General features: G+C 44.5%; 1 protein-coding gene and 1 pseudogene across 3 annotated transcripts; both read right to left on the reverse strand.

The window, feature by feature from the left end:
- Positions 1-18,013: 18,013 nt before the first annotated feature.
- NRROS (negative regulator of reactive oxygen species) lies at positions 18,014-47,032 on the reverse strand. Of its 2 annotated transcripts, XM_082699940.1 has the most exons (3): positions 46,528-47,032; positions 23,646-23,766; positions 18,014-20,241 (listed from the first exon to the last, which is right to left on the reverse strand). In XM_082699940.1, exons 2-3 carry the CDS (start codon positions 23,751-23,753, stop codon positions 18,271-18,273), a joined length of 2,079 nt encoding a protein of 692 aa, XP_082556066.1. In that variant the 5' UTR covers positions 23,754-23,766; positions 46,528-47,032; the 3' UTR covers positions 18,014-18,270. The 2 variants fall into 2 exon arrangements, with proteins under 2 accessions (XP_082556066.1, XP_082556067.1); XM_082699941.1 differs by lacking the exon at positions 23,646-23,766 and having other exon boundaries at positions 46,528-46,741.
- A 4,377-nt stretch (positions 47,033-51,409) lies between these two features.
- Positions 51,410-52,447, reverse strand: LOC309860520 (large ribosomal subunit protein eL8 pseudogene; annotated as a pseudogene). The gene is made up of 2 exons: positions 52,433-52,447; positions 51,410-52,318 (listed from the first exon to the last, which is right to left on the reverse strand). The product of its transcript is annotated as a large ribosomal subunit protein eL8 pseudogene (transcript).
- Between the last annotated feature and the right edge of the window lie 2,670 nt (positions 52,448-55,117).

Genomic DNA, 55,117 nt, shown 5'->3' on the forward strand with positions numbered 1-55,117 from the left:
CCAAACTTAGGCTTAGACTTGCTTTCATTGTAGGAACTTCATCTGTTGGCTACCAAATCAGCCCTAATAATTATCAACAGCTCAGTTGCCTTAGGGTAGTGCAGTATGTTTTGTTTGCACCCTGCTTTGAAAAAAAAAAAAAAAATCCTCTCTGCAGACATTTCTCCATCTCTTTCCTTCTTCTGCATGAGAAAAAGTAGTCACCTTCATACTTAATGCCAATCGCTCACCACTTGCCAGAGAAAGCATCTTTTTGTTACTCACAGGCCTGATTCCCACAGCTCCTTTTCTGTTTTTGTTTTCTCACAGTTTGTTTCTGTGTGTTAGGTAATTAACAAGCCCTTTGGCAACTTTTCCTAAACTGGGTTGTAACACTTGGCAATTCACTTTTTGAAAGAAAATATTTATATCAAATATTTAAAGCCAAAGTCAACTTTAAAATACAAGATGCAATTGAAAAGAGAAGAAATATATTTAGTTATTATGAGATGGCTATTTTTACACCTTTCTTTCTTTCTTAGGAGTTAGTTGATACAACTGTTGATAATACTAAGTTCTGAAGAGTCAACTCAGAAATTATGACCCCCACCAGCCCCAACATCCATCTCCATACCCACTGCATTGGTCCTGACTTTTATTATCTGTTGTCTGCATTGTTATTATTGTCTAGATTGGTTACCATTCTTGTTCCATAGTTCTTTTTAAGTTATTGAAGTGTAGCAAAGTGTGTCTTTTTTTTTTTTTTTTTTAGGGATTTTAAGTACTCTTGGGCACTGTGTGGCTCAGTCCGTTAAGTGTCTACCTTCGGTTCAGGTCATGATCCCAGGGTCCTGGGATCAAGTCCTGAATCAGGCTCCTTGCTCAGCTGGAAACCTGCTTCTCCCTCTGCCTGCCACTCCCTCTGCTTGTGCTCTCTCTCTCTGACAAATAAATAAATAAAAAGTTAAAAAAAAAAGATTTTGAGTAATCTGTGCACCCAACACGGGACTTGAACTTACTACCCTGAGATCAAGAGTAGCGTCTGATACTGACTGAGCCAGCAGTGTGCCCCAAGTGCATCAATTTTAAATGTGCATTTTGGTGAATATTTTCATATATACATCTATGTAATGCCACCAAAATAGAGGTAGAGCACATCTCCAGCACCCTACCTTACGCCCCTTCCTTGTCATTACCCCCCTCTCTCAAATATTACAACTACTCTGACTGCTACAACCATAAATTGTTTTCATCTTTCTTGAACATGATTGAATCAAACAGTATGCATTCTTTGGCATCCAGTTCCTTTGGTTAACATAGGGTGGGAAGATTTCATCCACTGTTATATGTAAAATAAATATATATATATATTTATTTATATATATATATATGTTATATGTAACAATGTTATATGTAACAATGTAACAATAATTCCCTCTTTTATGTCTCTATGTGGTATTCCATTCTATGAATTACACTATGAATATCACAATTGAATTACCCAGCCCTCTATGGATAAACTTTTAGCTTGTTGGTAGTGTTTAGTTATTATGAATAAAACTGTTAGAAATGTCCTAGCACATACTTTTTTGGTGGAGATTTCCTTGGGTATATACTAGGAATGGGATTGCTGGCTTGTAGGATAGGCATTTAATTAGCATAAATATCTACTATCCTACTATTTCCCAAAGTTATCCTGCATTCCCACCAGGATAGAGTTCAGTTGTTTCATTTACTCATTAACACTTGGTATTATTAGTCTTTTAAAAATACAAGTCATGGTAGTGAATGAGTGTTACTAAATTATTATGGACTGAATTGCACTTTCTTTATTTGAGCTTCTTTTTATGTGCTTATTTGTCCATTTGGATATCCTCTTCTGTGAAAACTTGTTTGTGGCTTTTGCCCATTAAAAGAATTAGATTGTCGGGTTTTTTCTTACTGATTTGTAGACGTTCTTTGTATATTCTGATAATGAGTCCTTTCTTGGCTATAGAAATTGTGAAAATCTTCTCCAGTATAAGGCCTGATTTTTCACTTAATAGTGTTTCTTTGATATCCAGTATTAATTTTAATCAGTTTAAAGCATCCTTTTTATTCCTTTTGTGTATTGCCTTGTATGTTCTGCCTAAAAAATCTTTGCCTATCCCAAAGTCATAATGATATGCTCTCATTTCTTTTAGAAATTTTATTGTTTTAGTTTTAACATCTAGGTCTATGATCTATTTCAAATGAAATGTTATAGGTGATATGAGATAGAGGATCTTTTTTTTCCCCTGTGAGACTATCCAGTTGCTCTAGTCCCACTTATTGACAAGACTGTCTTTCCCACTGAATTTCAGTGGTGCCCTTGTTGTACATAAAGTAACAGTATATGTGTTAACTTTACTTTTGAATTCTCTAGTCTCTTCTATGAATGTATTTCCTTGACTTACCCCCATACAATGCAGGATTGATTAATTGTAGCTTTATACTAAGTCTTGAAATCTGGTAGTGTAATGCTTCCAGGTTTGCTCTTCTTGAGTATATCTTGACTCTTCTAAGTCCTTTGCATTTCTGTATAAATTTTTAAATTTTACCACCAATTTCTACAAAAAATAATCTTCCTGGGATTTTGATTGGGATTGCAGAGGATCTGTAGATCAATGTGGTGACATGCAGCATCTTAGCAATATGAGTCTTCCAATCCATGAACATGGTATATTTCTCCATTTATATATATATCTTTAATTTCTCTTTGCAATGCTTTATAGGTTTTAGTACAGGTCTCTTCTCCTGCATATCCTTCATTGTTTTTATTTCTAAGTATTTGGTGTTTTTATGTTATTATAAGTTCTGTTTTTAAGATTTTGATCTTCTAATTGATTGTAGAACATATAAAAGTACAGCTGTTTTTTCCATATTGATTTTCTATCTAGCAACTTTATTTAATTCATGAATTCTAATAGTTTATTTGCAGATTATTTTAGACTTTCTGTGTATATTGTCATATAATCTGTGAATAATGACAGTTTTATTTCTTTATTTCTCATTTTTATGCCTTTGTTCTTTTGTTGTATAGTAATCGCTACAACCTCTGGTACAATATTGAATATTGGTGGTGACACCACCACCAATCAGTCATGTTTCTGATGTCGGGGGAAGCGTTCAATATTTAAGCATTAAGTATAATGACACCTACAAGGTGTAGATAGATGCCATTAATTAGATTAAAGGGTTTCTTTCAGTGAATGGTTTGCCAAGTGTTTTGTCATTAACAGGTATAGAATTCTGTCAAATGCATTTTTGCTGTTGAGAGGATTACATGATCATTCTCCTTTAATATTTATTTATTTATTTATTTTAGGGATTCCATTTATTTATTTGAGAGAGAGAGAAAGAAAGAGAGAGCTTGAACATGGTGAAAGGCAGAGGGAGAAGCAGACTCACTGCCAAGCAGGGAGCCCAATGCTGGGCTCCATCCTGGGACTCTGGAATTATGACCTGAGCTGAAGGCAAACACTCAACTGATTGAGCCACCCATGTGCTCCATCTTCTTTAATCTTTAATGTAAAATTTACATTCATTGATTTCAACTGTTATAGTAATCTTGCATTACTGAAATAAACATGACATTACTGATCAAGATGTGATTTTTTTTTTTGTATATTTCTGGATTTGACTTGCTAATATTTTAGGTTGAGATATTTATATCTAGTTCATGAAAGATATTTATTGGTTAATAATTTTCTTTTGTGAGGGTGCCTGGGTGGCTCAATCAGTTGAGTGTCCAACTCTTGGTTTCAGCTCTGGGCATGATCTCATGGGTCATGAGATTGAGCCCCTGCCTCCCCCCATTGGGCTCCACACTCAGCAGGGAGTCTGCTTGAAGATTCTCTCCCTCTGCCCTTTCCCCTATTTGGGTGTGCATGCACACAGTTTCTCTCTCTCACTCTCAAATAAATAAATCTTTAGAATAAATAATTTTGTGTAATGTAATGTAATTTTTCTTTTTTGATATCAGATTATCTTCACATCATAAAACAGATTGGGAAGAATTCCTTTTACTCTTCAAAAGTATTTGAACAATATTTATATTGTATCTTTCTGTTTTTATTTTTCTCTCTTTTTTTTTTTATTAAAGATTTTATCTATTTGAGGGCACCTGGCTGGCTCAATGGGTTAAAGCCTCTGCCTTCGACTCAGGTCATGATCCCAGGGTCCTGGGCTCAAGCCCCATGTCAGGCTCTCTGCTCAGTGGAGAGCCTGCTTCCTCCTCTCTCTCTGCCTGCCTCTCTGCCTACTTGTGATCTCTGTCTGTCAAACAAATTTTTTTTTTAATCTTTAAAAAATTAAAAAGAAAAAAGATTTTATCTATTTGAGAGAGAGACACACACAGTGAGAGAGGGAACACAAGCAGGGGAGAGTTGGAGAGGGGAAGCAGGCTTCCCACTGAGCAGGGACCCTGATGTAGGGCTTGATCCCAGGACCCCGTGATCATGACCTGAGCTGAAGGCAGACACCTAACTGACTGAGCCACCCAGGTGCCCCTTCTTTCTTTCTCTCTCTCTCTCTTTTAAAATATTTTATTTATTTGATATAAGGGTGGGGGAGAGCAAGCACAAGCATGGGGAGTGGCAGGCAGAGGGAGAAGCACGGTCCTCAGTGAGCAAGAAGCCCGATGTGGAGCTCCATCCCAAGACCCTGGGATCATGATTGGAGCTGAAGGCAGCTGCTTAACTGACTGAGGCCCCCAGGTGCCCTATATTGTGTCTTTTTAAACTATTTTGAGTAACTGAAAGAAAACTGAATTTTCTTTGTGGGGTGATTTAATTGCAGATTTAATTTATAGAACTGTTCAGATTTTGTCTTTCTTCTGTATCAGTTTCCTTGTATTTTTCAAGGACTTTGCTAATTTTACCTAAATCACTAAATTTATTGCACAAAGGTAGTATGTCATCTTATAATCTTTTGAATGTTGTAGGATCTGTGGCAATATTTTTTTTTAAGATTTTATTTATTTGCCAGAGAGAGAGAGAGAGTATACACAAGCAGGCAGAGAGGCAGGCAGAGGCAGCAAGAGAAGCAGGCTCCCTGCCAAGCAAGGAGCCCAATGTGGGACTCGATCCCAGGACCCCAGGATCATGACCTAAGCCAAAGGCAGCGGCTTAACCAACTGAGCCACCCAGGCGTCCCTGTGGCAATATTCTTATTCACATTCCTGATAATGATAATTTGTGTTTTTTTCTTCTTAATCAGTCTTGCTAGACAACTTTTTACATAAAAAAAATTTTTATTTTGGAATAATTTCAGATTTACAGAAAAGTTGCAGAGACAGCACAGAAAGTTCTCATACCTCTCCCAATTTGTTTCTCCTTGTTAGAACTAAGAAACCAACATTGGTACATTACTGTTAGTTAAACTCCAGACTCATATTTCACCAGATTCTCTCATTAATGACCTTTGTCTATTCCAGGATCCAACCCAGGATAATAGGTTGTGTTTAGTTATTAGTTTCTAAGTCTTTCCTTGTTTTTCATGACCTGGAGGTTGTGAGGAGTACTGGTTAGGTATTTATAGAATGTCTCTCAGATTGGATTTGTCTTCTGTTTTTCTCATGATTAGACTAAGGTTATGGGTTTTTGGAAAGAATACCACAGAGATGAAGTGCCCATCTCACCACACATCATATCCGAGAGCATGTCATAGCCACATGACATGCCTGGTGATATTAATCTTGATCACTTGATTAAAAGTGATGCCTGCCACATCCCTCTACTGTAAAGTTGCTATTTTCCCATCTCCATGTTCTTTGGAAGCCAGTTGCTAACTCGAGTCCACACTCAAAACCAAAGGAGATGGGAGGATATAGTGGGGGATAGCTACATGCATTATTTGGAATTCTGTAAGGGAATGTTTCTTTCTTTCTTCCTTTCATTAGTTTTTTTTTCTTTTTCTTTTTAAAGATTTTATTTATTTATTTGACAGACAGAGATCACAAGTGGGCAGAGAGGCAGGCAGAGAGAGAGAGGAGGGGAAGCAGGCTCCCTGCTGAGCAGAGAGTCCAATTTGGGGTTTGATCCCAGGACCCTGGGGTTATGACCTGAGCCCAAGGCAGAGGCTTTAACTCACTGAGCCACCCAGGCGCCCCTCTTTCATTAGTTATTAAATAATTCTTTATATTAGTGTGGAGGGGTCCAGGGCAAAACAGGCAAGGGTCCAGAATGGATTTGAAAGTAGTATAAGCAGACCATTGACTGGCACTAGGGCTCAAACCAATGTTACTTTTCCTGAGTTTCTTTGGGATTCTGAGGCTCAGAGCAGGGACTCAAGAATCTTTGGGATGCCTGGACTTGTGATGGATTGATGTCTGTATCACCCAGCTTTAGCATCAAGAAGGAAAGTGGACCCCTGTGCAGATTTGTATTATGTGGCAAATGCGTAGTTGACATAGGAACAGAAACTCTTTCGTCTTTCAGGAGCACATCAAATTAAGAAAACTGAAAACAAAGAAAAGAGCATATCTTTCTTTCTTTTTTATTTTTTTGAAGATTTTATTTGCTTATTTGTCAGAGAGAGAGAGAACACAAGCATGAGGAGAGGCAGGCTCCCCACTGAGCAAGGAGCCTAATGTGGGGCTCAATCCTAGGACCCTGGGATCACTATCTGAGGAGAAGGCAGACGCTTAACCAACTGAGCCACCCAGGCGTCTCCTGACATACTCATTCTGAAACTGCCGGAATATAACAAGGAGTACCTCAGCCCTATACTCATCAGTGTAGTAGTAGTTCAGAACTCAGGTCTCAAGGAGACTGAACAGAGTCAGGAACAGTGGAAGAGGAGCAGGAGAGGGAAGTGAAGAAAAGTAACTGTAAGTGACAATCAGTGAAAAGAAAAATAGCTTTGTATGAGTCCCCAGAACTAACACATAGCTGACACGAAGCAGAGGCTCACTAAATATTTGCTGAATAAATAAGTATCTTAGGGATCCATGCCCACTTTCTTGCTGTAGAGCGCCGAAGGGCATGGAACAAGGAGTAAGGTATTTCTGGGCATTTGGACTTGATATAAACCCCAAGCAAATGAATGACTCTTCTTAAAAAGTTAAACAAAATTGGGGTGTCTGGGTGGCTCAGTCAGTTAAGCAGCTGCCTTTGGCTCGGGTCATGATCCCAGGGTCCTGGGATTGAGCCCCGTATCGGGCTCCCTGCTCAGCGGGGAATCTGCTGCTCCCTCTCCCCGTGCCTGCCGCTCTACCTATGTGTGCTCTCTCTCTCCATCTCTCAGTCAAGTAAACAAATAAAATCTTAAAAAAAAAAAAAAAGTTAAACAAAACTAAAGGGTCTGTGATGTTGAAATCATAGAGAAGACACTGAGCTGTAATTCCCTGATAAGGACATCAGATTTGAGGATGTGGTAGTGGAGTGATAAAGCTGTTTCCTTTTTTTTTTTTTAAGTCCCGGTTGACTGATACCAAGAAACCTGTGGGCAGTTCTCCAGCAGAGCACCCCTTGTCATGCTTGGTAACTTCTAACCTTCCTCTTGCCCTGTTCTCCTCAGCTGCTGTCCGTTGGTTTGGGGCAGAGGGGAATTCCAGCCCACTTTGAGGGCATTATGAGGGGGGTTTCTGGTCAGTATCCCTTAGGTGGATCCTGGGACCCTGAAGAGAAAGACAGAGCTCAGACATACCAGTCTCAGAGGGTTACGGGACCAAAGTTGGTGAAAGCCTCACAGACAACAACCAAACAAAAAATCCATATAAGTGTTCACAGAAATCTGGAAGCTCACAGTTATACACAGTAAGATAAAATGTGTAGCAGAGGCTAATGCAGTTTTATTATCATCTCTGGGCTATCAACACGTCAGGAGCCTTTATACTGCTTCATCTCTTACCTAAGCTGACCCCCCCACTCGGTCTAATTTTATTTTTCAAATTAATATTTTATTTATAAACATTTATAATAGTTGCCAGCTTCATTCACATAGTCCAACAGAAAGCTCCTTAGAACCACGGAATGTTAGAGAGATGATCTAGTCCAACTTCCTTATTTTGCAGGCGAGGAAGGCGAAGTACAAGAGAGAAATGTGTGTATTTAAGGAGACTCATCGAGTGAGAAGCCACGCTGGGACCATACCCTTGGCTATAACTCCCAGTCGAAACCTCTTCTGTTGTCCCAGTGTGCTCCTGACTTGTGAGTAACCTCAGAATAGATTCAACAGCCAGCCCTGAGACCGTCCCGCCTTCCTACTATCAGTGCTCAGGAACTGACAGCGGAAAAACTTATCATTAAATGGCTAGTTAAAAAAAAAAAAAATCATGGGGCACCTGGGTGGCTCAGTGGGTTAAGCCTCTGCCTTTGGCTCAGGTCATGATCTCAGGGTCCTGGGATGGAGCCCCATATTGGGCTTCCTGCTCAGCAGGGAACCCCCAACCCGCCACCACCTTCTTCTCTGCCTACTTGTGGTCTCTGTCTGTCAAATAAATAAATAAAATCTAAGAAAAAATCAGGGTGCCTGGATGGCTCAGTGGGTTAAAACCTCTGCTTTCAGCTCAGGTTGTGATCTCAGGGTCCTGGGATCGAGCCCCACAACAGGCTCTCTGCTCAGCCGAGAGCCTGTTTCCTCCTCTCTCTCTGCCTGCCTCTCTGCCTACTTGTGATCTCTGCCTGTCAAATAAATAAAATCTTAAAAAAAAAATTTTTTTAAATAAAAAAATAATTTATGTAGAAAAGAATAGTTTGGGCTCGGGAAGAAGACTATCTCCCATGAAAGGTAGAAATTGTTAGTCATTGAGGACTGAAAGGAGCAGGATCATTCAAACAGCAATCCTCCCTCATTTGATACAAGCCCCTGGAAGAGACTATATTCAGTCATCTCATAAGAGGTGATGAGCAAGCATTGTCATACCCTGACAGAAATTAAGCAGGATCTAGAATTTAATATTGAAACCCAGTAATATGAGAACCTAGTAGTTTCGACTACCAACTCAAACTTGAATTGTCCTCTAAAAATGAACAAACCTTACAGACGTGAAAGTTCAGGCATCAGTTAAGTCTTGACAAACGAGCCATGACGGTAACCATCTTGGTTACCATGCAACAGAACTACTTCTCCCTAAATGACTCAGTGATTAAAACTACAAACAAAATACAAAAATAAACAGTAAGTCCAACATTTTGCGAGAGTACAGAGACTGACATTTATGGGGCAAATAAATCAACATTGGACCTCCAAAAGAAATGAAATTTGGTCATGAACTCACAAAAATAAACCCAAGAAGAGCACCTAGAAATGAAAGAAAAGCGAGGGTGGGGGCAAGTGCGTGCAAACTGGTAAGGGAAGATTAAATAAATCAGGAGGGGAAAGAGTGATCAATTCAGTGACCACCTAACGGATTTCAGCACCAGCCACCAGATGCTGAGCTTCTTGAGTAATTAGAGTATTAGCAATATTCTTCCTTTGAGGCTTGGGAAACAAATTGTACCTACTTATGAGGTCTTAAATGCCAAAAAAGGGGAGCGTACTTAAGTTAATAGCTATCAGAAGAAAATAAAATCCAGTCGTTAAAAGGTTTTACCACTTGTCTGAATTAACTTAAAAAGTACAAAGTTGGGGATGCCTGGGTGGCTCAGTGGGTTGGGGCCTCTGCCTTCGGCTCAAGTCATGATCCCGGGGTCCTGGGATGGAGCCCCGCATTGGGCTCTCTGCTCCGCGGGGGGCCTGCTTTCTCCTCTCTCTCTGCCTGCCTCTGCCTACTTGTGATCTCTGTCTGTCGAATAAGTAAATAAAATCCTAAAAAAAAAAAAAAATAAGTACAAAGTTGAAAAAAAAAAAAAGTACAAAGTTGTTCTACCTCCTAGAGGAGGAGGGTGGGGTGTGGGACCGCCCAAACCCAGAGAAGGCTAAATAGTTCAGGAACTCCTCCCCCTTGAGAACCTGAATGCAAGTACCAGCAGCCAAAAGTAGACAAAGTATATTTTATCTATTTATTTTTTAAAGATTTTAAAAATTTATTTGACAGAGAGAGAGAGAGAGAGAGAGAGAGAGAGAATGAACACAAGCAAGGGGAGTGGGAGAAGGAGAAGCTGGCTTCCCATCCAGCAGGGAGCCCGACATAGGGCTCCACCCCGGGGCCCCGGGACCGTGACCTGAGCCAAACAGACGATTAATGACTGAGCCACCCAGGTGCCCAACAAAGTGTATTTTAAAGAATCTGTGCCTTCATTCCTTTCATGCACAGGATTCTATTTCAGGAGGGACTTCACAAATACCAGTTTCTTGTTTGTGAACACACTCTTTATGCAAACAGTCCTTTTGTTTCTGAAGGTAACTGCCTTTATGAAATCAAATCTCTTTACTTTCTTCCCCTTTTAAGTCTTTTTTTTTGTTATTAATTTGTCCTATTTCATATTTTTGTACACTTTGAGTTTCTACTGTTGTGTTAAGCTTTTATCCTTTAATATTCATAAAAATTCTTTTTCCATTTTTGGACTGTCTTTTTTCTCTCCCCGTATAATTTCTTCATCTGTCTATCCTCATACACTATCCAAATGGTACTAAAATCCATGTGAAACTGGAACTTAAATGAAGGCCACTGTGTCTTTGCCTTACCTTGGGCAATTATTTTCTCTAGATCCATTGGATTGATCTTGCTCAACAATTTAACATACTCATGAGCTGCACTGTGTTTTCATTTCTACCCAATCCACATAATGTTACCCCACCCCTTTTTTACATTATGATCATTTAAGCTTTCAATTCCTGGACTATATCTGTACAGTCTTTTCGTTCTTCCTTCTTTCTCCTTCCTCCCTTCCTTCCTTCCTTCCTTCCTTCCTTCCTTCCTTCCTTCCTTCCTTCCCTCCCCTCTTTCTCTCTTATTTTTAGTAGGCTCCACGCCCAGCATGGAGCCCAACATGGGGCTCAAACTCATAACCCTGAGGATCAAGACCTGAGCTGAGATCAGGAGTCAGATGCTAACCAAGGAAACCACTCAGATGCCCCCAGTTTTTCCTTTCTTAATGAACCACTTGCATCATATTGGCTTCAGTTAATGCTTTAGTAGAATTGGTAGCCGTTTTTGCAATTAATGGCAGCATTCCTTTTCAACAATGAAAAGGAAAAGAAAACTTAACTTGTCTTCATCACAGTGCTCGGCACTCCCAAAGAGAACCAACTGAGGGAGCTGGGCACCTTCCTCTGCAGACCTTTGGTGTGTCAGGTTGTCCCTTGACACAGACATCAGGTCTTTTCTCCAGGATATGATACATATTGCAGAATATCTGATAATCTTTGAGAACCTTCAGTCCAGAAGTTAAATACTGTTGGAGCTTCTAGCAAAAAAGAGTGGAGTGAGGTAGGAAAACATTATCTTTAGAAATAAAGTTGGATATAACAAAAAAAAAAAAAAGAAAGAAAGAAAGGTGATTTTAGCATCCAGGATATCGGTGCCTCTTTGCCTCTATCACTACGCTCCAGGCAGCAGATACTTGGCCAGTTAGGAAAACCGTAGGACACGCAGTTGGGGTAGACAAACTTAGTCATATTTCAAGGGGAAAGTATGACATTTTTGAAAAGTCAGAAAGTCGGAGGGAGTTTCCTTCTCTAATGGACGCTAACGATCACAGTGGAATTTTTGTTGTTTTTATCTCCTTCGGAGGAAGGATGTTCTGTGATGTGAAACACAGGCAGTAGAGGAAGATAATATTGTTAAAGAAATCGAGTTCAGTCAGGGTTGGCCTGAGGAGTTTAAAAGAAGTTTCTTGCATCATCTCAAAGTTTTAGGGGGAGGGGGCATTAGCAGACTGCAATTTGAAAACAGCCTTTCCCACAGATCTCCAAAAAACATGATCTAACAGCAAGGCTTGGGGAAGGTACGTGGCCAAAGCAGATTTTAATGGGGATAAAACTGGCCCTTTCTTTTTTTTTAAATTTACCAAACGTCAATTTATTGTAAAATAAATAAATAAATAAATAAATAAATAAAAGGGTGAGAGAAAAGAAAGTTGCATCAGGGAAATATTTTTAAATCCCTGTATAACTTTTGAATTTGTTTCTGTTTCTTTTTTTTTTAATTTTTTATTTTTTATAAACATATATTTTTATCCCCAGGGGTACAGGTCTGTGAATCTCCCAGTTTACACACTTCACAGCACTCACCAAAGCACATACCCTCCCCAATGTCCATAACCCCACCCCCCTTCTCCCAACCCCTCTCCCCCCAGCAACCCTCAGTTTGTTTAGTGAGATTAAGAGTCACTTATGGCGGGCGCCTGGGTGGCTTAGTGGGTTGAACCGCTGCCTTCGGCTCAGGTCATGATCTCAGAGTCCTGGGATCGAGTCCCGCATCGGGCTCTCTGCTCAGCGGAGAGCCTGCTTCCCTCTCTCTCTGCCTGCCTCTCCATCTACTTGTGATTTCTCTCTGTCAAATAAATAAATAAAATCTTAAAAAAAAAAAAAAAAAAAAGAGTCACTTATGGTTTGTCTCCCTCCCAATCCCATCTTTGTTAAAACTGGCTTTTTAAAGAACTGAAGAAAAAAGCTGGCCAGTGGAATGCAAGGTGAGAATAGCGTATTTTGCTAAGTGGTTTAAGTTTTCTAATGATATAAATAAGTAAATCCGTACGTATGGCAACCTGTTGGTGCCACCTGTTTACTCCACGCCAGGAGCCAGGACGTTATTTCAGTTAAATCTCAGGAAGTATCTCGTAGAGGGCGAAGAACAAGAAGACGCTCTCAGCAGCAAAACAAAACCGAATCTGATTCTTTCCAACACTGTAAAACGTTGGGGGTAAATTCTCATAAACAGAAGGATCTTAAGGGTATTGAACCGGCATGCGGGTGGGGTGGGTGCATTTCTTTGGCAATATCTCCCTGTATACATTTCTTTATTCTTCCTTATAAGATCTTTGACTTTGTTGTCTATTCTGTTGTCTTTCAAAAAGGTCCTTTTCATGGGAGATGATTTTCTGGATCCTGATTGATGTGAGAAGCAGCTGACATCTGGGATGTACCTTTTTCTCTACCTCTCCAGGAAAAGGGGAGCTGCATTTCCGCCTGGAGTCTGGTATCCCTGACCTAGCCAGAGGAGCTTCCCATTGCTTCCTCTTTTCCCCATTTTTCTTTATTTCTAGCTTGCATTTTGCAGCACTGGTAAGACAACAGGAAGCTCGGGGCTTCCTCTCCAGGGCATTCAGCAGAAGGGACGTGCTTACTGCATCGATAACAGTAGCCGGAAAAGAAAGAAACACACCCACCCTCTAGAAAGCATGACCCTCCTGCTCGCTCTCTGTGCCCTCCCCACGTTGGCCCCATTTCTCCCTTGGAGGCCCAGAGGCCCCTTTGGGGTTGTACTTTTTAGGCCAGTCCAGTGTTCAAGCCCAATTTTATCCCCATTTAAATTGGATTTGGCCATATACCTTCACCAAGCCCTCCTCTTAGATAATGTGTTTTGGAGATCTGTGCGAAAGACTGTTTTCAAACTGTGATCTGCTAAGGCTGCCTCCCCTAAGATTTTGAGATGACGCAAGAAATTTCTCTCAGTCTCAGCAACATGGGACATTGCCTGAAGTAAGTAGGGCTCAGTTGGTATCAGTAACTCTGTGCATGGTCTTATACATAAAATGGTTCATGTTGCCCTTTATAAGCGAAACAGCTGTGAAATAAGCCAAGGGAGGGACTGTCATGTTCAAGGATAAGAGCTTTCAAGATGACGGAAGTTTGGAATCTAGTTTTCCATATTTTCCATATTAATGGATCTGAAGGCGGCAGAAGTGCAGAGGAATGTCCACGAAAGGCTGCTGAGGACACCATTGCATGGACATGATGACGGGACAACGAAAACGAAAGTGTGAAAGACACAAGCAGCCCCTGGGAACACGCATTAAAGAGCATTTTAGGAGCCCTGAGAAGACCGTGTGAGAGAGGCTCCATGTGGAACGTAGAGGCCTGTGTCCAGCAGTTCTCCTCTGCTTGTCCTTTCTGGGGTTTTGGGGTCCTCGTGGACCACGCATGGTGACACTGAGACCAAGCCACCTGAGCTCTCGGAGGTCTTCAATACTGTGGACTTGCTCACCTGTGCCCCATGTGAACCTCCCCATACTGACCATTTAGGCAGCCCATGTGCGCTGGCCAGCAGCGGCCAGCCCCCTGGGGGGTGCTGTCCGAGGATGGTTGGGTGGACTTGGTAAAGATGGTCAAGTTGCCAAAGCCCCATTCTCTTCTTCAGCTTAAAGCTGATGTCTCCCTGCCCGCTCCACCCCCCTCACTTTGACCTTGGGCAACACTGAACTGCCCTCAGCCAGAGATTTCCCCAAGTTAAATGAAATTCTCCATATAAAAGTTTAGCCCCAAATAAACACATACTAATTAATGATAAGGATGGAGAAGACACTGCAGCTAGTGAGGGGTATTTTCCTTTTTCTTTGGTTTATAACACTTTTTTCCCCAGCCCCATTGCCTGTTTTCTTTGGCGTCATGCCATCACAATACCCAGGTTTTCAAATTTTATTTATTTATTTATTTATTTAGAGGGCATGATCAGGGAGAGTTGGGGCAGGGCAGAGGGAGGGAGAGAATCTCAAGCAGACCCCTCACTCAGTGCAGAGCCTACACGGGCCTCAATCTCACAATCTTGACATCATGACCTGAGCTGAAATGGAGAGTCGGACGCTTAGCTGACTGAGCCACCAGGTGCTCCACAATACTCACACTTTTTTTTTTTTTCTAAGATTTTATTTATTTATTTGTAAGAGAGAGAGAGAGTGAGAGCGAGCACAGGCAGACAGAGTGGAAGGCAGAGTTAGAGGGAGAAGCAGGCTCCCTGCAGAGCAAGTAGCCCGATGTGGGACTCGATCCCAGGACGCTGGGATCATGACCTGAGCAGAAGGCAGCTGCTTAACCAACTGAGCCACCCAGGCGTCCCCACAATACTCACACTTTTTAAAAGAAGGTCTCCAAGCCTGGAAACTTCTCCCTCTCTAGTTTGGAGAAAGACGACCAGCTGTAGGGGATTTACCTCTACACCCCTGGCTGGATCCTTTAGCCTTCTGTGGCTTTCCAGCCCCGGTACTAAGATTTCTCTGGCTCAGCATTACTAAATACATAGCCGACTGCATTCCTCAGTGTCCCACTGGAACCAGATGGGTAAATGTAGGAATCCTAGTCAAACAAGGATAACTTGAGGAGGATTTAGGAGACTGTTTACGGAGGGATGGGCAGGGAAAGGCAAAGCACAAGGCCTAATGCAGTGACATGGGGTTGGTAATGAAAGGACTTTTACCCATCTTTAGTGGCTCCTAGAATCTCAATACAGCAGTGTGTGTAGAAAGTGCTACCTTAAGAGGAGAGTGAATTTTGGTTTTAAGTGTGACCAGTTTGAGACAAATCTGTAGGGAATGCCCTGACCTCACTATCTTCCTCCTCTCTGATCTACCAAGGCTTCTTCTTAGCCAATTACTATTGGAAACCAGAAACGAGGAAACACATTGAGGTAAATCTCTCGGGGCAGGACAGGGGAGGGTGGGGAGTGCATCTGGAGGGGCACATGGAAGCTATCTGGCGCATGAAGCAAAAGTGGACCCTGTATGGATCCATGATGACCAAGGACCAGTGATACGAAATAAGGATTATAGTTTAGCCAATTTTTTGCAACTAGGGGCCTTCAAAAAAATCAGTGGACCCCTAGCGACTTATTTTGTGCCTCTGGGAAAAACTTAAGTGCTTGTTTTATGACTGAGTTTTAAAAATCTGAATAATTCTCACTCGGGTTAACAGTTCAGTCTCTGACATTATTTATCTTTAATTCTGAATATTCTGGCATGTGGCAACTAGAGGTGGCCCCACTTCCCACCCATTGAGGAAGTCCCACTTGGTTCAATCTGGCTGTCTGGGAGGCCCTATGCACACACCTTCTGGTCCTGCCAGGGAACTCGAAACAGGCCCTGTGGGTCCTCATGCCTCAAGTGGTAGACTTGAGGAAGAGTAGAATCTTCTCCTGTAGGTGGAGGGAGGGATGGGCCGAGGAAGACAAAGGGACAGAATTTGCTGGTGAACCCTACCTCAGGACGGGATACAGAAATCCACCCGCTCTTCCCGTTCTTCTCACCATCAAGGCCACAGCCTTCTGAAGTCACTACCAGGGGCAAGAGGAGGACTCTGTCCTAAGTCTTTGCAATTTGCCATTCTGCGAGGCTAGGCCCTAAGAACAGGTAGAGTGTGAGTGTTGAGCTACGTGGTGGGACTCAAGTGGCTTTGAAAGCCTTGCCGACCCCTTGAGTCATTCCTTCATGCCAAGAACTTGCTTCACGAAGTCCTCTGCTGAATGCGCATGCTGCCTGAAAGGGTGTGGTGCACATTTGTCTTTCTGTCTTCTCAACATTGAACTTCCCTTCCTGTTTTGAGAACTCCACCCCTTGCAAGTATTTATAGGAAGCAGAACCCTTTTTCTGCTGCCTGGGCAGGGGCACATGACCTAAGGTTAACCGACTCCGGACTGTGCCTCAGGAGCTAGTGACACAAGATGGCAGAATTTGGGAGGCTCTTCGTTTGGGCAATGGGTGGCAGCAGTGGTGGTGACCCCAGTGGCGGTGGCCCCATCCAGAGCTGTCCAAGGCAGCAGGGCAAACTGTGTTGTCCAGCAGCGATGGCTTGTGGCATGATTTGGACTGTGGTTCCAATGGTCGAGTAGCCTCCTGGTTCCTGCCCACTTCCCAACTCTGTTCCTCAGCCTTCCCAGAGAGGCTGGGCTTCCAGATGTCCTTTTATTCAAACTGTATGCTGCTTAAATCAGAGATTATCCTCGGTTGCAAGAAACTGAGAAAAGTAACTGATGTGAGGGGTAACACATTAACTCAACGGAAGCCATAAATGCACAAGCCGTGGAAAGACTGATTTGTCTCGTTTAGCTATTTGTCACCTTGGGAAACAGCAGGACCCCAGGAAGAAGTGTTTGTGTGGATGGGAGGGGAAATCAGGCCAGTCTGGTCTTTGGGGCATGGGCTGCCGGGGCTTGTAGGCAACAGCACTGGACAGAGGCTCCAAGGCATTCTGAGGTATGTGCAAGGCTCTGGGCTGGGGCATGCAGGCTGGAGAGGGCGCACTGGCAGGAGAAGGGGAGGGGCGGTAAGGGCAACCACTAGTGAGCACAGGTTATCTCGGTGAGTGCCAGAGTGTGGAGCCTTATTGGTGCCCTTGTAGGGCTGCTGAGGAAAGTCTCTGCTTTGTCAAATGAAGACCACTGTTTTTCTCTCTCTGATCAGCCCGAACACTTCTGCTGACGTGTAGTCTCCATGGTAATAGAATCAGCTTGTGGGACTTGTCCTTTCCCCACCCCCTCACCCCCAACCCCACCCCTGCAACTGGGCCCTTTATGATTGGATAAGCGGGATAAAAAGCACAAGGACAGTGACAATTCTAAACTACCAAAAGGGCAAGTCCGTGTCACCCCCCCTCACTCCAGTCTCCCCCCAACTCTGCAGAGGAGCAAAGAAATTGTTCTCTATTCCCACTGAGAGAAGGAGAAGGAAACCAGGAATGTTGTGAGTGCAGGTGTTCAACCTCTGCTGAGTTGTTTGTGGGGTTTGTGAAGAGTAGGGGCAGCCTACAGGTCAGCAGAAGCCACTCCTGTCTACGTTCTTTTTTCCTTTCCATCAGATCAAGGACTGTGCCTGGTGTTCAGCTTACTGCTTGAATAAACTCAGGGCCCAGTTGTCATTCTCTTAACTTCTCCATGAAAGGGACGTGTTTGCCTGCACAGACTGTGGGCACGAACCTGGGGCATTTGGGCCACCCTGGCTGCGGTGGCAGAGCCAGCCGCCACAGGAGGTGAGAACCCTTCTCTCAGACTCCCAGCTCGGAAACTCCTGTCCTTGGGGAACCCCCGGGGCACGGACTCTCACAACCATAGGACAGGCTCTTGGAGTTGTCATCATCGGGGAGCTCTGACCTGCCGCCCTCTCTGGTCAGCTCCATGGGGATCACCCAAGGGGAGGACGCTGAAAAGTAATCTGGGTGAAATTACCAAAAAAAATACAGAAGAAAGAGAAAACAAGCCAGGTTTGATTTAAAAAATATTTAAGAGACACGTGTTTTATTGTCACAGAACATCACTTAATAAATATTTTAGCAGAATGATGAGCCTGAATCACAATGATAGAGGAAGAGCTTGGGGACAACTAGGAAGGCAACATTTTAAACTTTTAACTTAAACCTCAATTCACCAGCTCCATCCTCTGCATCAGGCCCCAAGGTCGGGCGGAGAACCTGTGTCCTTTGGCGCAGTGGCCCAATTTCTCACCTCCGCGTGGAGCCGGGTCAGTATATGGAAGACCAGTAACAGCGGCTCTTGATGACCTGAAGCAGAGGCTTCCTGAAGGTGAGGAAGATGACGGTGCAGGCCACCAGCAGGGTGAGGCAACTGGGAAGAATGAGCACGAGGTACAGCAGGCCCATGTCCACCCGCTCCCATTTGCAGTCCTGAGGCATGCCTCCGGGCAGTTCCATTAGGCGAATGACCTTGGAGGAGAGGTTGCAAGTGACCGTGGCCAGGTCGGCAATGGTGTGCAGGTGCTGCAGGGACCCCCAGCCCTCCACCCCACAGCAGTCATAAGGATTCTGACTGAGGTAGATGGTGCGTAGACTTCGGGTGAGCTGCTCAGACACGGCCCTCCAGGGAAGGGCTGTGAGAGAGTTTCTGCGCAGATCCAGGGTCTGCAGGGCTGGGCTGCCCCTGAACCGTGGGAAACGGGTCAAAGAATTCCCTGACAGATCCAAGTCTCTCAGATTCCCAAACCCAGAGAAGTCCAACTCCGTGGAGCTGGAACGGAGGCCCACGTTCCTGAGAGACAGGACCTGTAACGTGGGGGCGATATCCCGGAGAGGGGTGACAGTCCCGTTCAGAACCCCCCAGTTGCCAGACAGGTCTAAGTGGGTGAGCGCGGTCCCCTGGAATGAACAGTCTTGTAAGGCCCCCAGCCCGCAGCCCTCCAGAGAGAGGCTCCTCAACGAGGCCACGTTCCGGAAATCCACACAGCTTGGGGGGCCCAGGCGGCGCAGGTCCGCCGGCGGGGGGCAAAGGGAGATCTGATTGTGGCTCATGTCAATTGTAGTGATGTTACTGGCATCAGCAAAAAGGCCAGTGGGGACACCCATGAGCCGGTTGGAGCTCAGGTTGAACGACCGGAGGCTCCTCAGGCAGCCGTGGAGGCCTGGGGCCAAGTGCAGCTCGGACAGCTGGTTCTGGCTCAGGTCCAGCTCTTTGAGCGCCCCGGGGGGCTCGTGCTCTCGGATATGAAGCGTCACCAAGCAATTCTGGTTGAGGTTCAGGTGCGCAAGGGAAGGCATTTTCTTCAGGAAGCCGTCGGGCAGGTACTGGAACTGGTTCTGGCTCATATCCAGGAAGCGCAGCTCGGCGAGGTCGCTGGAAGCAAACTCCTCCCAGAGGTTGACGGTGGTGATGTTGGTCACGTTGCCGTCCACGAGGAGGAACTGGGCCACCATTTCCCGAGGCGAAGAGGCGTTGTACAGGTCCCCGTAGAAGCCCATGTTATTGTCCCGCAGCAGGAGCGTGTGCAGCTTGCCGCACTGGGGCAGGAGCGGGAAAAACAGCAGCTGGTTGTGCGAGAGGTCCAGCGTCTCCAGCTCAAAGGCAGCCTCGGCCCCCGATGCCAGGAACCATTCCAGGACATTGTAGCTGACGTTGAGGAGGCGCAATTGGGTGAGGCTGAAGTCCACGATGCAAGGAAGGTTGTTATAAGCCAGGTTGAGGTGCCTCAGCTCGGTCAAGCCATCAAAAGCACCACCCTCAATCTCAAAGATGTAGTTTCTCTGCAAATCCAGCTCCCTGAGGTGCCCCAGGCCCTCAAAGACAGAGTCGTCGAGCCTCATGACGGTGTTCCTCGCCAGGGACACGGACTCCAGCGAAGACAGGTTCCGGAGCATGAGGGCCACCATGTCTTCCGTCAGGGAGTTCCCCGACAGGTCCAGCGTCTGCAGAGCCCGCAGGCTGCGGAAGGCAGCCGCCGTCTCCCTGTAGCTCTCGGACAGGGAGTTGTCGGGCAGCGCCAGGCTGCGTAGACGGGCCTGTTCTTGGAAGGCGCCACAGCTGATGCGCTCCAGATGGCAGCCACGCAGACTGAGGCTCTCCAGGAGCGGGTAGTGCCGGAGGGAATGGTTCCACAGGGTCCTCAGCGGGTTGGCGTCCAGGAGGAGCATCTGGGAGTAGGGCGGGAGATGGCTGGGCACCAATTCAAGCTTCTGCCCTCGGCAGTCGGCCACTCCATCAGCCTAGGCCCAAAAACACACTGGTCAGCAGGAAGGGGGCCTCCAAGGCGGACATTTATGCACAGAATCCTGGCCTGTTCCCTGGACTATTCCTCCAACCACTGGGAGGGATTCTAGAGATTATTTTTTTTTTAAAGGGAAAAAAGGACAGGAAAATGTCGCACAAAAGGAACTTTTCTCTGTTCTTTACCGTCACGCTGAAACAGTCAGCTAGGAGCTGGGGCCCAGACCTCACTCGAGACCCGCTCATATCAGAGGAGAGCTGAGCTCCTGTCCATTGGCTTCTGAGCAGGGACAACTGTGTCACAGTGTGGTTTCAGCTCTGAGAGGAACTGAGGATCAAGGCGGTACCTGGGTGTAAATCCCACCTCTGCCATTTATTTCCCAGCCGACCTTGGGCAAATAACTTAGCCTAAGTCTGTTCTTCCCTGTGAAGAATGGAGATGAAGTAGAGAGTGCCTGCCGCAGAGGACTGCAGTGGGACTGGAAGGGAGGCAGCACAGTGCCTGACACAGGAAGCACCATTCACCCAAATGGCCACTGTCATATCCTTATCGCTGTTACTGTGACATCTGTGTGTCCAGCAGGATCAATGCCAGACAACTGAGATGCTGTGGCATCTTCACTGCACCTGAAGGAATTTTGCCTGGGATATTCCTCTACATTCTGGATTGATCAATATTAAAGCTGAAAAGGACTTTAGAGCTCATCGCCCCTCTGAATGGTACCGAGAAGTGGGGCCTGGAGAGAAGTGAAGAGCCAATGGCATTGCAGGGACAAGAGCCCCAGAGCTCCTAATGCCCAATTCAGTGCACTTCCAGGGTGCTGTTCACCACGACTGTGCTGCATAAGGAGGCAGGATGGATGGGATGACCCTGTTCTCTCTGCAAAAATCACACAGCGCAGCCCCATGTTTTACGAGACTGGCAAAAACTGTTGCAGGATGTCAGATGTCTAGGAAAAAAAGTTTTAAGGGATAAGATAGAAGAACAATGGCCTTCCTTTTCAAGGATTGGTCAGTTAGGACAAGGCCAGTGATAGCGGGGAAAAAAATGTGTGTTTTTTTTTTTTTAAATTTTATTTATTTATTTCAGACAGAGAGGGAGAGAGAGCACAAGGAAGGGCAGAGGGAGAAGCAGACTCCCCGCCGAGCAGGGAGCCTGATGTGGGGTTCAATCCTGGGACCCTGGGATCATGACCTGAACCAAAGGCAGATGCTTAACTGACTAAGCCACCCAGGCACCCCCCAAAATTTTTAATGAGACCACACTCTGCAAACTGTCTAATAATCTTTTACTATCCTTGATAATATGTGCAGACATATTGCTGTGGCAAGAAAAGTAAATTTGACCACATCTGTTAAGCAGCTGTATATTACTTCACTGCACAAAGAGCACAGTGTTAAAGAACAAGAGTTCTAGGGTCGGTCCAGTCTGGTTCTGCTTTTCAACAAATGGGTGACTTTGGGCTGTTACCTAACCAGTCAGGACCTTCATTATTCCATGTGTAAAAAGGACATTATATTTATAATTTTCTCACAGGGGCTTCTTTTTCTTGAGGATTCAGTGCGATTATTTATGTAAATCAATACAGAACCTGGCACGTAAGTGCTTGATAAATGTTGGCTTGATGATTAGCATTATTTGATTAATTAATCTATTGTTGAACATTGGAGTTGTTCCTAATTTCCAGATGAACATCAGAATGAATTTGTCAAGTTCCTGTCACACTCCCCCGAAAGACTTTGGAATTTTGATTGGGATTGCATTACAATTATGGGTTAATGGGGGGGGGTGGATAACTGATGCCTTTATAAAACTCAGTCTCCCCCTGCAGAAATAATGTATTCCTTTATTTGAGTAAGTGTTGGTCTTCCCCTAACAGGGACTCTCTGGAGAATGTTGTGGTTAGGGGCTTTCTTCAAGCCACGGGACCCTGTTAAAGCACAGCGGCTGCAACTCTGGGGTCCCACCTCTGTAACCCCCTGGCAGCCCCGGTGAAGGGCTACAAAAAGACCACATGACTGTCAGAGCCCAAGAGAACCTCACCATGGCCACTTTATGACCACACATGGCTTGTGCAAGGAAGGGTACTGGAGATAGCTGGACTCCGGAAACTCTCAGCCCTAAGCGAGCCACAGGGAATCCAGTCTTTGAGCTCCTGGCAGCCCCCCCACCCTCCACACCGCTCTTCCCCACCAGGCTGGAAAGGGTCAGGTAGGGGGTCTAGCTGGAGCCCTGAAAGGCTATCAAAGAATTCACACTTTATTCCCTCTTTGTTCTAAGCCTGACTCCCTCCTGAATCAGCTACTGGGAGGTTAACCTTCAGTTGCCTCTGTAAGGGAAGAACGGAAGTCTGAAATTGTAGCAGAGACTAAACAATAATACTAGATAAAACCCATAGCTCCTATTACATACAAGGCACTGTTCTGAGAGCCTTATATACACTATTTAATCATCATAGCAATGCAGTATTATGGTATTATGGGCTGGTCCCACTATTCTGTATCTTACAAAGGAGGAAACTGAGACACAGAGTGCCCCCTGCCCTCCACCAATGTCACCAGCTGGTAAGCTGGGGTTTCAACCCGCTCTGGCTCATAACCACCACTCCATACTGGAGTATCTTACAGCACAGTGGTTAGAGGTTACTAAAAGTGGTTAAGAACCATGATCAGCTGGGCTTTTGAGATTTATCAGTGTTGAATGTAGGTATTACCCCAACATTCAATTTGTCCTCCCAGTGTCTTGTATGGAGGTCAAAAGGCTCCCAAAAGACTGTTTTATTAAATGTATGGACTGTTTATTAAATGTATGTTTCCCAAGCAGACTTTTGATATCACAGACTTACAGGCAAGAGAGAACATTTCCAGAAACGTGCTCAGTCGTTATGAGGCAAGTCTGTTTGCACATACAGGCCAAAAGCCCTGCAGAGGATAAGCTGTAAAAGCTCAGCTCTCCACTCCCTGGATCATCCTCAGCCTGAACGTGATTGAGGATGTCGCTCTCAGCAGCACCCCTGTATTTGAGCCCTTGCTACTGGCTCACCCACAGGTTCTGAGTCAGGGCTTCTCCAACTGTACTACGCCCTGCTCAGGGATTCCAACACCATGAGTGGATCTCGACTGTCCAGACTTTTAACAAGCTGTTCTTGTTCTTGACCTCAGTCTCTGGGGCCTCCTATCTTCAGCAGGTATGAAAAAGATGGGGCAGGGACTGCCTGGTCTTTCCCAGGTATCATCCTGACCTTTGGTTCAGGAGCAGCTTGCACACGACAGCCCGTGGGCAGCTACAGAGTGACTCAGACGTCTTCCTTCTCTGCCCTCTTGGATGGACAATCCACCAAAATGAGGTGACCTTTGTCAGGGCAGAGGCAACAGACCGCTCAGAGTTCCTGGGAAAACTCACCAACTCGCAGCCCCCTTCAGAAACTGCTGTGGCCATTCCACTTGGATTTCTCCATTCCAGTGTCAAGAAGTGAAAACCCAGGCAGAGCCAGAGGGACAGTAACTCCATCTCAAGTGCAGCACTGCAGACAGAGGGCAAGGAAAAAGTGGGTCAGAGAAGGACATCTCTGAGGGCTGCTTTGCACTCTCGGTCGAAGGAGGTGGTTCCCAGCTGTGTCTGGTCTTGGAGGCCCACAGCTATAAGGAGGCGGAAACCCACAGATTCTTCAAATATCTCAGGTTAGCCAACACTTTCAGCCTCTCACTGCGACTATAGACGGCACTTATTTTTGTTTTGCCTCTGCCATTTGAGGGACAGGTGGCTGAACACTGAAACTTGTAAGAGAGAGGCAAAGGACTCAAGGAACCAGGTCTCAGGTCACCTCAAGTTTTCCATGTTTTTTCGTTCTGTTGAAGTTTTCTTCCCAAAGCTCAAATCTGCCCAGTGCCTCACCTGAGCTCGATAAATATTTGCTGAACAAATGAATGAACGAAAGAACAGTGAATTGGGATTGAAATATTAATTGTAGCTTCTGGTCCCATAAAGTTACTAATGATTGTATTGACACGAGGCTTTCAGGAGGGTAGATATTATTGGAGATGAGCCCTTTGAATACAGCCCTTTGGGAAAGAAAAAGGACTTTGATATTGTGCCTGGAAGAGAGAAAAAACTGAAGGGCAAATGGAGAGTCATCTTCAGATATAATAAGGATTATTGATGAAGTGTGGTCGCCAGCCCTTTGGCCAGTGAACACAGAACAGGAACCAGGAGAAGGCTTAAATTTATACATCTACCAACAGAATTTTAGAACCAAGAGACTATAACGCAGAGACATCTGGAATGTCCTCTGCCATCACAGTTTTACAGGATAACATTCTAAGGCCCAGAGATAATAACGGCTTATTCAAGACTCCAGATCAACTTAGGACAGGGCTGAGAGCAGGCCCCAGGCTCCCTTCCCTGAGCTCCTGTAGTAAGCAGCATCGTTTCTCTCCCTGAAGGTGCTGTTGAAATGACTGCCCTCTTGTTGGGAGGGCTGATAGCCCAGTGGCATTCCCCTCTCAGCTCTGCGTTCCTTACCCTCAGAAGCAAGCACCTGGCCCCAGCATTTCAACTGCTCCATCCTCTCCTTGACATCCCCCCAGGAGGGACCACAGGCCCTGCTCCCTAGTCATCTCCTTAGCCAGCAGCACCAGCACTCATATGAACCTCCTCACCTATTTCAGGGGACCCACAGACCTTTCTCCCTCACACATCCAGGCCATCTCGGGCCCCTTCCTCTTTCTCTTTCTTTGAATGAGTTTACACATCTCTGAGGCTACCTTTAACTTCCTGGTCAGATCTGAATACTCACCAGTGAAAACAGACTAGTAGAAAAGCAAAGTGAAACCAGGTAAATCAACTATAGCTTTTATGTCAGGTCAGGTCCGCTCTCCTTACCACAGAGGGAACCTCTAACTCAGAATTCATCAGTCTTTGCTGGACACTGGGAATCCCCTTCCAATCTCCCCTTCCGCTTCTGCACCTGTGCAGAAACTAATACCTCATGGCAGGTACAGGGCACAGATGGCAGGAGCAAAACCATATGGGCTTTGTCCTTAGGATCATTGAAAACACACATACACACACACACACACACACACACACACACACACACACACACACACACACACACACATATGCAGGAAACAACCTTGGGATCACTGCCCAGCTTGAGATAAGGTTGCCAGATTTAGCAAATTACAGGATGCCATTTGAATGTAAGATAAACAGCAAATAACTCTTAAGTGCAATATGTCCCTTGCAATATTTGCATAATACTTAAAGAAATTGTTTATCTGACATTCAAGTTTTCCTGGGCATCCTATATTTTATTGACGACAGACAGGGAAATGGCAACCATGGACTTGCCCCCTGCCGCCTTCCTCCCTTACCCCCTCTATCAGGCTTGGGATGGTAGATGCTGCTGTCACAATCAACCTTCCAGAAGAGCCATTTCAATCTATATCGAAATGCCAAATCTAGATGGGTGCAGGGCAAACTTGCGATTTCTTCAGGGAGAATGTAACCCTTTAGCCTGGAATGCTAGATAGACCCAATGTCATGCCCAGGGTGTAATTTTAATTTCTGGGTCAATGAGAAAATTTTTGCAAATTTAAAATATACTTTCTCCTTTCTCCTAATCAGCCAACCAGGAAAGAAAAATTATTGCTGTTCCTTCTGGGTGACTCCTCTCATGAGGCAGCATGGGAAAATCATAGGCTTTAGAACCAGACAGACGGGGGTTTGAATTCTGGCTCCAGCATTTGTTCTCTATCCTTGAGCAATTCATATAAAGTGTCTAAGACTCAGATAATCCTTCTATAAAATGGGAATAATAATAACTATTCAGAGTTTTTATGAGGTCATATGTGAAAGTGCTTCATTTACTATGAGGATGCTTAATAAAATAATTACTATTTATGAGTTTCAAATACTATTGAGCTGGTTGAGTGGTTATTTATTAACTCCAAGGTAATTTAAAGAAGGAAAAAGAATGAAAAGTGTGAATGGAAGAAGAACTATATCATTATGCTAACACAACATATGAAAGGTATGCAGGAAGAGTGCATTAAAAATTCTGTGTTAATAAATTCCAAACAAGGTTAATCCCACTAACAAATGATTATGCTGGTTGAGAGCTGGTTGTCCTCAGAGAACAGTCTTGCCCTGCTCTGTGCCACAGGGAGCTGACTTCTGAAGGCTGTTTCCCCAGCTCTGGGTGTCAGCTGCTCTCCCACTGGTTCAGTCAATGGGAGGAACAACGGGAGGTTAGACAGCAGAATACCCTGAATCCAGGGTATTTCTTTCCCTCTCTCTCTGCCTTGGACAGAGAAGTCCTTGAGCTTCAACTGGTGACTACTAGACTCTAGTAACATCCTCTTGCCTCTATCCTTCCCCTATCTACAGAAGATCACAGCTTCCTGAAATTGCTAACCTCTGGATTGACTGCCTATTTGCCCATTACCTTCTTAGCCTCTTCCATCATGTTTAGCCAATTTCCTGCATTAAATTTCCTCTTTAAAAAATAATCTGGGCATTTCTGTTTCCTGGTTGGACCCTGACAGATGCGATGACATAAGTGAGAATGGCTTTGGATCAGTCCTAAATATGGGGCGCCTGGGTGGCTCAGTGGGTTAAAGCCTCTGCCTTTGGCTCAGGTCATGATCCCAGGGTCCTGGGATCGAGCCCCACGTCGGGCTCTCTGCTCCGCGGGGAGCCTGCTTCCTCCTCTCTCTCTCTGCCTGCCTCTCTGCCTACTTGTGATCTGTCAAATAAATAAATAAAATCTTAAAAAAAAGGATACATAATTACGCTAAGAAGAATAAAAGGCTTTCAAAATAATCACCATTCATGTTGAGAAACACTATTCCGGGAGCGTACAGAATGATTTCTCAGAGGCATAGTATTGCAAAGAGTACAAGATGAGTTTGGATGCCAAGTCTTACTGGAAATCCCAGGAACCCTATACTGCATGCTTAAAACAACTTCCCCTCCACCCATAATTAACCCCAGCTGGGGGAGGACCACTCCACAGAGTATACAGCTGTAAGAGAGCATCTAAACTTATAGCAAATAATAACTGTCCCACCTCACTCCAATCTCTCTGACATCTTCTAGAAAATACATCCATGTATAAAGCCAAGTCATCTTAACTACGTTTTTGGTAGAGAAAGAGAACCGAAAGGAAAATAATTATAATGGAGGGCACACAGGGCAGTATGACATTAATAATTTAAATAAAGTAACCTGGAAACCCACCCCCCAACCCCAGATTTAAAAGGGCCTGGGTCCACGGTTCCCATTTCACGGACTGTGAACCACTTTCAGGAGCCACAGAGGAAATGGAGCCACAAGGACCTGCCAATCAACCTGAGTAGGGTTTGAGTAAGTACCATGTCTCCTCCGGGTCTGGGTGGCCAGCGGGGAAGTCCCCTGTATAAAAGCTGAGGCCCTGACAGGAGAAGCAGATGGCATCTACAGACTCTGCTTGTATCTTCTTCTTAAACCAGATAACAAAATTGAAGTGTTCCTTCTAAGTGTGGAGGCAAAAAATAGTAAGTCTTGCTCTCTTTTATATAGAGTCTATAATTCTGTATTCTTCTATTCAGTTAACAATTTCTATAAGGTCTCTATTTTATCCAGTCATGGTTTTCATGGTCATGGCTAACACCAGAGATTGTGAGCTTCTAATTAATGAAAGACAAGGCACTAGTGACCCAGGTGCTAGCCAGGTCTGTAATACATCTTACCTGGAGGTATGAGGACTTTAAATCTGAACTTCTGTCACAGGAATTCCTCTTAGTATTGCATTTATATTTCTTCTTTACCTTCTAACTATTTTGTTTGTGTTTAGTCATCACAAAATGTCCTTGCCAGTTCTTCCCTAAGAAGTCCTTGAAATATTAGGACCTCTAAATGCTTTATGGCATCCTCTGGGCAATCCTTAGTCTTGAGGCGCAGCATTCTGATTGACTATCATGGAAACCTGTGACTCAACCCATATCAACCCCAAGTCTATAACAGTGTTCCTTTTAAAAAATTTTATTTATTGGGGCACATGGGTGGCTCAGTGGGTTAAAGCCTCTGCCTTCGGCTCAGGTCATGATCTCAGGGTCCTGGGTTCGAGCCCCGCATCGGGCTCTCTGCTCAGCGGGGAGCCTGCTTCTTCCTCTCTCTCTGCCTGCCTCTCTGACTACTTGTGATCTCTCGGTCTCTGTCAAGTAAATGAATAAAATCTTAAAAAAAATTTTTTTTATTTATTTACTTTAAGTGATCTCTATGCCCAACATGGGGCTCAAACTTTTGACCCTAGGATCAAGAGTCGCATGTTCGACCCACAGAGCCAGCCAGGTGCCCCTATATAGAGTTCCTTTTTCAGGCAGAAATACGATATAGCTTTTTGTCTGGTTTTTCTCTGTTCGTACCTAGTTATAATAAATAAGTGGTGAAATTCTTTTCATAAAAGCAACACAAATCAAGACTATATTCTAGAACAAGAGAACACTAACAGTAAGGAAGAAGATCGCAGATCAGCTGTAAAAATTCCTCTTTGTTTTGGAAAGTATGCTTGTTTGCTTTCTCTGGTTCCACAAAATAGTACGGAGAAGCTCCTGCTTCACTGAGCCAAGTGGGTCAAAGAAGACCAAGGGAATGCTTGTGCGGGCTGAAAGGGATGGAGCATAGCATTTCCTCCTCTCAGACAGGGTGTCCCGATCCTGCTGGCAGCAGCTGGGCTGTATGCTGGGGGAGTGCTTTCCATATCCATTCCCATGCCCACCTCAGTTCTGGGCTCAGGACTGCTCGAATGGAAGATGGCAACATGTGGCCAAGGAATGGCTTCAGTGAGGGGCTGTGCGGGTGTTGCTTGCTTTTGACAGGGAAAACATGGACATGGAAGAGAGAGTGAGTGAGATCTTTTTGACTTCGCTGACATGGACAGGGAAGAGAGGGTGAGTGAGATCTTGTGACTGGTCTCTGCTCCTTGAAGTCCTGTCATTTCCACATCCCCGTTGTCACAAAATTTACAATTGTTCAGGGGTGCAGCAACATCCCTAGTTTTGTTAGACAGTCTAACACTGAAACATATACGTATACTACTTTTTCCCCCCAATGCATGTAGATTTTCCTGTATTAATAAAATAAAACCTTTTTTAAAATGAGTGGTTAATTCTAAATAGTTTCCTGTCATGATATAATGTCTTAATCAGCAGGTAGTAAAACACAACCACACATAAAGGCCTATCCACAGGTTTTTTTTTTTAAGATTATTTATTTATTTATTTGAGAGAGAGGCAGTGAGAGAGAGCATGAGTGAGGAGAAGGTCAGAGGGAGAAGCAGACTCCCCATGGAGCTGGGAGCCCGATGTGGGACTTGATCCTGGGACTCCGGGATCATGACCTGAGCCGAAAGCAGTCGTCCAACCAATTGAGCCACCCAGACGTCCCTCCACAGGTATTTTTGTCCATAAAAAGATCTCATACTGAAAGTTTGGGAATACTAAGGAATAACTCTGACTTGAGTTTTGGTTTTCTTGTATGGGAGGGTTGTGATTCATTTTCAGGAAAGGATGCTGGATTTCTAATATCCAGAGGCACCCTAAATACCTCACCCCCATATTCTCACTTCCCCACCCCCTCTCACCACTGCTACTACAGAGCGAGGATGGCACCCTCTTTGCTAAAGGTGCTATCAGTAAGTGTTAAGAGTGTTATACATACATTAGCATGTAATTGAGAATTTTCCCCTTAAAAGAATCAGAGAAGCTGAAAAAGTTTTAAACAAAGGGGTCTTTGGAGAAAGATGGCAACTCAGAGATGCTGGTGGCAGAAATAAATATTTATAGGGACACCTGGGTGGCTCAGCCATTAAGCATCTGCCTTCAGCTCAGGTCATGAGCCCAGGGTTCTGGGACGGAGTCTCACATCGGGCTCTCTGCTCAGCTGGGAGCCTGCTTCTCCCTCTGCCTGCCGCTTCCTCTGCTTGTGCTCTTTGCTCTCTTTCTCTCTCACCCTCTTTTTCTCACAAATAAATAAATAAGTAAACATATAAATCAACAAAATCTTAAAAAAAGAAATGTTTATAGACTGGTCTGAGGGGAAGAAATCTCTAGAAGCAGAGAATGCATAATCACAGGGTGTGAAGTGTGAGGTTGGCCTCTGTGAACATAAAAGGCACAGGCGCTAGCTGGAGGTCTCCACAGAAAGGGAATCTGCCTTTGTTTAAAAGTAAAAGAGCAAATCCCACCTGGGATCCTAGAAGAAAGAGAAGGGCAGCTGGTCACACACTGTAGAGAGCAGATATTAAAGAACAGAAACCCCAGTCTGTGACCACTTCAAATAATTCCCACTACCAAGAAGTATTTGAAAGTCTTGGGCAAACAGCTCTGGTCTCTTTGATCCATAGCAAAAAATTCGAGTGACTTTAGTCCCCACCAAATGTTCAAACTTAGCATCTCCCATGGTGAGATCACTTGACACTCCGAGCTTCTGGGTAGGGCGCCTTGGGAAACAGAGCCCTATCTCTGCATTACCCTTGCCAAGGACATTTGCCCTGGACCCAGTCATGAGGAAACAATCAGATGGATCCAGGCTGTATACTGTCCTATGAGACAACTGGCTTGGGGCACCTGGGTGGCTCAGTGGGTTAAGCCTCTACTTTCGGCTCGGGTCATGATCTCAGGGATTGAGCCCCACATCAGGCTCTCTGCTCAGCAGGGAGCCTGCTTCCCCCCTCCTCTGCCTACCTCTCTGCCTACTTGTGATTTCTTTCTCTGTGTGCCAAATAAATAAAGTCTTAAAAGAAAAAAAAAAAAAGAAGTCAAAATCTTGAAACACAAAAGGCAGTGGAGGGGAAAAGGGGGAGGTCTGAATATAAGTGAAGAAGCAGCATAGTAACCAAGGGTAATGCATGTACCTCAAGTGGATTTGGGAGTTTAAAAAAGTCTCTAAGAGAGGGTGCCTGGGTGGCTCAGTGGGTTAAGCCTCTGCCTTCGGCTCAGGTCATGGTCTCAGGGTCCTAGGATCCAGCCCCGCATAGGGCTCTCTGCTCAGCAGGGAGCCTGCTCCACCCATGTCCCCCACCCCACGCCTGCCTCTCTTGCCTCTCTGACTACTTGTGATCTCTGTTAAATAAATAAATAAAATCTTCCAAAAAAAATCTCTATGAGAAAAATTTGAGACAACTGGGGTAAATTTATATGTATCTCGAATGATGTATTTTCAGATGGTATTATATACAAGTGATATTATCAGATTACTGCTCATTTTCTTAGGTATGAACATGATATTTTGGCTATGTAGGAAAGTGTCTTTATTCTTGGGAAATGTCTGCTGAAGTATTTAGGGGTGAAGTTTCACGATATCTATAATTTAGGTAACCTACTTTTGCATGGCCTGGGCTGCGGGTAGAGAGAGAAAATTAAAGCAAAATATTACCAAAAGATAAATTTAGCATGATACTTTCTTTTAACTTCTCCGTAAATTTGAAATTTTTCAAAATAAAAATAAACAGGGAACATGAGATAAACGTTGGAGTTCCTAAAAGAAGAGGGGTAATAATAGTAATTTGTTGTCCCAGTATTTCTTGGAACATAACATTTTTTTTTTTAAGAATTTATTTTTTTGTCAGAGGGAGAGAGAGCACAAGCAAGGGGAACAGCAGGAAGAAGGAGAAACAGACTTCCCACGGAGCAAGGGGCCTGATGCAGAACACAATCCCAGGACCCTGGATTATGACCTGAGTCGAAGGCAGACACCTAACTGACTGAGCCACCCAGGCGCATTCCGGAACATAACATTTTTCAAATATTCTCCCGAGAAGAGTACTCAGTAAACATCCGATAAAAATGCATACACATAAACCTTAAAGATAGCCTAAAAATTCTAGCAGTTGACATTCAAACTAGAGCCTCCAGATAGCTTCTCTCCTATCCGAAAGGAACCCCTGAGTGTTAGATCACATGTTCTGACTTGAGGTACTAATATAACTTCCATAACTGTCCAGGTCGGTCGATAGCTCTGTCCACCACACCTGCAGTCCCTCTGAGAGGCAGCCCTCAGGGGAAACACATGACCTCCCTGCCACCTTCACCTCTACCTCCACCTCCAACAAGCTCATAGAATCTTGGGGAGCACCTGACCAGAGGAGGTCAATCCTTACATGCAGCCAGCACCCTCTGAGTGATCCCGATGCAGAGACAAGGGAAAGAATTAGGTAATTTAAAAAAAAAAAAATGGGCTCCACGCCCAGTGTTGGACGCTTAACTGACTGAGCCACTCAGACGCCCTAAATTAAGTAACGAACAGTGGGAACTGGAGCTAAGAGGCACAGAGAGAAGGCAGGATTGAATATTTAAGGGCTCCTGCCCTGAGGAAGCAGAAGCTATGAATCAGATGACAAGGTGCATGAATAGAAAAGAATGAGCCTGGTGGTGGGTACTAAGGAGGGCATGTATTGCATGGAGCACTGGGTGTGGTGCATAAACAATGAATTTTGGAACACTGAAAAAAATTAAATTTAATTAAATTAAAAAAAAAGAAGAAGAAAGAAAAGTCAATAGAGGGCAGAGATCAGAGAAACTGAAATAGGAAGAATGACAAGAAGGTGGGCCCTGCAGGCTGGGTGGCAAAGACGGGCTCTGAGGCTGCCTTTGGCGCTCCTAACAGTTCTCTGCAAGGCCAGGTCCATTTCCAAGCTCCATGTTTTCTCTTGATAGCATCCCCATGCTCCAACCCCCCAAGGGCAACTGTTGGATCTTGCCAACAAAAAGGAGTTAACTAAAATAAGACTTGTTCTTTGGGCACCTGGGTGGCTTAGTCGTTAAGCATCTGCCTTCGGCTCAGGTCATGATTCCAGGGTCCTGGGATCAAGTCCTGAGTCGGGCTCCCTGCTCAGTGGGAAACCTGCTTCTTTCTCTCCCAGTCCCCCTGCTTGTGTTCCCTCTCTCACTCTTTCTCTCTTGTCAAATAAATACATAAAATCTTAAAAATAAAATAAAATAAGACTTGTTCTTTAATAAGCTTAAACACAAAGGACAAAATTGAACAAGGTGCATGTGAGTTTTATGATGCTACCTGAAAATTAGAGAAAGTGGCTGAAATACGAATCTAGCAATGTATTTTTCAAAGTGCATCCTACAGGCAAGAATGACAGAGGGACAGGAGAACTAAAGAGCAGAAATTTGTTGGGAAACAAGATATTAAACTACTCTTGAATTATCTCCCTATAGATTACTTATTAATTTTGCAAAGGCAAAAATAGCAGTTATACGGTAGAGAAACTGGCAGCCACCTCCTTAACCAGATGGTCAAGTTACTACAAGGACTTACTGGGGTTACTTTGCAAAATCCGAATATAAACCATGGATGAAATAACAGTATTATATAAGGGCACCTGGGTGGCTTAGCTGGTTAAGTGTCTGACTCTTGATCTCAACTCAGGTCTTGATCTTAGGGTCGTGAGTTCAAGCCCCGCATTGGCATGGAGCCTACTTAAAAACAAAAAACAAAAAACACAGTATTATAGTAATGTTAAATGCCCAGATTTTGGTCATTGTGCTACATTTATGTAAGAGACAAATCTTGTTCTTAGAAAATATACACTGAATTGTTTGGAGGTAAAGGGGGATGTCTGCAACATTATTCTCAAACCATTCAGGGAAAAAACCACAAGTATGTGTATGTGTGTTTTAAGTAGCCTCCACACCTAGTGTGGGGCTTGAACTCACAACCCTGACATTAAGAGGCATGTGCTCTACTGACTGAGTCAGCCAGGCACCCGCATATATATAGTTTTAACTAAATAAATAAAGAGAGAGAGAGAGAGAGAAAAAAAATATGACAAAATTTTAACAACTGATGAATAGAGAGGTAAAGAATTTATGGGAATTCTTTCAGTTAATTTTGCAATTTTTCTGTAAGCTCAAAATGGTTTCAAAATTAAAAGTTACAAAAAATTAACACATAAGAGCACAAACAGTTTTAGGGGCACCTGGGTGGCTCAGTCGGTTGTGGCCAACTCTTGATTTTGGCTCAGGTCATGATCTCAAGGTTGTGAGATTGAGCCCATCATGGAGCTCCTTGCTGGGAGTGGAGCCTGCTTAAGAATCTCTCTGCCCTGGGACGCCTGGGTGGCTCAGTTGGTTGGGCAGCTGCCTTCAGCTCAGGTCATGATCCCAGCGTCCTGGGATCGAGTCCTACATCCGGCTCCTTGCTCGGCGGGGAGCCTCCTTCTCCCTCTGCCTCTGCCTGCCATTCTGTCTGCCTGTGCTCGCTCTCTCTCCCTCTCTCTCTGACAAATAAATAAATAAAATCTTTAAAAAAAAAAAAAAAGAATCTCTCTGCCCTCCCCACACCCCACCCCCACCGACCCTGCTCCCTTCCTAAAAAAATAAAATTAAAATTAAAAAAAATAAAAAAGTGTACTCTAAAACTAATTATATTCTTGTAACAGGAAAATTGACTTATTTTGGGTACTGACAAATCATCATGTTAGATAACTGAAGACATCAACTCTGTTTTATGAGAATCTGCACATAAAACTAACTTGATTTGCAAGATTTTTGCTTGGAGAAATTGTTCTGACACTAAGCAAATGGTTTAGAAAGATATATTTACTGCTTAAAATGTAGTCTGGAAAAGGAAAGAAGAACAGGGAGGGAGAAAGGAAAGGAAAAAAAAGAAAAGCAAGAATAGCATTTTGGCTCAAATTTTAAATTCAAGATGAGGGGGGACCTGAGTCCTTCTGACCAAGGCCCAAAAGATAGATAGATAGATAGATAGATAGATAGATACAAGATAAAATCTATTCAACTTTTCAATAGTGAGTTTAGGATTACTTTGGTAACAAGCTATGAAATCTAAGAAAGATGTCTAAAAATTTTCAAATTTAATTTGTGCTCTCTTTCCCTACAAATAAGCCACAGGCATACTTTAAAAATTGAGAAAATCTAAGAAAAATGTCTAAAAAAGTTTAAAATTTAATTTGTGCTCTCTTTCCCTACAAATAAGCCACAAGGCATAATTCACATACCATATAATTCACACATTAAACGTGTACAGTTCAGTGGTTTTTAGGATAGTCACAAAGTTGTATAGCTATCATGACCATCTAATTCCAGAACATCTACATTACCCCAGAACAAGGCCCTATTTCCATTAGCAGTCACTTCCCCCATCCCCTGGCAACCACTCATCTCCTTTCTGTTTCTATGGATTTGCCTATTCTGGACATTTTATGTACATTGGATCATACAATATATGGCTTTTTATGCCTGGCTTCTTTCACTTAGCATAATGCTTTCAAACTTTATCCATGCTATAAGCATGAATCAGTCAGAAGTTCCTTCCTTTTCGTGGCTGCATAATATTCCATCATATGGCCAAATTTACCACATTTGCTCATGAATTCACTAGCTGATGAACATCGGACTGTTACAATCTTTTGCCTATTATGAATAATGCATCTATGAACACCCATGTTCAAGTTTTTATGTGGCCATGTTTTCAATTATCTTGAGCATACACTCTGGAAGAAAATTGCTGGGACACGTCATCCTTCTGTCTGATTTTTGAAGAAATGCCAGACTGTTCTCCAGGTCCTGCACTATTTTACATTCTCCCTAGCAATGTATGAGGGTTCCAATCTGTCCCCATCAACACCGGTTATTTCCTGTCATTTTTATTCCAGCCATCCCAGCAGGTGTGAAGTGCTATCTCTTTGAGATTTTGATTTGCATTTCCGCAACATCTAACAATGTGGAGCATTTACATGTGTTTATTGACTTATTTCTACATCTTCTTTGGATAAATGTCCAAAATGTGTACTATTAATTCCAAGATATTTTAAACTTGATTTTGGTATTATATGTGAAAGAAAACGAAGAATAGTTATACAAGTAAAGAACTGGGTGGCTCAGTCGTTAAGCATCTGCCTTTGGCTCAGGTCATGATCTCATGGTTCTGGGATGGAGCCCCCCATCAGGCTCCTTGCTCAGCGGGGAGCCTGCTTCTCCCTCTGCCTCTAACCCTCCCCACCTCCCGATAGTTCTCTCTGTCTCTCTCAAATAAATAAAAAAAATCTTTAAAAAAAAGTCATAAATCTTTGGCTGTATTAGTACATTCCTATATTATGTAAAGAATCAATGTTCAGATAGCCAATATGTCTAAAAAGAACTGGCAGGGACGCCTGGGTGGCTCAATCATTGAGCCTCTGCCTTTGGCTCAATGGATCCCAGGATCCTGGGATCAACTTCAGCTTGGATCCGGCTTCCCTGGTCAGTGGGGAATCTACTTCTCCCTCTCCTGCTGCTGCTCCTTCCTACTTGTGCTCTCTCTCTCAAATACATAAATTTAAAAATTTTTTAAATAAAAAAAAATAAAACCTACATACTGAGGATTGGAGTAACATGGCATTTAGAATTTTGATGTGTGAATTCTGACTTCATAATTTGCTTCTCTGGCTTTTTCTCTTAATAATGAACTTGTTAAAACACAGGCTCTTAAACTTGTTAAAACAATGGCTTTTGAGGACCCTTTGCCCCCAGAACTTAGACCCTGAAGATGGGAGACAAAATGGGCACACTTCTAAAGGACAAGTTTACAAAATTTATTGAAGGTGTTGAAAATGTAGATTATTTTTGATTCAATAATTTCACTCCTAGGGGATTATCTGAAGGAATTATAATGTATATAAAAGTACTTTTACAGAGATACTCAGTGCAATATTAGTAATAATAAATTTTAAAAGTGGAAACCAGGGGTGCCTTGGTGGCTCAGTGGGTTAAGCCTCTGCCTTCGGCTCGGGTCATGATCTCAGGGTCCTGGGATCGAGCCCTGCGTCCGGCTCTCTGCTCAACGGGAGCCTGCTTCCCCCACCCCCTGCCCTCTGCCTGCCTCTCTGCCTACTTGTGATCTCTCTGTCAAGTAAATAAATAAAATCTTAAATAAAAAAATAAAAGTGGAAACCATCTACAAGTCCAACAATGAATGGATTGGTTAAATATGTTATGATACACCCATATGATGGGACTACTGTGCTGCAATTAAAAATGCTTCAGTGGTAATAAACTTAGCAACATGGAAAAATGGTCATAATAAAATATTAAGAAAAAAAGGAAGATGCAAAATAGAATGTATAGTGTAATCTCCAGTTTGTTAAAGGAATGTGCATTCATGTATGTGTATGGAAAATAGTTGAAAAAGTTGAAAAAGTAGAAATAGTTGAAAAAGGTACACATCTGAATCTCAGCAGTGGGCAGAACTGCACCTGTTATTTGCTTTTTCCATGTCTGTATTTTTGCTTCTTTGTGTTTTCTGATTTTCCAATGATTAACTTTAATTACTATATTAAGACAAGTTGTGGGGCACCTGGGTGGCTCAGTCAGTTACACATCTGCCTCTGGCTGAGGTCATGATCCCAGGGTCCTGGGATGGAGCCCTGCATCAGCATCAGGCTCCCTGCTCAGTGGGGAGCCTGCTTCTCCCTCGCCCCCCACCTCACCTCGTGTGTACACACAGTCTCTCAAATAAATAAAATCTTTAAAAAAAAAAAAAAAAAGACAAGCTTTAGAAGAATGGAATCAAGCTATTATTAATTAAAATAGATGTTATAATCAGAGGCTAATAAATATCACTAAAGTACAGAATTTCTTATAGGTACTTAGAATTGAAATTACTATGAGAATGCTTAAAATGATCATATTTGGAGTCAATGGAAGAAAAATATATCATTGACTAATAACCAAAATAAGTTGTTTTATAGACATTATTTTTCTTTTTTGGGGTCCAGGGGATTTAGATTTGGGGCTGCATGTTCTCAGTCTGGCTTCTGGGAAGGTGGCTACTAAGGGCAAAGGAGCAGCACAGGCTAAGGGGACAGATGGAACAGGTTCAAAGCCTGGCTTGACCTTGAGTCCATCATTCAACTTCTTGGCCTCGATTTCCTCCCCCAGGAAAATGGGAATCATAATGTTTGTGTTATAAGGCAAATTTTCAAAGAGAGTTCAAGAAATAGTCTTTGTCATATTTATAGTGTCATCCTTAGCAGGTTAAAGATTATGGACTTGCCTGTGCTTAACCACACCCTGGGTGGGAGCCCCCTGTTTTGTAAGCAGCTGGTTGTGCAAATACCCTTCCTATTTGCTTCTAGAACTTGGGTCCCACACTTGGCCTGCACAGATAAGCAAGGAGTTGTAACCGTTTGAATTTGCTGGCATCCTCCTTGGACGTGTGGCCCTAGGAATTTATGTGAGAAAGGACTCATCTGTTGCACATGACTGTCCTGGCACATGCCTGTTCCTTCAAATTTAGTAACCGACCCTTCAGAACTGTAGCATTTCTTTTTTTTTTTTTTTTTTAAGATTTATTTATTTATTTGACAGACAGAAATCACAAGGAGGAGGCAGAGAGGCAGACAGAGAGAGGAGGAAGCAGGCTCCCCACTGAGCAGAGAGCCTGATGTGGGACTCGATCCCAGGACCCTGGGATCATGACCTGAGCCGAAGGCAGAGGCTTAACCCACTGAACCACCCAGGCGTCCCAGAACTGTAGCATTTCTGAAGGCACTGCCCACCAGTATTTTGGAGGTGAGAACACTCGGGTCAGAGAGATGACATGATATGGGCAAGGTGCCACAGGGGACACAGTGTCATGGTTTCCAAGCATGGTTCAAAATACAGATGTCTGGTCCCCACCCCAATTTTCCTCTCTTGGGCTCTTCCCTAGGGACAACACTGGGCAGTCAGTGTGTGGAAGGCTGCTTAAACACTAGCCTGCCGGACTTTGTCTCCTGGGGCTACAAAGGGGTCAGTGGCTTCTCTGTGTGCTCAGGGTCAGCCCTTTAGAACGAACAGAGGTCAGTTCACTCCATCCTGTTCCACGGCCACAGGTTTAAAAAAAAAAAAAAAAAAAAAAAAAGCAAACAAATGTGCTTCCAGTGGGGTGACAACACCTTGCTCTTACTGGGCTGGTGGTGGGAACATGCTGTCACTCTTGTTTATGAGAGCCCCACATAATCTCTGTGGACAGGCACCCAGCCAAAGATACATCAGTTTCAAACCTATCATTTCCTTTCAATATCACAGGTTTGTTCTCTCTCACATTCCAGTGGGGCCGTGGGTGACAATGAGGTCACAACCTTGCTGATCTCACAGGGTCATGTCAAGACTGAATGAGAGAATGTGTGTGGAAAACGTTGTCAATGTAAGGAAATGTGTGGACTTCATCAGTAAGACAAGGTAGCATCAGAATTAAAGGGAAGGCAGATTTCCTATGTGCCAAAGGGGAGTGGGTATTAAAATAAACAAGACGGAGGAGTGGCAGTACTGTCTCCCTCCTGAGTGGAGTGTGCACCTGGGGACATTCAGGGATAGAGAGACCACCCAGAGTCTGTGGGAGATTATGGGCAGGAAAGGGGTTATAGGTGAGAATCAAGGCTTATGGCCCAGAGTGGAAATGTTACCGCCACCCCTTCTACCTTGGCTCTCTTGAGAAAGAGCCCAACTGAGGAATGACACAATACAGATTCTGGAGGGCTGACCAGCTCAGTGGGGTGGGATTCAAGCTCCCAGCTTGCTCCCCAGGCTCTCAGTTGCAACAGCTAATGTTGATCGAGTGCTCACCTTGGGATAGACGCCGTTCCAGGGTTTTTCCATATAACGATCCTCACAAAATCCTATAGCAGGTGAATGTTATCTCCATTTCATACATGGTAAATTGAGGCTCACAAAGGTGTAGGCTGTGGAGCCAGAGAATGTCAGAGCTGCAATTGAAACCTCGTCTGAATCCAGCAAAACTCAACCTCAATACCGCAAGCCCCAGCCACCCCCAGATATTTGCTATCCATGACTAAATCATGTATTTTCACACACTGGTTCCCCTGTGGGAAAGGCCCTTTTTCTGGTCTCCTCTAGCTGCCAAACTCCTATTCATCCTATGTGGCCCAATGCATGTGTCTTCTTCTCATCACATCCTAAGAGTTCAGTTGGGCAATGATCCATATAATAAAATTTGGTACAGAAAGTTGTAGCTCTTACAGAAGTTTTTAAAAATTTTTTATTATTTGATTTTATGTTCATGAAAAGGAATATGAGCAGTTACTAGGTATTGTTAGTAATTTAACTTTTCCCCAATATTTTATTATGAACATTTTAAACATACAGCAAAGTTGAAAGAATTTGATGGGGGTTGCTGGTATACCCACCACCTAGCTTCTACTCTGAACATTTTACCACACTCGCTTTTGTCACACAGCTCTCCATCTACCAATCCCTCTATCCAGCCTTCAATCCACCTTACTTTTTGACACATTTAGAACTAGATTGTAGTCACCAGCATACTTCCCCTTAAATACTTTAGGAAGCATATCAAGTGGTGTAACTAAAAATAAGGTCACTCCTTGTTCAATCTTCTGGATCAGTTTAATTAATTTAATCTCCATTTAATTGAGATTGCAAAGGCTATTTGGGGGGAAGTTTGTCTTGTTAAAACCAAAAATAAGATTTGATAATCACTGCTTAGTGTCCTCAGCCAGAATTAGGAAGAAAGCAGCTGCCACTGCAGTGTGAACGACTGAAACCCTCTTTTATGTGCTGCTCTGTAATGGGTATTTAGATAGGTAATGGTGAAAAGTAATAAAGTTTTCATGGTGTAGTTTCAGAATGACAAGGGAGATCATTTTGTCTTTTTCAAAATCCCTCAAATTGTACTGGCAAGGCGGCTATTTGTTCTAAGGCTGGTCCCCCCCACCCTTTCTAAAATCTATTTGAATTCACAAAGAATGGGAATAATGGGATTTAAAAACAAAACCAAAAACCCTTCCTCCCCAAAATAACAATTTTTTTTTTTAAGGAATTCTTGGATAAAGCCAAAACAAGTGGATTGTAACTTACTGCTATTGGATACTAATGGCAATACCAGCACTCCAGGTTGCAAAGGTTTCTTACAGACATTTGAGCTCACTTCGCTCTCTGCAACATTTTGACAAACTAGGCAGTATTACCTCTAGTTTTTACTGGGGTAAAATATGCATAGAATCTACCATTTTAACCCTTTTTGAGTGTACAACTCAGTAGCATTAAACACATTCACATTGCCATGCAATTTCACCATTGTCCTTCTCCAGAACTTACGCAGCATCCCAAAGCGAACCTCTGCCTACTAAACAGTAACTCTCTGCTCAACACCCCCGCCCCGCCCCCTTAGTTCCTGCTAGCTGTTGTTCTTTCTTTCCCTAAACATTCACCTATTCTAGGTATCTCCTGTAAGTGGGGGTTATAAATCATATATTATGTCATATATCGTGTCCTTCTGTACCTGGCTTAGTTCGTTTAGTCTAATGTTTCCAAGGACCCTCCAAGATCCTCCAGCAGAACTTCATTCCTTTTTATGGCTGAATAATGTTCCATTGTATGTACAGATCACACTGTGTTGTCCATTCACCCATCAGTGGACACTTGGGTTGCTTCCATCTTTTGACCATTGTGAACAGTGCTGTTGTGAACATTGGTGTGCAAACATCTAGGTTCAAATCCATTATCTCCATTTTACGGATAAGAAATTCAAGGCTCAGAAAGGGCAAAGATAATTGCTCGGCAAAGCCAAAACTGAGGCTGAGTTCAGGCCCGGGTAGAAAGTACTAGAAATGCACCTGCTTATTGAGTGAACGTTCAGCAGGAGCACAGGTTTGTACTTGTTGGTAAATAGATATCCTATGAGCCAGGCCCCTCTCCTGGACATGCCAGGACCCCACAATGATCCAGCAACCAAGAATCCAGCAATCTAGCAACCTCTGCCCCAGCAGAGGTCCTAGGACACTGCTTTTTTTTTTTTTTTAGATTTTATTTATTTATTTGACAGAGAGAGACACACACATTGAGAGAGGGCACACAAGCAGGAGGAGTGGGAAAGGGAGAAGCAAGCATCCCATCCATTGAGCAGGGAGCCCAGTGTGAGGCTCGATTCCAGGACCCTGGGATCATGACCTGAGCCAAAGGCAGACGCTTAACAACTGAGCCACCCAGGTGCCCTAGGACCCTGCTTTTAACGACAATGTCCGTTCTGACTAGACAGTGCCCATCACTTGCAGTGTTTGATGTTCTGAATAGCACCCTCCAGTGTTCATGGGGAACCTGGGGCTTTTGTGGGGATGAGGTGACCTATGAATGCCCTGGAGTGTACTTGTGACAAATATGAGGGCCTTCACAGTTCTGTAAAAGGAGTTAGAAAGTCTAGAAAAAATCTGGGCCGTTAGAAGGAAATAAGAAGCCATTATTACTAAATATAACAGAAACTTCAGTTCAGGTCTTGGAGAAAGGGCTCGAGAACCTTGAATAAGAGTAAAGCCATCAGGGTGCCTGGGTGGCTCAGTGGGTTAAGCCGCTGCCTTCGGCTCAGGTCATGATCTCAGGGTCCTGGGATCGAGTCCCGCATCGGGCTCTCTGCTCAGCAGGGGCCTGCTTCCTTCCCTTCCCCTCTCTCTGCCTGCCTCTCTGCCTGCTGTGATCTCTCTCTGTCAAATAAATAAATAAAATCTTAAAAAAAAAAAAAAAGAGTAAAGCCATCAGGAGAGTCTCATGAGGAGGTCGCAGAGTGTCAGTCTGGGAAGCGATAGGGAAACCATTAATGTATATGAACCTGAAGGAGGTGAACCGGGGCCAACCATGGAATGATCTGAGGGAGAGAACCTGGGCTTGGCGTTGGGTGGGACCCCCAAGGAAACATCAGAAAGGCAGGAGAGACCCAAGTGACTGCAGCTGGACCAGATGAGGAGTAACAACAGGGAGGACCAGGAGGAGCCAGTACCCAGCCTGACATCTTAAAAGGAGTGACATGAGGTTACTGGAGGACATGATGTGTACCTCAAGATGAGCCCCTGCTGGCATTGTGGGTCCTGGGCTGCCTCAGACATTGAGGTTCTGCTTGACAAGAGTCAAGGTAAAAAGTGCTCAAATGCTAACTTCTGTGGAGAAATTCCCTCCTGATTCTTTTCTTTCCTGGAGGCGCAGCAGAGAGTCTCTTGGGACACGCAGCTAGCCCCTGACCACAGCGATATTTGGGTTTGGGCTAGATGTGGGGTGTCCCTGTGTCCTCACAGTGCTTCGTGGCCACATTCAGTCCACCACAGGTACCAGCCCTGCTCCTCTTGCCCACCTTGCTGCTGAGAACATGACGCAGTTCTACTTCCTCCTTTATTCCCTTTGTTCAGTCTGAAATCACTCATGCATTGAAGTGAGAAGACACATGTGGTTTGGTCTCAGCACCTGATTCCATTCACTCTGGAAATCAGTTGATATTTCCTACCCACAATCATTTTGCCTTATGGTAACAACTCCTCAATTCCCCTTTGAGAAAATCACCCCTTCCTTTCTTTTCTTCTTTCTTTTTTCTTCCTTTATTTCTCTCTTTCTTTGATTTTTTAGAAAATTATTTATTTGAGGGCACCCGGGTGGCTCAGTCAGTTCAGCATCTGCCTTCTGCTCAGGTCGCAATCCCAAGGTCCCGGGTTCGAGCCCCGCATCAGACTCCCTGCTCAGCAGAGAGCCTTCTTCTCCTTCCCCCTCTCCCTCTGCCCCTCCCCTTGCTCATGCTCAATCTCTGTCAAATAAATAAAAATCTTTAAAGAAATTATTTGAGAGAGAGAGCACGTGCAAGTGAGCAAGGAGGTGGGGCAGAGGGAGAGGGAAAGAGAGTCCCAAACCAACTCTGTGCAGGGTGCAGAGCCGAACACAGGGTTCCCTCTCACCACCCTGAGAGCATGACACAAGCCAAAACCAAGAGTCAGAAAATTAACTGACTGTACCACTCAGGTGCCCTTTTTTTTTTTTTTAATTGTAAAATATACATAACATAAAATTTACCATCTTACTCATTTTCAAGCATAAAGTTCAGTAGTGTTAGGTACATTTAAATTGTCATGCCACCAACCACCTTCCTTTCTTAAGAAGTCCATATTTGTTTGCATTTGACCTCAACCCCTGGCTCCAAGGAGAGGCCTAACCACCAGGCTGGGCCCATCAGAACCCTCTATTTTCTTAACCACAGTGATTGGCTTACAATGAGTACATCACAGATGACAAGCTCATGAGAATCAACAGAAGGATTGTTGTTAAAACTATTGGGGAAAGAGGCTTTCTGTTCCTGCTCCAGATGCCAAACTGGTGGGAACTAAGCTTGGAGCTGCAGTTCTTTGAATTCATAGGGGAATGGGAGTATCTTTGCCACCAACTTTAGGACCTGCCTAATAACAGAAAAAAAGCAAAGCTGGCCATGTTTGAGCACCTGGCTCCAGCCATGCCTGAAGCTTTTCCACAAAGACTTTTTAGTTATTTAAAGCAATATTTTTTTTTTCCCCCTGAAGCCAGGCTGAGTTGGGTTTTTGTCATTTGCAACTAAAAGACCCCAGAACTAATGTAGCTTGTGAAGCTTGTTAAGATCTAAATACCAGTGTCCTTTACCACTGTCTTCATCTCTGGGAGCATTCAGAGAGCCTCACCTAGCCTAGCCCAGAAGCCCCCACACACTAGCATGTAATGTTTGTTCAGTGATGTTGAGAAGAATAGTTTGAGGGGTGGGAAAGGTGTATAATAAAGAAGTTCTATCCAGGACAAAAATATTTGTCACAAATATGCAGACCTGTCAGTAAGCATCACTGAACATACAGTCTCCCCTGAGAAAGATTATGTTTTTCAGCCATAGTTGAAAGCCCACTGTCCTCTAACTTATGTGGTTGTAATGTGGGTCTGAGGACAGTGTGAGGCACATCCAGTTGTCTATCCAAGAGTCTCGTTACAAACTGCAGCCAGAACGAAGATCATAATTGGTATTGGCATCGCTCTTCTGTGATGAAGAAAGAAGCCAAGGACACACAGAGGTCAATGCATTCCCAACACAGGCCCCAGGCCAAAGACTCCAGGCCCTACTCTCTGTCTGGAAGCTTCCTGCTCTTGGACAACAGGTGTAAGCACTAAGTGGGATCAGGTGTATAGGAGTTTTCATGAAGATCCTATGAGGGGACCCACTAGATGAAAGCAACTTCTCTGTGAAACTGGCTTTGTTTTGTTTTAATCTAAAGACAAGAATCAAAGTCTTGTTTTGTCCCACTTTTTTTTTTTCTTGGCCCACGATTCCCTAAAATCACCTCTAGGAACTCTTAGACATACCACGTACAAACCTATAGGTGTGTGAGGAGAAGAAATAAGTCTCGGGCCTGTGAAACCCAGCAAACCATCGGCATCCACAGAAGCAGTTTTTGCGGCGCAGTGGGTAGGTGAAGGGGGCACGCACGATCTCACAAGGCAGGTCCTATGTAGTGAGTGTTTCTACCATCCAGACTCCTACAGGCTGTACCCATAAGCGAAGAAACATCCAGTGGAGTCTCCTCTGTTCCCCTGGAAGTGCACCACTCACGACCAGGCCTATCTAGGCCCTCCATGCTTAGGAACCTGTTCAGCCTCCTGTAGTCCCAGGCACGGTTGGACACGTGGCCACCTTCTCTCTGGGGCAAAGTGAGCCAGCAGCCCATTCTGAGGCCATTCCAGAGAAGCCTGGTCAGTGGCCCCTCACTTAAGTCAGCCCTTCAGGGCGTGGGAATACAGCTGAACCCACTACAATCTGGTCCACATGGAGAGGCCACCAGGGCTGGGAAGAGTACTGGACAAGGGGTCGGAGGCCCGAGGTTTAGTTTCTCTCTGATACTTAACAAGCTAAGAGGCAAAGTAACAGAACCCTACAGAACTTCCCAAGGACAAAAACTTGCGGGAAGGGGCTCTGCCTGTCTTGCTCAAGTTCTATCCCCAAAGCCTTGAACACACCTACCCGCTAAGACAGCCGTAAGTACGTGTCTCAGTGCCTTCATCTATGAAATGGTGATTCTCAAACCACGTTATGGGGGAGGAAGGGATATCCAAGCACTCAGTAGGCTCAGTATTCACAGATAGTCTCATTACCTCCAGTTACTCAGCCCAGGGAGGGAGCATCATTGTTCCCATTTCACAGATGAAGAAATTGAGACTCAGAAATTCTCCCCGGAGCGCCAGGACGCAAACCCTCAGAAGAGGAATCGGAAGGCTCCACTGTTTTCACTACAGCACACCACCTCTGTCAGCTCAAGTGCTCCCAGTGGGAGGTTTTCCACCTCCCCGGCGCGGTGGTCCCCAAACTGAGCAGCAAAGCGGTGTTGTTCGTAGGCAGCAAGCCACAACTTCCCGGTCCGTCCCAGGCTGTGGGCCCCGGACACGACCTCCCATCAGCCGGCGGCGCCCGAGCTCGCCCACCCCAGCACGGCCGCCCCGCAGGAAATACTCACGGCTCCCGCAGGCCCAGGCGGCTCCGCGGGGCGCATCCTCTCCCGGGGCTCCGGCCTCCTCGAGGGCAGCCGAGCGCGGGGCTGGGCTGCCTCCTCTCCCTGGGGCATCGGATTATTTTAGCACTTGCGGAAGGAACGGACGGAAACTGTAGTCACATGGAGAGCGAGGCGCTCAGCGACTCAGCACTCGCGGAGAGCAGGCATCTTAGAGGGAACTGCGGGCAGTGGCAGGGGGATGGGGGGCGAGGGGGGCGGCCGGAGGGACGCAGGGCCCCGGGGCGCCTGCAGGTGAGCCAGGAGGCTGGTGACTTAGGGTCTCCCAGCAGTTCTAACCAAGGCTCCCAGGCTTTCTTGCCTTAGAGATTTTCTTTTTTTTAAGTTTTATTTCAATCACCTGCTGTTCATCACAACACGTGCACGCCTTAATTCCCATCGCCTGTTTGACCCATTCCCACACCCACTTGCCTTCTGGTAACCACTCGTTTGTTCTCTACAGTTAAGAGTCGGTTTTCTGGTTTGCCTCTCTCTTTTTTCCCTTTGCTCATTTGTTTATTTGTTTTGTTTCTTAAATTACACATATGAATGAAATGAAATAGGGTATTTGTCTTTCTCCTCCGACTTGCTTAAGCATTATACTCTAGCTCAATCCATGTGGTTGTGAATACCAAGGTTTCATTCTCTTTATGGCTGAGTAATATTCTGTTGCATCCCATAGAGCATTGCATATATATACATATGTACATATATTCATATATATATACATATATATGTATATATATATTCACATCTTCTTTATCCACTCATCAGTCACTGAATCAATGGACACTTGAGCTGCTTCCATATCTTAACTAATAATGCTGCTATAAACGTAGAGATGCATGTATCACTTTGAATTAGTGTTTTTGTATTCTTTGTAGTATGATTACTGGATCATAGGGTAGTTCTATTTTTTTTTTTTTTTTTAGCTTTTGAGGACCCGCCATACTGTTTCCCACGGTGGCTACACCAGTTTGCATTCCCACCAACAGTCCATGAGAGTTCCTTTGTCTCCACATCCTCACCAGCACTTGTTTTTTCTTGTTTTTGATTTTAGCTGTTCTGACAGGTGTGAGGTGATATCTCATTGTAGTGTTGATTTGCGTTTCCCTGGTGAAAATGATGATGTGTCTATTGAACATTTGTAGGTCTTTTTTAAGATTTTATTAGTTTGTTTATTTATTAGAGAACACAAGCAGGGGAAGGGCAGAGGGAGAGGGAAAAATCTCTAGCAGACTCTGTGCTGAGCATGGAGCCTGACATAGGGCTCTATCTCATGACGCTGAGATCATGACCTGAGCCGAAACCAAGTCAGATGCTTAATCTACTGAGTCACTCAGGTGCTCCCATCTGTATGTTTTCTTCTTTTTCTTTTCTTTTTTTTTTTTTTTGAAGATTTTATTTATTTATTTGACAGACAGAGATCACAAGTAGGCAGAGAGGCAGGTGGAGAGAGAGATGGGGAAGCAGGCTCCCTGCCGAGCAGAGTGCCAGATGAGGGGCTTGATCCCAGGACCCTGGGATCATGACCTGAGCCAAAGGCAGAGCCTTCACCCCACTAAGCCACCCCGGTGCCCGATGTATGTCTTCTTTGAAGAAATATATGTTCATGTCTTCTGCCTATTTTTAATTGGATTATTTCTGGTTTTTTGGTGTTGAGTTGAATAAGTTATATATATATACACACACACACACACGTTATATATTATATTATACATATTATATATATGTATATATATAACAACTCTTTTTTTAAAGATTTTATTTATTTATTTGACAGAAAGAGACTACAAGTAGGCAGAGAGGCAGGCAGAAGGAGAGGGAGAAGCAGCCTCCCTGCGCAACAAGGTAGCCCAATGCGGGACTCCATCCGAGGCCCCTGGGGTTGTGACCTGAGCCAAAGTCAGATGCTTAACAGACTGAGCCACCCAGGCGCCCAAGTTATTTATATATTTTGAATACTAACCTTTTATCAAAAATGTCATTTGCAACTATCTTCTCCAATTCACTAGGTTGTCTTTTAGTTTTGTTGTTTCTGTTCTGTGTAGAGCTTTTGTTTTGTCGTTATCCAGATAGTTCATTTTACTTTTGTTTCCCTTGCATCATGGGACCTATCTAGAAAAATGTTGCTAAGGCCGATGTCAGAGAAATTACGGCCTGTGCTCCATTCTAGGATTTTTATGGTCTCAGGTCTCATATTTAGGTCTTTAATCCATTTTGAATTTCTTGTCTTAGAGATTTGGGGGAGTGGCGAACCACTGCCTATGAGCTCTGTTGACCTAGAAAATTTTCTTCAAGGTTACATCCAAGGGTAAAGCAGGAGCAGACTTGGGAAATGGGGAGGACATGCATTTTTCCAATCAGGAGAGAGTCCACCTTTGGAAGAGCCATTCGCTCAGGTAATCTTTATTAATAATCTCCTTTTATGGATGCCAGGCACTATGCTAACAGCTTTATTTGCCTTATTCATAGCTCCTGTTCTCAAGGAGCTTGAATCTAGTGGAGAAGACAAGATATTTACAGTGTCTGCGGCATCCCAAGTGAGAAATGCAGGCAACCACACTAGGAGAGTCAGAGAACGGATCTCCAGTTCTGTTCTTTCCTATAGAGCAAGAGGTTTGAAGTGTCCGGGAGGGTTGGCTCATATCTCTTATAGCCTGTTGATTTGTGATTCTGTGTGGCATTATTATCCTTGGAATGTCCATTTAAGAAAACAAGAGGGCGCCTGAGTGTCTCAGGCAGTTAAGCATTTGCCTTCGGCTCAGGTCATGATCCCAGGGTCCTGGTATCAAGCCCTGCATCAGGCTCTGCTCAGCCAGGAGCCTGCTTCTCCCTCTGCCCCTCATCCCACTTGTGCACTTGCTCACTTTCTCTCTCAAACAAATAAAATCCTCAAAAAAAAAAAAAAAATTAACCAACAACAACAAACAAGAGCAAGTCCTTCCTGCTCCAAACACCCAACAAGTTGTCTTTGCTCCCGAAACTATTCATCCATAATGGTAATAATGATGACATTAATGAAGAAACTAAAGCCAAATGAAAGAGAACAAAGGCTCTCTCCCAGGCCTTTTTCTTCACGTGGTATGCATTTTCTAGTCACCTGGATGTAATCACCTTTGTGTCTACATATATGCTGATAACTCCTGGATTATAATCTCTAGCTCCAACATTCTCTCCCAAGCTCTTCCCAAGAAGATCCAGACTTATATTTTTAGCTGTCTGCTGGTCAATTACTCCTCCCAGAATGGCTGCAACACAATGTGTCCTTAACTGAATTCTTATCATCTGTCCTAGCCGGTTTCTCTCCCTGTTTGGCCACCATTGTTAATGGCATGCCTGCATCCAGGCAGCCCAGCCCCTGACGACTTCACCACTCACATCCAAGGGGTCACCCATTCCTGCTGATTCTAACTCAGAAATGTTTCTTTAAAAAAAAAAAAAATTATTTATTTAGTTTAGAGAGGGGGTAGGGGGCAGAGGGAGAGGGAGAGAAATCTCTAGCAGACCTCTCACTGAGTGTGGAGCCTGACCCTGGGCTTGATCCCAAGCCCCCGAGATCACACCCTGAGCTGAAATCAAGAGCCTGGACACTTAACGGACTCAGCCACCCAGGCACCCAAACTCAGAAATGTTTCTTGAATCCAAACCTACCCTTCGTCCTTTCTGCTACTGCCCTGGATCTAGATTCATCATGGCGCATCTGGACTATTTCAGCAGCCGCCTTAAACAGGGCTGTCTCCAATGCCAATTCTGCCCAGCAGCCACGGGCATCCTTCTAAAATGTATATTGGATAGTCTCACCCCCGCTTTAAAGCCCTTTCATGGCTTGCCATTGCCTTTCTTACCTTTAAAATCAAGTTCAACAGCTTTAGGGGTCCCTAGAGTTCCCTCCAGTCTGCCTGGTGGGACTCTAAGCACGCTATCTCCTATTTATCCCAAGCAATTACGCTTGTAAATGTTTTTTTTTAATTTAATTTATTTATTTGACAGGCAGAGATCACAAGTAAGCAGTGAGGCAGGCAGAGAGAAGGGGAGGCAGGCTCCCTGCTGAGCAGAAAGCCTGAGGCAGACATCGATCCCAGGACCCTGAGGTGGTGACCCGAGCCAAAGACAGAGACTCAACCCACCTAGCTAAATGTTTTATATATTAAGGTTCTTCACAGAATTTATTTTGAGGAAGGCAGCAGTTACCCCTCAAAAAAATCCTTAGAAAACCAGCGGTCTTGATGGATTTGCGGAGACAAGCCAGTTTGTTGGCAAATAGCCCCAGCAGCTCTCCCTCTCTCATCTGGACCAAGCTGAAAGGACCTGAGACTTCCAGCTGAAATCGATGCAGCTCTACAGCTGAGAACAACACTTTCCCATGCCAGCAAGACTGTACCCTGACTGCAGAACTCAGGATCGGACCCTCTCCCCTGCAGGCTGCTTAACGCAGAGGGAATCGGACTACTTCTGGAGCACAACTGATGGCACATCCAGCCCCGCCCTTGCCAGGCACATCCCTCCTTGGGATGGTGAGAGTTTGGGGGACTATGTGCCTTTTTCTTTGACCCTGCTCCAAGCGTTGTGGATTCCGTACCCATCTCCTGTTCAACTGTATAACAAAGCCAAGTTTAGTGTCCAGAAGGACACCAGCATTTCCTAGGAGAGCTGAGGTGAAAGCGAGGAGCTGGGCGCTTCTCAGCTGGAGGAGAAAGTCCAGATGCCTCGTGTAGTCTAATCTTGCCTGTAGCCTCTCTTCATTATTACCTGCCATGTGTCTACAAGTGGGTTTCATCCAGTCTTTTTTTTTTTTTGAAAGAGAACTTTTATTAACTTTTACATATGGAAGATTCAAAGCATCCTCTCAGCCTAGTTTGGTGACCGAGTCTCTAGCCTTTGTCTCTTCCAACTTGGCAACGTGAGCCACCCATTCTGGACCCAGGATGTTGCCTCTCCAGTGATGGTGGGTCTCATCATATCTGTCATTGTAATTGGTCATGATGGCTTCCACCAGCTTGGACAGAGCTCCTCTGTCTTGCGAATTAACCTGTGTGAAGGCAACAGTAGTGCAGGTCTTCCCATGAACCAGACGCCCAGGCTTGCCTTCCGCTTGGTAATGCGGTAGGGGACCACCTTCTTACAACACAGGGCAGGCATGAAGACAACCAGTTCAGTGGGATCCACATCATGTGCAATCACTACCGGCTGAGCCTGCTTGTTTTCCACAAGGTGGTGACAGTATTAACCCTAGCTTGAAGGACAAGAGGCATGTCAGTGGAGACATCTGCTTTGCTGACAACTTTCTTCTCAGCCCAGGCCAACGGTCTTGGCTTCTTCTCTTGCTCTGTCTCTGGTCTGTATCTGGGGGCCAGCTTGGGCAGTTGAGCAGCTGTTTGGCAGTCCAGGTCCTGGGTGAACTGGTTAATCACAGGAGGCACTTTTAGACATTTATGGAGAATGACCCTTTGTCACTGCAGCCAGATGTAGCGGGCCCACTTGACAAAGATGGTGGGATCCCTTTTGGGCTGGATATCCTGTCTGATGTCAGAATTCTTGGGCCTTTTCTCAGACAGGGGATTGACCATCTTCTTGTCCTCCTGCTTGTTCCCATAGCAGGGACTGGGGCCACGTTCTTCCTCTTAGCCTTCTTTCCTTGGTGGCATCTCGGATGGCCAGAGGAGAGAACGTTCCCCACTCTGTACTCCCTGTACAGTAGGGTTGTACAATAAGACCTCCCTTCCTTACAATGGTATCTCCTCCGCCTACCCCAGTCCTCCCCATCCCCAAGTCATTGCTTGGGCTCCCCTCTTCTGGGAAGCCTCCCCAGCAAGATCTCCACCTGTGGTGTTTTCCACTCTGCCTTGGGCTCTCCGCGCCAGCCACTGACCGGCAGCCCTACCATCTGGGCCTTTACTTTGATGGCTGGGCCTGGCCAACCAGTGAGCTAGTGCCTCCCCCGCTTCTCCCGGCCTCAGCACATGACAGGGAGGGGATTTCCTTTGGGGCCTTAACTGGGAATTGTTCTCTTGCCCCACGTCAGCTGGCTCCTGGGGGACAGTCTTCAGTAGTTTCATTTCCCTCATTTGGAATGTAGTTTTTAAGAACCAAAAGTCGAAAACGGAAAGAGGAGAGGCCACCGCCCACATTGGAACCACTCAACCCCTCATGATGCCAGTCCTGGAAGAGCTTAGGGGTCAATGCAAAGACTGAGGGCAAGTGAGGCTGTCCCGGCTGAAGGTCCTTCTTGGCTTGTATACTCCTCTGCTCCAACCATCTCAGGGAGTGGGTGGGTCTCAAATCATTGGGTCAGCTCCTCTTGCTTCTTGGGGCCCACCAGGTGGGGACTCACACAGTTCATGAAACTCTCCCAGGAGAAGGAGCCCATGGCCTCCCTCAGCCACTCATTCCAGTGACTGGCCTCTGTGTGGACATTGCCTCTTCCTTTTCCGGAAACACTGACAGTATCAACATACGATCAAAGATTTTGTGTGGCACACAGATGACAAGAATCTGGCATAAATCTCCTGTCAGTGCCAGGGTGTGGTGAGCCCTGGGATGTTGAGGGGGAGCGACACGCATAGTAGGCATGTTTCTGTTCAGGGCAGAATTGTGGGGAATCATAGGAATGAGGCGCTGGGAGGGTCGTGGGAGAAGCACCTACGACTAGTGGGTGACTTCAGAGGCAGTTTTGTGGAAGAGGCAGCATCTGAATTGTGTCCTTCAGAGATGGAATTGGGACTGGGGTCAAAGTCTGAAGAAGAGATTAAGGAGGACTGTGTGTTCCATAAAGTCCCTACAAGGAGAGACTATAGGAGAGATGATGGGATCTCTTTGTGTCTCTACGGGACTCTGATCACGGTTCTGTCTAGTGCTGCCCATCGCCAGTTCTTGTTCTGGTTCTGCAGGTCCTGGGATCAGGGGTCCTGCCAGGGATTATGGTGTGCATTCCCAGTAACACCTAGTCTAGCACCTAGTGCGTACCTAGCAAATTTTTTTTCTTTTTTATTGAATTATAATGGGTACACAACACATATGAGATTGTATTTTGTTTTAGGGGTACAACTTAATGATTCAACATCTATATACATTAAGAAGTGATCTGTGATAAGCCTAACTTTTGTCAACATACAGGGTTGTTATTATTATTAACTATATTCCCTATGGGGTATATGACATCGCCTTGATTTATTTATTTTATACCTGGAAGTTTGTGTCTTTTAATCCTCTTCTCCTATTTTACCCATCCCCCAAGCCCCTTCCCTCTGGCAACCACCAGACTGTTTTCTGTATGAGTCTGTTTCCGTTTGTTTTGTTTTTTAGCAACAAAAATTTCTTTAAATGAATGAAGGTTAAAGTGTCTTGCTCTGGAGCAGTTGGAGACGTTGAAGTTTTGAAAAAAATCACTTATTGGTCATTGAGAAATCCTTTTTCATAATTGATGACTATAAATCTGAGTCCTTACCATGGTTTCTAGGCCTTGCATAATCTGGCCCTGTTGGGGGAATGTGATCAAAAAAGACATGACCCCTGGGATGCCTGGGTAGTTCAGTCGGTTCAACGTCTGTCTTCAGTTCAGGTCATGACTCCAGGGTCCTGGGATCGAGTCCCACATCGGGCTCCCTGCTCATTGGGGAGCCTGCTTCTCCCGCTCCTTCTGCCGCTCCTCCTGCTTGTGCTCTCTCTTCTCTCTGTCAAATGAATAAATAAATAAATAAATAAATAAAATCTTTTACTTTAACCCACTGAGCCACCCAGGCGCCCCTAAAATCTTTTACTTAAAAAAAAAAAAAAAAAAGACATGACCACTGATTAACCCATGAGCTGGACCAGGGTACTTTCAGGTTCTTCACTCCCTCCTGTATCCTGGGAATGTGGGTTCCAATTGCCTTTCCCGCTGCCAGAGGCTGCTGCTTGGACATAGCCTTGAGATGGTGACAAGTTGTTGAAAACACCTGCAGGGTATATGTGGCTGAGCCTGGTTAGGTCCTCTTTATAAACTTTTAAGATCAGAGGGCAGGTCCGGGGATCTATTCATCTTGCTGCTGCCCACGACAAAACTGGTATGTAAGTTTCCTTTGCTATTATTAAAACTGCCACCTACCAAGCCATCTTCCGTCCAGGTATATCGTCTCTTAATAACTCTGAGAAGTAGGTAGAAGTAGGTACTGATAGTCTTAATTTACCAAAAAAAAAAAAAAAAAAAAAAATCAGGCTCAGGTTGATCACATGTTTTGCCCGAGGCCACACACTCAAAAGTGTCAGTACCAAGTTGTTTTTAGTAACAGTTAGTGGTTTCTTTAAAAAAAAAATCCGATTATAAAAGCATTACATAGATACTGGAAAGGCTAAAAAGAAGAAAATCAACCACAGAGGCATAATACAGAGACAACTCATTATTAACATTATGTTCTGCTGCCTCCCAAGCTTTTTCTATACCTAAGTGATATTTTTTAATATGAAGTTAAGACAAGATTCCATGTGTTCTTTTTAAAACATATATAAATAATTTATAACAATACGCTGGACTTGTTTTCCTAGGTCCTTAAGTTTTCATGGATAGGATTTTTATTTG

This window comes from Mustela nivalis, assembly GCF_964662115.1.
Source record: "Mustela nivalis genome assembly, chromosome: 1".
NCBI classification, from domain to species: domain Eukaryota; kingdom Metazoa; phylum Chordata; class Mammalia; order Carnivora; family Mustelidae; genus Mustela; species Mustela nivalis.

Coding starts and splice junctions, on each gene's coding strand:
- NRROS (XM_082699940.1), bottom strand. CDS start 23,753: ATGGAGTTACTGTCCCTCTGGCTCTGCCTGGGTTTTCACTTCTTGACA. Junction 20,242..23,645: donor CTGAAGGGGGCTGCGAGTTG/GTGAGTTTTCCC, acceptor TTTTGGGCCTAG/GCTGATGGAGTGGCCGACTG.